The following is a 72,089-nucleotide window of genomic DNA, read 5'->3' as shown; positions in this document are numbered from 1 at the left end:
GATGCACCTGTACATATACAGCTCTAGCAAAAATTAAGAGACCTCTGCAAAATTTTCAGTTTCTCTGATTTTTCTCTTTATAAGTATATTTGAGTAAAATGTACAATGTTGTTTTAGTCTGTAAACTACTGACAACATGTATCCGAAATTCAAAGCTAAAAATGTTGTATTTATTTGCAGCAAATGATAAAGCGTCAAAATACTAAAAAAGAAACAGTGCTCTCAGACCTCAAATTAGTCATGTTTTGAACTGTGAAATCAATATTTGGCAATATTTGGTGGACTAACCATGATTTTTAATCACAGCTTCCACGCATTTTGGCATGCTTTCCACCAGTCTTTCCATGCTTTCCAATAGAAAACTGTTCAGTGGTCTCTTAATTTTTGCCAGAGCTGTATATACATACAGTACAGACCAAAAGTTTGGACACAACTTCTGATTTAAAGATTTTTCTGTATTTTCATGACTTTGAAAATTGTACATTCACACTGAAGGCATCAAAACTATGAATTAATACATGTGGAATTATATACTTAACAAAAAAGTGAGAAACAACTGAAAATATGTCTTATATTCTAGGTTCTTCAAAGTAGCCACCTTTTGCTTTGATGACTGCTTTGCACACTCTTGGCATTCTCTTGATGAGCTTCAAGAGGTAGTCACCGGAAATGGTTTTCACTTTACAGGTGTGCCCAGTCAGGTTTAATAAGTGGGATTTCTTGCCTTATAAATGGGGTTGGGACCATCAGTTGTGTTATGCAGAAGTCTGGTGGATACTGAATAGACTGTTAGAATTTGTATTATGGCAAGAAAAAAGCAGCGAAGTAAAGAAAAACGAGTGACCATCATTACTTTAAGAAATGAAGGTCAGTCAGTCCGAAAAATTGGGCAAACTTTGAAAGTGCCCCCAAGTGCAGTTGCAAAAACCATCAAGCGCTACAAAGAAACTGGCTCACATGAGGACCGCCCCAGGAAAGGAATACCAAGAATCACCTCTTCTTCTGAGGATAAGTTTATCCGAGTCACCAGCCTCAGAAATCGCAGGTTAACAGCAGCTCAGATTAGAGACCAGGTCAATGCCACACAGAGTTCAAGCAGCAGACACATCTCTACAACAACTGTTAAGAGGAGACTTTGTGCTACAGGCCTTCATGGTAAAATAGCTGCTAAGAAACCACTGCTAAGGACAGGCAACAAACAGAAGAGACTTGTTTGGGCTAAAGAACACAAGGAATGGACATTAGACCAGTGGAAATCTGTGCTTTGGTCTGATGAGTCCAAATTTGAGATCTTTGGTTCCAACCACCGTGTCTTTGTGCGATGCAGAAAATGTGAACGGATGGACTCTACATGCCTGGTTCCCACCGTGAAGCATGGAGGAGGAGGTATGATGGTGTGGGGGTGCTTTGCTGGTGACACTGTCGGGGATTTATTCAAAATTGAAGGCATACTGAACCAGCATGGCTACCACAGCATCTTGCAGCCGCACGCTATTCCATCCGGTTTGCGTTTAGTTGGACCATCATTTATTTTTCAACAGGACAATGACCCCAAACACACCTCCAGGCTGTGTAAGGGCTATTTGACCAAGAAGGAGAGCGATGGGGTACTACGCCAGATGACCTGGCCTCCACAGTCACCAGACCTGAACCCAATCGAGATGGTTTGGGGTGAGCTGGACCGCAGAGTGAAGGCAAAAGGGCCAACAAGTGCTAAACATCTCTGGGAACTCCTTCAAGATTGTTGGAAGACCATTTCCGGTGACTACCTCTTGAAGCTAAATCAAGAGAATGCCAAGAGTGTGCAAAGCAGTCATCAAAGCAAAAGGTGGCTACTTTGAAGAACCTAGAATATAAGACATATTTTCAGTTGTTTCACACTTTTTTGTTAAGTATATAATTCCACCTTTGTTAATTCATAGTTTTGATTCCTTCAGTGTGAATGTATAATTTTCAAAGTCATGAAAATACAGAAAAATCTTTAAATGAGAAGGTGTGTCCAAACTTTTTGTCTGTACTGTATATAATTCCACATGTGTTAATTCATAGTTATGATGCCTTCAGTGTGAATGTACAATTTTCAAAGTCATAAAAATATAGAAAAATCTTTAAATGAGAAGGTGTGTCCAAACTTTTGGCCTGTACTGTATATGTATATGTGTATATATATATATATATATATATATATATTGTGACAGAGTCACCGGTGTTATGTGCGAGGGGAGGTATGTGTCAGTACGGCTGCTAGCCTGTGTGAACTGAACCTACAACTTTTCCCCAGCATGTTATATGTTGGGGGTGTAATCACCATTTTGAAGGGAGTGGTTTTGTGTGAATGGCATAGATATCGGGCGGGAAGTCATTCACCCTACCTCCTCTCAGGGTATGGCTGAGAAAGGTTAAATGCTCAGTCACTATTTTTTTTCCTCTGGTGTGATCTGGAGAGTGAAGTCTCCAGGCTATGCGTGGAAGCTAGAGACCTCCACAGAAGGACTTTGCCTGAACAGCTTGTGATACCGAGAGCAGGCGGAACCCTCTCACTTATGGACTGTGCTATACTTTGTTTTTTTTTGGTTTGCTGTTACGCCAGAAAGGCCGTGTTTATTTTTCTGAATCTGCAGTGCTTATGCCGCTACAATAAACCTGCAGAAGAAACCATGTCGTGAGTCTACTTCTGGTAGCAGCCGAGTGAGTCGTCTTACCACAATATATATATATTCCCGAGCGAAGAGAAGTTTATCCGGCACCACCTCTGCTCAATTGAAAAGTCAATTCACTTCAGAATGAATGCTCCCAGATCTATTGTGGTGCACAGCCAAGTAAATGTAAATCATCAAATTGAAGAAAAAATAAAGGTAGCAATCAACAATACTTCTTAACATATCATTTATTTCTGCCAACAATACATGCTGGTGAGCGGCATGGTGCCGAGACCCCGAAAGGTGTGCGGGGGAGAAAGTCTCAGGACTACGGCCATTTCGCTGCCTTCCAGCGCTTCAACGGGTCCCAGCTGTCCCAGTGGTGTGAAAAAATGTTTGCCCCTTTCCTGATTTCTTATTCGTTTGCATGTTTGTCACACTTAAAGATTTTAGATCACAAAACAAATTTAAATATTAGACAAAAATAACACAAGTACACAAAAAATGCAGGTTTTAAATAAAGTTATATTATTAAGGAAAAAAGAAATCCAAACTTACAGGGCCCTGTGTGAAAAAGTGATTGCCCCCTAAATCCAATAACTGGTTGGGCCACCCTTAGCAGCCACAACTGCAATCAAGCATTTGCGATAACTGGCAAACTGCATAAATGAGTCTTTTACAACGATCTGGAGGAATTTTGGCCCACTCATCTTTGCAAAAGTTTTGTAATTCAGCCAAATTGGAGGCTTCCGAGCATGGACCGCCTTTTTATGGTCATGCCAAAGCATCTCAATCGGATTAACGTCAGGACTTTGACTAGGCCACTCCAAAGTTTTCATTTTATTTTTCTTAAACCATTTAGAGGTGGACTTGCTGGTGTGTTTTGAATCATTGTCCTGCTGCATAACCCAAGTGCGCTTCAGCTTGAGGTCTCAAACAGATGGCCGAACATTCTCCTTCAGGATATTTTGGTAGACAGCAGAATTGATGGTTGCATTTATGACAGCAAGTCTTCCAGGTCCTGAAGCAGCAAAGCAGCCCCAGACCATCACATTACCACCACCATAATTTACTGATGGTATGATGTTCTTTTTCTTAAATGCTGTGCTACCAGATGCAATGGGACATACAACTTCCAAAAAGTTCAACTTTTGTCTTGTCAGTCCACGGAGTATTCTCTCAAAAGTCTTGGCAATCATCAAGATGTTTTCTGGCAAAACTGGGGCAAGTTTTTATGTTCTTTATGCACAGCAGTGGTTTTTGTTTTGGAACTGCCATGCGTGCCATTTTTGTCCAATCTCTTTGTTATGGTAGAGTCATGAACACTGACCTTAACGGAGGCAAGTGAGGCCTGCAGCTCTTTGGATGTTGTGGGATCTTTTATGATATCTTGGATGAGTCATCGCTGTGCTCTTGGGGCAATTTTGGTCGGCCGGCCACTCCTGGGAAGGTTCACCACTGTTCCATGTTTTCTCCATTTGTGGATAATGGCTCTCACTGTAGTTCGCTGGAATCCCAAATCTTCAGAAATGGCTTTATAACTAGAGATGAGCGTTGTTCTACTCGAACTGTTCGCCAATCTCAAATTCGAGCTGTTTTGGGCGGTGTTCGAGCCGGTCGGCGAACACGAACAATTTGAGAAAAATTCGGCTGTTCGAGGTTATGTTCGATAACTGTTCGTGCACCAAAATCATAACTGGATTTTTTCTCAGTAATGATGAAAATTAATGTTAATACGCAGTTTGAGTGTACAGCGGGGTGGGGGGAGGGGCAGGGGATGGATCTCTGCAGGAACAATGAAGATCTCCATTTTTTTTTCTCTTTCCCGCATTTGCAGTGGGGAGGTGCAATCTGTCAGCCTATCAGCAGCGCACACACGGAGCGAAGTGCTTTTTTTCACACAAGCAAGGGCATGTGTGATTGGCAGTGTATGTCACATGTCCTTGCCCTATAAGACCAAGCCATTTTCCCCGTCGCCACCATTTTCTCACTGCTGCAGCTGCGTGTTAGACGGCACCGCTGTTGCTGTGTGCGCTATACCTTGTTAATTTCAAGCCAATTTTCGCACAAATATACAGATAGCTTGGGAGTAGGGAATAGTTGTGATTGCAGTCCTTTTAAGGACTAGGTTACAGCATTTCCTACGACTTTTATCAAGCAGGTCTGTGCTCTTAAATAGATAGATTGTGGGAGTAAAGACTAATTGTAATTGGAGTCCTTTTCAGGACTAGGTTACATCAGTTCCTATCAGTTTTTGCCAGGCAGGTCTGTGCCAGTGCTGTGCAAGTTTTTTTCACAGCATTTGGCTGAATCTAGCAAAGCTAATCCTTTTTGGCCTATTGCAGAGTGTGTTAGTCAGTGGAGTAGCCTATCTGTGTTGCAAGATATACCACCTGTGTATAGAATACCAATTTTTTTACTGCACCTAGTGAAGTAAAATCTTTTGGGCATAGCATCATTCTATTAGTCCATCTATACTGACCTCCATCAGGTTGCAAACTGAATATAATTTTTTTCTGCATCTAGCTCTGAAAAAATATTTGGGCTTCTAGCAGTGTGTGGGACTTGGCCTATTAGTCCATCTATACTGACCTCCATCAGGTTGCAAATTAAAAATAATTTTTTTCTTCATTTATCTCTGAAAAAATATTTGGGCATCTAGCAGCGTGTGGGACTTGTTCTATTAGTCCATCTATACTGACCTCCATCAGGTTGCAAATTAAAAATATTTTTTTTCTGCATCTAGCTCTGAAAAAATATTTGGGCTTCTAGCAGTGTGTGGGACTTGGTCTATTAGTCCATCTATACTGACCTCCATCAGGTTGCAAATTGAATAAAAAAATTTTCTGCATCTAGCTCTGAAAAAATATTTGGGCTTCTAGCGGTGTGTGGGACTTGGTCTATTAGTCCATCTATACTGACCTCCATCAGGTTGCAAATTAAAAATAATTTTTTTCTGCATCTAGCTCTGAAAAAATATTTGGGCTTCTAGCAGTGTGTGGGACTTGGTCTATTAGTCCATCTATACTGACCTCCATCAGGTTGCAAATTAAAAATAATTTTTTTCTTCATTTAGCTCTGAAAAAATATTTGGGCTTCTAGCAGTGTGTGGGACTTGTTCTATTAGTCCTTCTATACTGACCTCCAGCAGGTTGCAAATTGAATATAATTTTTTTCTGCATCTAGCTCTGAAAAAATATTTGGGCTTCTAGCGGTGTGTGGGACTTGGTCTATTAGTCCATCTATACTGACCTCCATCAGGTTGCAAATTAAAAATAATTTTTTTCTGCATCTAGCTCTGAAAAAATATTTGGGCTTCTAGCAGTGTGTGGGACTTGGTCTATTAGTCCATCCATACTGACCTCCATCAGGTTGCAAATTAAAAATAATTTTTTTCTGCATCTAGCTCTGAAAAAATATTTGGGCTTCTAGCAGTGTGTGGGACTTGGTCTATTAGTCCATCTATACTGACCTCCATCAGGTTGCAAATTAAAAATAATTTTTTTCTGCATCTAGCTCTGAAAAAATATTTGGGCTTCTAGCAGTGTGTGGGACTTGGTCTATTAGTCCATCTATACTGACCTCCATCAGGTTGCAAATTGAATAAAAAAATTTTCTGCATCTAGCTCTGAAAAAATATTTGGGCTTCTAGCGGTGTGTGGGACTTGGTCTATTAGTCCATCTATACTGACCTCCATCAGGTTGCAAATTAAAAATAATTTTTTTCTGCATCTAGCTCTGAAAAAATATTTGGGCTTCTAGCAGTGTGTGGGACTTGGTCTATTAGTCCATCTATACTGACCTCCATCAGGTTGCAAATTAAAAATAATTTTTTTCTTCATTTAGCTCTGAAAAAATATTTGGGCTTCTAGCAGTGTGTGGGACTTGTTCTATTAGTCCTTCAATACTGACCTCCATCAGGTTGCAAATTGAATATAATTTTTTTCTGCATCTAGCTCTGAAAAAATATTTGGGCTTCTAGCGGTGTGTGGGACTTGGTCTATTAGTCCATCTATACTGACCTCCATCAGGTTGCAAATTAAAAATATTTTTTTTCTGCATCTAGCTCTGAAAAAATATTTGGGCTTCTAGCAGTGTGTGGGACTTGGTCTATTAGTCCATCTATACTGACCTCCATCAGGTTGCAAATTGAATAAAAAAAATTTCTGCATCTAGCTCTGAAAAAATATTTGGGCTTCTAGCGGTGTGTGGGACTTGGTCTATTAGTCCATCTATACTGACCTCCATCAGGTTGCAAATTAAAAATAATTTTTTTCTGCATCTAACCCAGCCAATAGTTTTGGCCTAATACCACAGTTTGGCCACTCAGCTCTGCTCGGTTACCATCCATTGTTTTTTTGTGCAAACAACTCCAGAGTTGTGAATTAGTTAACCACCAAAATGAGTGGAAAAAGGCCTGCTGCTGGTGGAAAGGGGAATAGGCGTGTTGGGAAGGGGAAAAAAGGTTGTGTCCGTGGGGTAGGTGCAGAAGAAAGACCATCTTCCAGCCAAACTAAAATGTCTACTTCTTTTAGCGGACAATGTGATAAGATCCCTTTCTTACGGCCACGCCAATCGCTACAAATTCCAGATGAGGCACAAAAACAGCAGGTGCTTCAACAGATATCAAGTGCTCCTTTAAGTGGGCTCTCCTCCACATCAACTTCAACATCACAAATACTCCAGTCCTCAAAGGTGTCACCCAAATCGCACTTGCTTCCTCACAGCTCCCAAATCTCCAGCTGCCCGTCTGAGTATGAGGTAGAACAGATGGTTGAATCTGCAGAGCTGTTTACTCATACTATAGCCTGGGAATCAGAGGTCGACTCCAGCGCTTCTGTGAATCCAGACGAGGAAATGATCTGCACTGATGCCCAGAATCTTTATGAGTCGGATCCAGGACCAGACGCAGAAGGTTCTGACCATAATGTAGACCCTCATTCCCAAACTGTAACTCCTGTTGGTGGAGACAATGAGGAAGACGATGATAAGACTCAAATACCTGATTGGAGCGACAACTTTAGTTTTTTGTCAGGGCAGGAACAGGTTGGCTCTGAGGACGACGGGTGTGATAACGCACAGGGTGATGATGATGAGGTCGGAGATCCCACTTACTGTCAACCCACAGTCAGCCAAGAGATGAGGTCAGCAGAGGAGGTGGAGGAAGATGCTAGTGACGACGAGGTCAGGTTGCGCCTTCCTGGACAGAGACGTAGTACTGGAAGCACGTCAACAACTGCATCCTCAAACACAACTCTGCCTCTCACCACAAGTCGTGGTGGCTCTTCAGGTCGCATGGGTGCTAAGCCTTGCATAGCCTGGGCATTTTTTCAGATCGATAAAGATGACCCAACTCGTGTTATCTGTAACATTTGTCAGCAAAAGCTAAGTAGAGGCCAAAAAATACATAGTTTGAGTACTTCATGCATGAACCGGCACATGGACATGAAGCATAAGTTGCAGTGGGAAGCTCAGTGTGCTACAATGCGGCCTAGCCGGCCGGGCCAATCACCGTCTGCCATATCTTGTGCATCCGCGGCCTCTTCATCCTCTGTGACTGGGGGGACAGCAGTCACACCTGTTTTGGGGCGCAGACCTGCCACCTCTTTACCCGCAACAGCCAGCGTGATTGGCAGGTCATCATTTTCTTTGGAGGTGGTAACACCAGCTGGTGTTGAGCGCTGTCCGACATCGATAGCACCACCTTTGGATCAAGGCAACCTAACATGTCCGCCTGCATCTTCCTCACAGACCGGCAGTTTGCCGGGGACACCCTTATCAACCCCGTCTAAGCACAATAGCCAGCCCTCGGTCCCTCAGATGTGGACAAGTAAAAGACCATTTCCTCCTAGCCATGAGAAAGCTAAGAGGTTGAATTTCACCATCTGCAAGCTCTTGGCTACAGAAATGCTGCCTTTCCGCCTGGTGGACACAGAGGATTTTCGAGACCTTATGTCCGTCGCAGTGCCCCAGTACCAGATGCCCAGTCGGCACTACTTCTCAAAGAAAGGTGTGCCTGCGCTCCACCAGCATGTCGCACACAACATCACCGCTTCTTTGAGAAACTCTGTGTGTGACAGGGTGCATTTCACCACAGACACTTGGACGAGTAGGCATGGACAGGGGCGTTACATGTCGCTGACTGGGCACTGGGTAACTATGGTGACAGCAGGACAAGGGGCTGCTGTCCAAGTCTTGCCGTCCCCACGAGTTGTGCGTCAATCCTCTTTATGTCAAAGTTCCTCCACTGCTTCTGCCTCCTCAACCTCCTCTCGGTCTTCCACCTGCACCCAAAGCCTGTCTGGTCATGCCACAAGCTTTCTAACTGCGCAGAAGGGATCCTGCACACCTCCTTACTATGCTGGCAGTAGGGCTCAACGTCATCAGGCGGTTTTTACATTGAAATGTCTGGGAAATGTGAGTCACACAGCTGAGGAGTTGTGGTCAGCTCTGGAGAACCAATTTCATGAATGGTTGTCTCCACTGGACCTGAAACCAGGGAAGGCCGTGTGCGACAATGCTGCAAACCTGGGTGCGGCCCTTCGCCGGGGCAATGTCACACACGTGCCTTGTATGGCTCACGTGTTGAACCTGGTTGTCCAGCAATTTTTAGCCCACTATCCCAGACTAGATGGCCTTCTGCAGAGGGCACGGTCGCTGTGTGCTCACTTCCGCCGTTCGCATCCCGCAGCTCAGCGACTTACATCTCTACAGAAGTCGTTGGGCCTGCCACTTCACCGGCTAAAATGCGATGTGCCTACCCGGTGGAATTCAACTCTGCACATGTTGCAGCGACTGTGGCAGCACCGACAAGCCCTGGTGCAATACGTTCTGACGTATAGCCTGGGCCAACGAGATTCAGAGGTGGGGCAAATCACGCTGGAGGAGTGGTCTCAGATCAGGGACCTATGCACCCTTCTGCACAGTTTTGAAATGGCGACGAAGATGTTTAGTGCTGACGATGCCATTATCAGCATGACTATTCCGGTGATTTACATGCTGGAGCACATGTTAAACAGAATTCGGAGTCAGGTGGTGGCACAAGAGGAGGTGGAGGAAGTAGAGGAGGAGGAGTTGTATGCGGAAGGGCTAACATCTGCAAGGTCCAGACGGTCGGCAGCACCAAGGCGGCAGGCATGTGAGGGTGGGGGAGATGATTTTACCAGGGCGCATGGTAGCAGCCAAACTAGTGAGGAAGGTGCAGGAGCCCAGGAAGAAGTGGAGGACGAACTGATGGAAGACTCATCAGATGAGGGAGACCTTGATCACATTTCTGTTGTGCGAGGTTGGGGGGAGAGGACAGAGGAAGGAAGCATGATTGTTACCTCGCCACCAACACAACAGGGACTTGGTGCTCCTGGATGCGCAACACACATGAGTGCCTTCTTGCTGCACTACCTGCAACATGACCCTCGAATTGTGAGAATTAGAAATAATCCTGACTACTGGGTTGCCACACTGTTAGATCCCCGGTACAAAAGTAAATTTGCAGAAATTATTCCTGCCATAGAAAGGGATGCACGCATGCAGGAGTATCAGCAGAGACTGTTGCAGAATCTTACATGTGCTTTTCCACAAAATACCAGTGGTGCACGTAGTGAATCTCACAGTTGCAACTTGCCAACCGTGGGACCGTCAAGTGTTCAGCACTCAAACCGTAACAGAACCACAGTATCTGCTGGTAACATCAATTTTGCGGAATCATTTCACCACTTTTTTAGCCCATCCTTTGCAAGGCCACAGGAGACAAGAAGTCTGACACATAGTCAACGCCTAGAGACGATGGTACAGGAGTATCTCCAAGTAAACATTGAAGCCACGACTGTGTCACTGGACCCTTGCTCTTTTTGGGCTTCCAATCTGGATAAATGGCCGGAGCTAGCCACTTACGCCTTGGAGATCTTGTCATGCCCCGCAGCCAGCGTTCTGTCTGAACGTGTGTTCAGCGCTGCTGGTGGTGTGCTGACAGATAAGCGCACGCGGCTCTCCACTGATAATGTAGACAGACTCGCGTTCATAAAGATGAACAAATCATGGATCCGAAACGACTTTTCTACCCCTGTGTCATCCTGGGGAGAGTAAAAGCTTGATGATTGGTTAAAATCACCCTACCAACCGTTTTAAGCTTTCAAATTACTAATCATGTTTACCTGTATCTTGACTGGAAAATAATTTGGGCTTTGTAGCAGTGTGCAGCACTGATCCTATTAGGCCATCTATAATAAGCTTCACCAGATTTAAAATTAAAAATAATTTTTAGCTGCATCTAGCCCGGAAAATAATTTTGGGGCTCCGAGATGCGCAAGACACATAAGTGCCTTCTTGCTGCACTACCTGCAGCATGACCCTCATATTGTCAGAATTCGAAGTAATCATGACTACTGGGTTGCCACACTCTTAGATCCCCCAAACTTTTCGATCAACCTTTTCATTTTAATAAAGACCAAAAAAATGGTCATTTTTGAAATTATAAGCATTAGCAGGTTGTTAGAAACTGAAATCAAACAGTTTTCAACTCAAAACTTTATTCTAGGTGATGTTACATTTTCACATAGGACCCCTTGTTCGAAAGGAGCTTCTGAACTCTCTCGTCCATTGAATTTGTCAGGTTTTGGATGGTTTCTGCTTCAATTGTTTTGCATGAGGACAGAATACCCTCCCAGAGCTGTTGCTTAGATGTGAACTGCCTCCCGCCATCATAGACACTCCTTTTAATGATGCTCCAAAGGTTCTGAATGGGGTAGAGGTCAGGGGAGCATGGGGGTCACACCATAAGTTTGTCCCCTTTTATGCCCATATCAGCCAGAGATGCAGATGTTTTATGTGCAGCATGAGATGGTGCATTATCATGCAGAAAAATGATCTTGCTGTGAAATACACGGTTCTTCTTCTTGAATCATGGCAGGAAGTGCTGTTTGAGAAAATCCACATACATTATGGAGTTCATCTTTAGCGCCTTCAGGGATCCTAAAGGGGCCGACAATCTCTCTCCCCATGATTCCAGCCCAAAACATTACTCCACCTCCTCCTTGTTGGCGCTGTAGCCGTGTTTGCGTGGGGTGTCCATCAACCAGCCATCCTCCACTCCATTCATCTGGACCATCGAGCGCTGCATGGCACTCATCCGTGAACAAAACAGTTTTGAAATCAGTCTTCATGTAATGTTTGGCCCACTGGAGCCGTTTCTGCTTGTGTGAAGTGGATAGAGGAGGTCGACAGGATGGCGTATGCACAGCTGCAAACCTCTGAAGGACCCTGCATCTTGTTGTTCGGGGGACGTTGGAGGCACAAGCAGCTTCAAAAACTTGTCTGCTGCTATGACAAGGCTTTTTTGCCGCTGCTCTTTCAACCTGACGTAATTGCCTGTAGGAAAGAGTCCTCAATTTGCCCTTATCAGCACGCACACGTGTGTACTGTGAATCAGCTACATACTTCTTGATTGCCAAGACACTTCATCCTGATCATCGCACAATGTTGATTGTAGTCATGCCTTGACCTAAACACTCCACAATTTGTTGCTTCTCAGCAGCCGACACATCCTTTTTCTTTCCCATTTTGGCAGAAAATGTAGGCTGCTTAATAATGTGAGAGAGCCTTCTTAAGTAGTCTTGCCTTTCATTGGACACACCTGCCAAACTAATTAGCACAGGTGTCTGCAATTGCTTACAGTGATATAAAGAGCCCTGACACACATCACCATCAATGAGTTTAACTGACAAACAAACAAATTCTTCCCTTATCACTCCTAAACACTTTTTGCATAATAATTTGGAACGCGGTGTACATGTGTTTTTCCACAAAACACCAGTGGTTCACGTAGTGAATCTTACAGTTCTAACTTGCCAACCGTGGTCTGTATGGAATTGTTCAATAAAGGGCCCAAAATTAAGATAACATAGATGGGAGAGGTCTCTATGAATAGGAATTCCTAAGTATTTGATACCCTGTGAGGGCCAGGCAAAGGGAAAGTTGGACTGGATGGAATCCTATATGGATTTAGGGAGGGAGACATCGAGGGCCTCAGACTTCGCTGCATTGATTTTAAAATTTTACCATGTAACAAAGTGATCTATTTCAGCCATAACAGCAGGGATGGATATATGTGATTGAGTGAGATATACTAGGACATCATCAGCAAATAGAGAGCACTTGTACTCGGTGCCTCCCACCTCAATCCACCTAATATTGGGGTTATGGCGAATTGATGAGAGCAGGTGCTCCGTCACTAGGATGTATAAGAGAGGGGACAGAGGACATCCCTGCCTTGTCCCATTGGTGATTGTGAAAGGTGATGAAAATGTTCTGACCTACCCCCTGGGCCTTGGGACACCCGGAGCCGGACCCTTTTTGGTGGATGCTGGTGGTTGTAGTCTTCGTGGCGGCGATCCGGTTCCGTGGCTCAGGGCGGTCAAACCAGTGGCGGAACTATTTATGTGGTTTTGATGTTTAAATGTCCGACTACGCCACCCGTGGATTGCGGTCAGAGTGAACCGCCGCTACAGGGCAGACCGCTAAGGCTGGTGTTGTGGGTGCAGCAGAGCGTAGCATAACTCCCCATGGGAGGAGTATAGCCTCAGGGCAGTGTATGCGGAGGATGGGGGTGATGGTGCAGGGCAGCAGCAGTAACGACACGGAGTCAGTGATGCAGTTCAGGGCCTTTACTCACAGTTCTTATTATCCAGACCACGTCTGCAGGTAACGGCTGCCCACGTCGTACTGTGCTCACCAGGTGAGGGGCTCAGACAACTCCCAGATAACTTTGGAGCGCTTCACAGGACCCCCTTTGTGTGTCCTTTGTCTGGCCTTTCTTACCAACACTTCTGTCCGGCTGCCTCGGGCCTCCTCTTGGTAAACTTGGCGCCAGTTTCCCTGACCCTATGTGGTGCCTTCCTAGCGGGTGGAGCAAGGGGCTGCACCACATAAAATGTCAGAGCCTCCGGTTTCTAGCTGAGGGTCGTTTCCTGCCTCCACTAGTTCGGGGACCGGTCTCCCCCTTTGGCCTGACCCCTCCACGCAGGTGGATTCGGGCGTGCAGTGGCGACTCGCCCGTCCGCACCCCTGGGATCCCTTCATTCCTCGTTCCTGGAGCCTTCTCCGCTCCCCTTCCTTCCTTCTCCCTCTTGCAGGCCTGGGCCTCTGTTACTAGGCCCGCCTCCGGAGCAGAGCTCATGCAGAGCCCCTGCTCCCTGCCACTTCTGCTCAGACTTCTCTGCACTGAACTAAGATGCTGCCCATCTTTTATACTCCCTTCTCAATGCACCCAGGAACTGCTTCCTCCCTGCTCCTGCACTGCAGGGTTCCCCTTCCTCAGTGTTCCCTCCCCCCACTCCAGCCAGGGACAGGGACTGTCGTGCCCATCTCAGGGGCATATTGGTCGCCCTGCCCCACGGCAATGTGGTGTAATGCATGCAGGTGTCGGGTCCTGATCCACACTCCATCCTTATCTGAGAGTGAGATATCACACCTCTGGGTGAGGTGCAATACGTCTGTAGCAACCGAGCCCTCGGTGCTACAGTTCCATTTATCTTCAGCCTAGGTGACGTATTGTGATACAGGGCCGTGATTTTGGCTATAAAAGTGTCCCCTAGACCCCTACCCCAAGCTTTTTAAGAGAATCATATATGGCGTGCCAGGAGACTCTATGGAATGCTTTCTCAGCATCCAACGAGAGTATCTACTTACAAATTTTTAACTGCATCTAGCCCAGGAAATACTTTGTGCCTAGTATCAGTGTCTGCTAGTCAGCGGATTATCCTGGCTGTTAAGCAAGCTACACCACCTGTAGTTTGGACACTTAATTTTTTCAAAGGAAATGCTTCGGGACCACAGGATACTCAGTGAAGAGCATCAGGAGGCACCCCAAGGCATAGGGGCTGGGACTGGCACTAGGATGCCTTGCGGTGGACAGCCGAGCTTGATCCTTATAAAAGCTTTTTAACTGCAGCAGCTTTAGTGGACGCTACTGGAGCTGGAATTACGCGGCTGCTGGCATGAGACTTGCCCTCCAATAGATCCTTGTAAATGGATTTAAAGTGTATTCATTCAAATTAGAGGGACAATTTAAATTAAAAAGCTTAGAGCTGCCTCCACCACAGGGGGGCTCTCTCGACCCACCAGCGGACAGGCACCAGTATTGGGAGAGGGGGGCTGGCCGTCAGGGTTCACCGCGGCTCTGGCACAAACCCGGCGACACGGAGGTGGCACGGGCAGGAGCGGACTGGCCGTCTCGGCTTCTCACTTTTTGGATTTTAGAAGGGCATGACATGCCTATATCTGTGTCTCCCCCTCCTTTTACTCCTCCACCTCTTTTCTTTTCGCATGACTATATGTACTTGTCACTTTTCCATGTGTTAGTTGTGTCTTCTGAGCAGTTTGTCAGCTTTTAGACACCTTTGAAGGTGTTTTCTATGTGTTTCTATGTGTTTTTGTTTGCCTGCCATTGGTTTTAACGGTGTTCGAAGGTGTTCGACGAACAGTTCGGCGAACACACGGGTGTTCGACGAACCGAACCGAACTCGAACACTACGGGGGTGGCTCAACACTATTTATAACCTTTTCCAGACTGATAGATCTCATTTACTTTGTTTCTAATTTGTTCATGAATTAATTTGGATCGCAGCATGATATTGAGCTTTTGAGGATCTTTTGGTCTACTTCACTTTGTCAGGCAGGTCCTATTTAAGTGGTCCACTGTGTCAAAGTCAGATGACAGGTCCAGGAGGAGGAGGACAGAGTAGTGTCACTTGGATTTGGCAGTTAGTAGTTCAGTGATGACTTTAGTCATGGCAGTTTCAGTGGAATAGTGCGGTCAGAAACCAGATTGTAAGCGGTCAAAGAGGTAGCATGAGTAGAGGTGGGAGGATTGTTAAAGATGGACGTATTGTTCCAGTAGTGTTGAGGCATAGGGGAGAAGTTATATGGAGCAATAGCTAGACTGAGAGGATGGGTCAAGGGAGGGCTTTTTGAGGATGGGTGTGATCAAGGCATGTTTGAAGCATGAGGGGAAGACACCAGTTCTTAATGACAGATTGAAGAGGTGGGTTAGGGTTGGGATTAGGTAGGACAGAATTGGGTCAAGTCGACAGATGGTGAGATGTGATTTGGAGAGTAAAAAGGAAAGTTGATCTTCCAAGATGTGGAGAAGCTGGTTTTGGAGGAGGAGGATTGAGTAGTTATGAGGACTGTGGGGACTTTAGGAAAAGCTTTGCCTGATGTTGTCAGTCTGCTGCTTGAAGAATGAGGCGAAGTCTTCAACTGAGATGAGAGGAGAGGGAGGAGGCGTTGACGATGGAGTAGAGAATTGAAAGTACTGAACAGCTGTTTAGGGTTGTGAGACATGGAGGATATGAGAGATAAGAAGTAGGTTTGTTTTGCTTCATCGAGTGTGGACTTCAAAGAAGTGAGAGACTGTTTGAATGCGATGAGGTGCTCATTGGAGTGGGACCTTTTTCATCTCTTCTCAGCAACCCTGGCAACCTTGCGCTCTTCTGTTTTTCGGCTTTGCCTGCAGTTGGGCAAAGCATACTGCGCAGCCGCAAGACGCGGTTTGTCTGCGCAGGTGTAAGATTTCTCACGGCGATGAGGATGAGGAGGTGTCATCCACATCAATAACGGTGAGCAGGAGCCTGGGGAGAGGGATGGAGAGGCCCAAAGCCACACCCATCGCACTAGATGAAACCCATTAGAAAACAGCGCAGGAGAAATTTAAAAAGTTTTTCGGGGCCATACAGGGGTAGTCAGGTTGTTATACAAGGATTTAGGGAATACAGAGCAGACACTGAATAATGTGATATTTTTAGCAGCTATGTGACAAAATTGGTGACCGGTTCATTTTAAATAACAATGAAGCCAACAGTTACTTTAACACTATCTGAATACCATTTTAGATTTAACTAGGAATGAGTTTTCTCTTTAGGTTAAGTTCACAAGATGAGTTTTTGATGCATTTTCGTGGCGGTTTTCCCGCTGCGGAAATGCTGCGAACATGTTTGTTAATAGGTTTGCCAAGTATAGCAATGCGAATCCGGATGTGGTAAAAACCACAGCATGACCATTGTTTGTGTGCTTCTGCCGCAAATTCGCACCCATTGATTTGCATTGAATTGCAGCAAACCCACAGGAATAATATCAATACCTGCGGATATGCTGCGTTCCAATTAAAGTCAATGGGCACGAATTCATGCCGGAAACGTGCTGTGGGTGGTACCTTGGTCGGGAGACTACATCTCCTCTCATTCGGCCGCCGCTCTCACTGATAACAGCAAGAGCGGCATGGATGGGAGGAGTAGTAGTCTGCTCTGCCCAGCCTGTGTGACCGCTGTGAAAAAAAGAAAGAAAAAGTAAAAAGAAAAAAATAAACCTCTATACTCACCTGTCCGGCAGACCCTTGGTGGCGATCCTCTCCTCCCGGCGGCCGGCAGTATACTGCGGGAAGTGGGCTCGCTCTCCACAGTATAGTATACTTCCAGGACCTGTGCTGACATCACCGATCAGCTGACCGGTCTCGTGAGCTCACCGAGGCTGATCAGCTGATCTTCAGCTGATCAACCCCAGTTACTTCCTGCAGCATGTATACTGATAGGAGTGATTTTACACCCCTGTCAGTATACAATGCTGTCTTCTACAGCAGTGACATCAGTGATGGCTGATGTCACTGCTGTAGAAGTGACCTAGATCTTCGTGGGACAATCGTTGGTGGTATGTGGACTACGTCATTGATGGCGGACAGGTTAGGAATATTGCGGTTTGTTATTTTACATTTTTTTCAGAAGATCAATGGCTTCGCGGACAGAGTGTAATAAAAAAAATTGTAGAACCGTGTGTTTTTTATTTCATTAAAATACTTTTTTCTGGCCGTCTCTTTTATTGAAAAAGCGGCGACCATTTTACTATTCAGTTAGCAATGGGGGAGTCTTATAGACGTCCTCCATTACTAACCTGGGCTTCACGTCAGCCACCAATACAAGGCTGACGTGAACCCCAACCCCATTACCCCACTCGCCACTGCTACAGGGCAGTGGGAAGAGTGGAGGCTAAGCGCCAGATTTGGCACATCTTATGGATGCGCCATTTTTGGGACTGCTGAGGGGTGGTGTTAATAGACGCGGAGGGGGCTAGTATCCATGTCCCCTTCCCTGGCTATTATTATCAGCACACAGCTGTCTAGTCTAACCTTTGCTGGTTAGATTTTATTGGTGGACCCCACGTCAATTTTTTTTTCTGAAGTCCCCCTGTAATCTAGCCAATAAAGGCTAAACAAACAGCTGTGGGCTGATATTAATAGCCAGGGAAAATTGTTGGCTAAAGGGCATGTCCACTTCCCCTGCTACTAATATCAGCACTCAGTGGTCTGCTTTCCCTCTGCTGGTTATAAAAATGATGCAGGGGCCCACGCCTTTTTTTTAATTTTAGGCTCTGTGCCCACGATCCGGACATAGCAGCGCTTTGGATGCATATTTTTTGCTGCGTCCAAAACATTGCATTCTATTGAAAGCAGGTAAATCCACATGTGTTCACTGAACCATGCGTATTTACTGCATTCTATACATTCTAGTGGTCAAATTTCTGAGAATTTGACATGCTGCGGTGCTGGAAGACACGCCACATGTTAGTGTCCATGGGGGATTCGCAGTCTCTGATGCACGCAGAGTGAACATGGGAATTCTAGAGATCCCATCCACTATGCTGTAACATCTGGACTGTGGCCACGTACCCAAACTCACCCGAAGCGTGTCTATTTCTGTAGCGGACATGCTAGTCTCCTCTGCAGATTTTGACAGATTGAAGTGTCATTATATGCGGTAGATTCATATGTACTGACAACAAAAGTGCGGCATTAGAATACCGTGTTTTAGGCGCAACAAAAATATGCTGCGTCCAAAACGCTGCTTGTTGCTGTTCGTGGGGATGTATCGGCTAACAAACCAGCTCTGAGATGTTAACTATGGCCAGGGAAAATGTTTGCAAATGGCACCTTCCCAGGCTAAAAATACCAGCTCACAGCAGCCGCATAAATTACATAAATGGAAATGCTAATGAAGATTGGGTGAATGGAATTAGCTGACACCCAGCTCTTTTGTTTGGTGATGACAAGGTGTCAATCAGACTTTTTCATGACCAAACTTAAATAAAGTAAAGAGTTAAATAAACACACAGACACAGAGTAAACACTTTATTTGAAATACAACAGAAATATTCTTTAATCATTTAAATTAACCAATCTACTAACCCCAGTTCTGATGGTAATCCAAGGTTTAAGCAATGTCCCACCAAATAACTTTATTTAGCTCCAAAAAGCATTCATTGATGTACAAAAACGCTTAAAAAAGCATCAAAAATGCATCAAATCCGCATGTAAAATCTGCATGCATTTTTCCTGCCAAGGAGATGCAGAAACGCTCAGGAAATTTCTGCTTCAAATACGCATCGTGCGCACATAGCCTTAAATTGTTTTGTAAAGCTCTTGTCCAAGATTGGTCAAAGTTTTCCATCATTGCAAATCTCTCTGTTGGTGGTGGCAAATTCCTTCCACACTGGACTTGAAGGATTATTGTTATCTAGCAACAGCTATTAGTAGAATAGTGCGCCAGACATATCTTCTTAGGTCACGTTCACATGTTCAGTATTTGGTTAGTATTTTACCTCAGTATCTGTAAGCCAAAACCAGGAGTGGAACAATCAGATGAAAAGTAAAAGATAATGTATGTAAAGTGCTGTGGAATTAATGGCACTATATAAGTGAGTAAAATAAATATATAAATAATAGAAACATGTCACCACTTCTACATTTTTCACCCACTTCTAGTCTTGGCTTACTAATACTGATGTGAAATACTGACCAAATACTGAACGTGGTCTAATTATGAGAGTAAATATCGCTACAGGCGCATTTACATTTACCTAATGATACATTCTGGTGTGACTCAATCAATCAGAATCAATGTGTGCAGTATTTTTTGTGATTGGACTATTTCTTAAACATGAGCTGTCAGCCTGCTCTGATTTTTAGTGCTGTTCCTTGTTAGACTTTTTGGCTCCAACATTGTGATTACCATCTTAAAGATTACACAGCACTGTAACTAATAGTCATAGAATAGAATGGTGCATGTCTATTTGCTATAAATTTGATAAAGGAATGTTGAGCGGAGGTCCTGGAGACTTCTGTCCTGTAAGACATGGCTTTATCCACCTCTGAGCACCTGAGTGGCATGACTTAAACTCTCCTTTCAGAAGCCGCAACACATTTGTGACCTCTACTCTGACCTCTGGGGATGTTATACATAATTGCGGATTTTTTGTTTATTTAAAAGGAATGTTTGCTTATTTAGTATCTACTTGAGTGGAACCTCTGTTTGTACATGGCATGGATTCCTTACTTTTTCTTGCACCCATTCCATAATTAGAGATGAGCGGTGTTCGACTAGAACTGTTCGCCAATCTCAAATTCGAGCTGTTTTGGGCGGTGTTCGAGTTGTTCGACGAACCCGAACGATTTGCAAAAAATTCGGCTGTTCGAGGTTATGTTCGATAACTGTTCGTGCACCAAAAGCTTGTCCTGCATGTCTGGCGCTATTTAGAGCACCAATCATGCAGGGATTGTCTGTCACTCACTGTAATGCCACAGCCATGGTGGTTGTGGCATTACAGTGATTGCCCAAATCGATGGGAACAGTGCCAACAGTGAAACATGAAAAGCCGGCAATTCAGCAGCGGCATACACCTGTACCCGACAATTTAGAACCGAAAGAATAGAGCTTCACACATAGATTAGATAGATATAAACATGTCAGCCACATATATACGAAGTACAGTGACAGTGTTTCTTACTGTACTTGTCATTTAGCGTAAAGGATTTATCAAAAAAAATAATAGTGTTTTCATGCACCGTCTCTTTAAAAAAGCCGGCCGGCAATTCAGCATCTGTACCCGACAATTTATAACAGACAGAATAGAGCTTCACACATAGATTAGATAGATAGAAACATGTCAGTCACATATATATGAAGTACTGTGACAGTGTTTCTTACTGTACTTGTCATTTAGCGTAAAGGATTTATCAAAAAAAATAATAGTGTTTTCATGCACCGTCTCTTTAAAAAAGCCGGCCGGCAATTCAGCATCTGTACCCGACAATTTATAACAGACAGAATAGAGCTTCACACATAGATTAGATAGATAGAAACATGTCAGTCACATATATATGAAGTACAGTGATAGTGTTGGTTACTGTACTTGTCATTTAGTATTAAAATAAAGGATTTATTATTAAAAAAAATGGCGTGGGGTTCCCCTTAATTTTAGGCTCTAGCGGAGGTTAAGCAGACGGCTGGGGCAGATGTTTGAAGCCTGGGAAGGGGGTAATACCCACGGAGCTTCCCAGGCTACTAATATCAGCCCCCAGCTGAATACATAGCCTTTACTAGCTATTAAAATGGGGGACCCCCCCAAAAAAATGACGTGGGGTCCCCCCTAATTTAATAGCTAGCAAAGGCTAGGCAGACAGCTGGGGGCTGATATTAATAGCCCAGGAAGGGAGCCATGAATATTGGCCCCCTCCCAGGCTAGAAACACCAGCCGTCAGCCGCCCCAGAAATGGCGCATTCATAGGATGCGCCAATTCTGGCACTTAGCCTCGCTCTTCCACGCTGCCCTGGTGCGGTGGCAGGGGGTAATAGGGTTGGGGTTGATGTCAGCTTATAATGCCAGCTGACATCAAGCCCAGGTTAGTAATGGAGAGGCGTCTATAAGACACCCCCATTACTAACCCCATAGTCAAAGTTAAAAAAAACACAAACACCCAGAATAAAGTCCTTTAATTGAAATAAAGACACAATCCTTTATTGTTCTAAATTAAACCATACTTACCGTCACGCCCATTCCAGCTGAAGCCAACGATCTCCTGCAATAAAAGAAAAATAATAAAGCAACCTCATCCTTACCTTTCCATGGTTCCCACGACAGCTTCAGCTCTGCTACATCGAGATGACAGGCTGGACCGCAGCAGAACGCTGCCATCCAGCCTCTCATCCCGCAGACACTGAGAAGCGCAGGCTTACTTGCGCTGCTCAGCGTCTCTCTGTGACGACATCCAGATGAGCCGAGTTCATGTCCAATGAACTCAGCTCACCTCCTGCACGTCACTGACAGCGTGGGAGAATTCTCCTGCACTCAGTGCTTCAGCGTGAGAATTCTCCCGCTGAAGCGCTGAGTGCAGGAGAATTTTCCCACGCTGTCAGTGACGTGCATAAGGTGAGCTCATGTCCAATGAACTCAGCTCACCTCCTGCACGTCACTGACAGCGTGGGAGAATTCTCCTGCACTCAGCGCTTCAGTGTGAGAATTCTCCCACGCTGAAGCGGTGAGTGCAGGAGAATTTTCCCACGCTGTCAGTGACGTGCATGAGGTGAGCCGAGTTCATTGGACATTAACTCGGCTCATCTGGATGCCCTCACAGAGAGACACTGTGGAGCGCAAGCAAGCCTGCGCTTCTCAGTGTCTGCGGGATGACAGGCAGGATGGCAGCGTTCTGCTGCGGTCCAGCCTGTCATCTCGATGTAGCAGAGCTGAAGCTGTCATGGGAACCATGGAAAGGTAAGGATGATGTTGCTTTATTATTTTTCTTTTATTTCAGGAGATCGTTGGCTTCAGCTGGAATGGGCGTGATGGTAAGTATGGTTTAATTTAGAACAATAAAGAATTGTGTGTTTATTTCAATTAAAGGACTTTTTTCTGGGTGTTGTGTTTTTTTTAAATACTTTACTAGAAATTCATGGTGGTCATGTCTAATATTGGCGTGACCCCATGAATTTCGGGCTTAGGGCCAGCTGATAATGCCAAGCTGGCCCTAACCCCTTTATTACCCAGTGAGCCACCGCATCAGGGCCCTGGATGAGTTGGGTACAGCGCCAGAAGATGGCGCTTCTATGAACGCGCCATTTTCCGGGGTGGCTGCGGACTGCAATTTGCAGCGGGGGTGGCCCAGAAAGCTTGGGCCTCCCTGCGCTGCGGATTCCAGCCCCCAGCTGCCTAGTTGTACCTGGCTGGACACAAAAACAGGGCGAAGCCCCACGTCAATTTTCTTTAAATTATTTCATGAAATAATTAAGAAAAAAAGGGCTTCCCTATATTGTTGTGTCCGGCCAGGTACAAATAGGCAGCTGGTGGTTGGGGGCAGCCCGTTCCTGCCTGCTGTACCTGACTGGACACAAATATAGTGCGAAGCCCCACGTCAATTTTTTTTAAATTATTTCATGAAATAATTAAGAAAAAAGGGCTTCCCTATATTGTTGTGTCCGGCCAGGTACAAATAGGCAGCTGGTGGATGGGGGCAGCCCGTTCCTGCCTGCTGTACCTGGCTGGACACAAATATAGTGCGAAGCCCCACGTCAATTTTTTTTAAATTATTTCATGAATTTCCTGAAATAATTTAAAAAAATTGAAGTGGGGCTTCGCACTATATTTGTGTCCAGCCAGGTACAGCAGGCAGGAACGGGCTGCCCCCATCCACCAGCTGCCTATTTGTACCTGGCCGGACACAACAATATAGGGAAGCCCTTTTTTTCTTAATTATTTCATGAATTTCATGAAATAATTAAAAAAAATTGAAGTGGGGCTTCGCACTATATTTGTGTCCAGCCAGGTACAGCAGGCAGGAACGGGCTGCCCCCATCCACCAGCTGCCTATTTGCACCTGGCCGGACACAACAATATAGGGAAGCCCTTTTTTTCTTAATTATTTCATGAATTTCATGAAATAATTAAAAAAAATTGAAGTGGGGCTTCGCACTATATTTGTGTCCAGCCAGGTACAGCAGGCAGGAACGGGCTGCCCCCAACCACCAGCTGCCTATTTGTACCTGGCCGGACACAACAATATAGGGAAGGCCTTTTTTTCTTAATTATTTCATGAATTTCATGAAATAATTAAAAAAAAAGTACGTGGGGCTTCGCCCTATTTTTGTGTCCAGCCAGGTACAACTAGGCAGCTGGGGGCTGGAATCTGCAGCGCAGGGAGGCCCAAGCTTTCTGGCCCCCCCCCCGCTACAAATTGCAGTCCGCAGCCACCCCGGAAAATGGCGCGTTCATAGAAGCGCCATCTTCTGGCGCTGTACCCAACTCATCCAGGGCCCTGGTGCGGTGGCTCACTGGGTAATAAAGGGGTTAGGGCCAGCTTGGTATTATCAGCTGGCCCCAAGCCCAAAATTCATGGGGTCACGCCAGTATTAGACATGACCGCCATGAATTTCTAGTAAAGTATTTAAAAAAAACACAACACCCAGAATAAAGTCCTTTAATTGAAATAAAGACACAATTCTTTATTGTTCTAAATTAAACCATACTTACCATCACACCCATTCCAGCTGAAGCCAACGATCTCCTGCAATAAAAGAAAAATAATAAACCAACCTCATCCTTACCTTTCCATGGTTCCCACGACAGCTTCAGCTCTGCTACATCGAGATGACTGGCTGGACCGCAGCAGAACGCTGCCATCCAGTCTGTCATCCCGCAGACACTGAGAAGCGCAGGCTTGCTTGCGCTGCTCAGCGTCTCTCTGTGACGACATCCAGATGAGCCGAGTCTGCGGGATGACAGGCTGGATGGCAGCGTTCTGCTGCGGTCCAGCCTGTCATCTCGATGTAGCAGAGCTGAAGCTGTCGTGGGAACCATGGAAAGGTAAGGATGAGGTTGCTTTATTATTTTTCTTTTATTGCAGGAGATCGTTGGCTTCAGCTGGAATGGGCGTGATGGTAAGTATGGTTTAATTTAGAACAATAAAGGATTGTGTCTTTATTTCAATTAAAGGACTTTATTCTGGGTGTTTGTGTTTTTTTTAACTTTGACTATGGGGTTAGTAATGGGGGTGTCTTATAGACGCCTCTCCATTACTAACCTGGGCTTGATGTCAGCTGGCATTATAAGCTGACATCAACCCCAACCCTATTACCCCCTGCCACCGCACCAGGGCAGCGTGGAAGAGCGAGGCTAAGTGCCAGAATTGGCGCATCCTATGAATGCGCCATTTCTGGGGCGGCTGACGGCTGGTGTTTCTAGCCTGGGAGGGGGCCAATATTCATGGCTCCCTTCCTGGGCTATTAATATCAGCCCCCAGCTGTCTGCCTAGCCTTTGCTAGCTATTAAATTAGGGGGGACCCCACGTCATTTTTTTGGGGGGGTCCCCCATTTTAATAGCTAGTAAAGGCTATGTATTCAGCTGGAGGCTGATATTAGTAGCCTGGGAAGCTCCGTGGGTATTACCCCCTTCCCAGGCTTCAAACATCTGCCCCAGCCGTCTGCTTAACCTCCGCTAGAGCCTAAAATTAAGGGGAACCCCACGCCAATTTTTTTAATAATAAATCCTTTATTTTAATACTAAATGACAAGTACAGTAACCAACACTATCACTGTACTTCATATATATGTGACTGACATGTTTCTATCTATCTAATCTATGTGTGATGCTCTATCTTTCTGTTCTAAATTGTCGGGTACCGCTGCTGAATTGCCGGCCGGCTTTTTTAAAGAGACAGTGCATGAAAACACTATTATTTTTTTAAATAAATCCTTTACACTAAATGACAAGTACAGTAAGCAACACTATCACTGTACTTATTATATATGTGACTGACATGTTTCTATCTATCTAATCTATGTGTGAAGCTCTATTCTTTCTGTTCTAAATTGTCGGGTACAGATGCTGAATTGCCGGCCGGCTTTTTTAAAGAGACGGTGCATGAAAACACTAATATTTTTTTTAATAAATCCTTTACACTAAATGACAAGTGCAGTAACCAACACTGTCACTGTGCTTCTTATATGTGTGACTGACATGTTTCTATCTATCTAATCTATGTGTGATGCTCTATTCCTTCTTGTCTAAATTGTCGGGTACCGGTGTATGCCGCTGCTGAATTTGCCGGCCGGCTTTTTTAAAGAGAGTGTCTTCTGAGCAGTTTGTCAGCTTTTGGACACCTTTGCAGGTGTTTTCTATGTGTTTCTATGTGTTTTTGTTTGCCTGCCATTGGTTTTAACGGTGTTCGACGGTGTTCTAAGGTGTTCGACGAACAGTTCGACGAACAGTTCCTCGAACATCCCGGTGTTCGACGAACCGAACCGAACCCGAACACTACGGGGGTGGCTCAACACTATCCATAATGTCAACCTCAAAGTAATTGAGTGGAAGTTCTATATTTGACTGATTCCTTTTATACTTCAGTTTCATTTTTATTGCACATGTAAATTAGATAAATTCTGCACCTGCATTATCAAGGCAATACAGAACTGTAAATCATACCAAGAGACCACCAATAGAACCCACCTTCATTCAATGGTGGAGTACAGTTAGAGATTATAGTGGATATTAGAAGGGAAAATCAAGAGATGGCAGTGGTAAATCAAATGTAGACCACCAAGAGACCTAAAGGAGACGACAAAATTGCTGAACTTATTTTCTACAGAACCCAAGATTCCTGGTCGCAAAGATATTAAATTCGCTTTTACCATAAGTTCTCTAATCGCAGGTTTTTACAATTCTAGGAAGGTTTATTAGCCCAGAATATTTGATGACACCTTTGGCACTGAGCCACATTTTTTTTCTTCCAGAAATAGCACCATTCTTCTTTGGACATTGGACTTACAACTTGTTTTGGGTCTGAGAAGCATTGCCAGGCACAATGTGTAGACAAAAGTAACTCTGTTTTAAGATTTTAATTTTTCAAACATTTTACAAATTTTTAAAAGAGATGTTACTGTAAACATCTATTACCATTTCCAGTTGTATTTATTTTGGAGTGCTACTTATTCCCAAATATGTTTTATTGTGTCTGTTTTGCTTAGCCTGGCCAGAATATGTTTTGGTTGTATGTTTTGGCTATTTGATGTTAATCTCTATATTTTTTATCATTTACACAAATTTACATTTTGTAAAACAAATACACTATATCCACTTTCACAAGTCAGTATTTGATGTCAAAATGGAGGAGTGTCCAAAACACAGGAGAGTTTAAATTCTTTTCATTATTCTTTATCATTGTGTAGGTTCCACTCCTGATTTTGGTTCATAACCAATGATGCAAAGTACTGACCAATATATGGTCTAGCTCTGAACCCCGATTTGGGTCTCATTCAGATGTCCTGTTGCACGTATGTGTTCTGTGTTTTTCATGGATACAAGGCGAACGCATTATAGTCTGTGGGGTTGGTCACATGTATGTTTTTTTTAACGGACTATGTGTCCGTGCAAATCTCATGGAGACATGTCCATTTTTTTCTGCTATCACAGATGAAAAGTGGCAATACAAGACTATGTACAGTGTCCATTTTAGGACATGGTCAGATATTAAAATCAAACATCAGAATGATGTCAGTTTGAGGCTAAATACCCTGTCTGAGAAGTGATTCTGACGAGTGATTCTGACGAGTGATTCTGACGAGTGATTCTGACGAGTGATTCTGACGAGTGATTCTGACGAGTGATTCTGACGAGAGATTCTGACGAGAGATTCTGACGAGAGATTCTGACGAGTGATTCTGACGAGTGATTTTGATGAGAGATTTTGATGAGTGATTCTGACAAGTGACTTTGACGAGTGATTTTGACGAGTGCTTCTGACGAGTGCTTCTGACGAGTGCTTCTGACGAGTGCTTCTGACGAGTGATTCTGACGAGTGACTTTGACGAGTGCTTCTGACAAGTGCTTCTGACAAGTGACTCTGACGAGTGACTTTTACAGCTGTAATAATAATAATAAAAAAAAATAAATAAATAACTGTTCGCTGATGGGACTTGAACCCAAAATTCTGCATGCCAAAGCCAGTACACTAACCACTGAGCTATAAACACAGTTGTTAAAACCTAGGAGTTCTATTTGGTTATATGATTTTCAGTGCAAACTTGTCAAAAACTCATTGTGATTTATGTACAGACTGCAAGCAAGCCAAATTCAAATGATGTTTGATTTTGATGTGTGAGTCTGATGTGTGACTTTCTTTAAACATCAGAATCAGAATCACAATGACTTAGTCACCCTGAGTATTTTCATGGTTGATCTCATAAGACAAGAAAAGCTATCAGCTAGTATCACTTGACTGGATAGCGCAATGGTAAGCCATCAGTCTCTGAAACTACAGTGTCAACAGTTCAAATTCTGATAGGAATATATATATATTTTTTTTTTAATTATGACCATTTAGCACACAAACTACAGGGGTGTTTTAATTTTAATATCTGACACTGTCATCCTGATGTGTTAAGAGTTTCAGACACCCTGTCTATTTGCATAGTAAATTACATAGCCAAAGTAAATTGGGAGTCAATAATTTACTACATATCTATTTCCAAGTGACTTTATATTTGCATAATTTCTTAAAGGGGTCTAATGATAAAATGTCGTTATTGTAAATTTTTATTTCCATCCACCCAAGTACTGGCTGTAAACTCCCAATTTACTTTTGCTATGTAATTTACCATGCAAATAGACAGCATGTCTGAAACTCTTAACATATTAGGATGACAGAGTGTCAGATGTTAAAAGTAAAACACCCCTGTAATTTGCGTGCTAAACAGTCATAATTCAAAAAAAAAAAAAGTACTCCTATCAGGATATGAACTCTTAACACTGCAGTTTCAGAGGCTGAAGCCTTACCATTAAGCTATCCAATCAAGTGATACTAACTGATACCTTTTCTTATCTTATGAGATCAACCATGAAACTACTCAGGGTGATTAAAAGTCATTGTGATTCTGATTCTGATGTTTGAAGAAAGTCACACATCCGTTTATAGCTCAGTGGTTAGTGCACTGGCTTTGGGATGCAGAATTTAGGTTTCAAGTCCCATCAGCAAACAGTTTTTTTTTTTTTATTATTACAGTTGTAAAAGTCACTTGTCAAAGTAACTCGTCAGAATCACTCGTCAGAATCACTCGTCAGAATCACTCGTCAGAATCACTTATCAAAATCAGTTCTCAGACAGGGTATTTAGCCTCAAACTGACATCATATGTTTTGATATGTGATCATGTCCTAAAATGGACACTGTAACTATGGGTCAGTGAAAAACATGTACAGCACAAGGATGGCATCAGTGTACAGTCCATCTGATGTCCGTATTTAACATTGTAACGTATAGGAAAAGCTTTGTCATTTATTTATCCATGCATGAACACACTGACCAAATATTGATGACACATGGATCCAAAACACTGATAACACCGATACCATTTTTTGGTGTACATGAAAAATATTGACGACGGAATGAGGCCTAAATTATGGTGTAACATTATTTGGTTATTTCACCATTTTCTACTCTGCTGCATGCTTTGTCATGAATCTAGAAATAGTCTTTGCTTAAATGAAGTTCTATGTTTCAGCAACCAAAATAGCACCGGACTCACTTTCTGCACTACCACATCCTTGTTACATAAAAAGAATGAAACGGGGCGAGTAATTAGACTATAAATAAACTGTATCATTGTTTTACCTCATTTCAATCCCATCTGCACTATTTGATAAATAGCTTTATTACACACTAATTAGTGCAATCTAATCAAGCATAATAACTGAGCAGGGTGATGAGACTAACAGCATATCTCAAGTCTGTTTCTTGGGCAGCTTCCAGTTGTATTGCCATACAATTAACCCTCCTAGTTTTAGTATTACCAATTGCTGCTTTGTAAAGTTGCATCTATGAATGTTGATATGAACTGCAATACTCATGAGGCTGAAATTCAAGACACATTTGCTGTGTTCCAATCTTTTCCCTGGTAAGGAGGCTTATGTACCACTTTAATGTAGAGGAAGACATAACAATTCTTTGAACATATTTGTGGATTAGAACAGTATACAAGGGCTAACATTTCTCCTTGCGGAGAGTGACATGTTAAGCATGTCAAGGTGAGGAGACTTTTAAGCTGCAATGCTCCTCTGGGAAATATGTAAATTGTCTCTTCAGAGAGGAAGAGGACTAGAACTCTAGTGCCACCTATAGGAAGTAGCAATCCTAAAAGTCAATATCGACCCTTTAACAAGCCTTTTAGGATTGCTGCTTCCTATAGGTGGCACTAGAGTTCTAGACATCTTCCTCTCTGAAGAGACAATTTGCAAATTTTCCAGAGGAGCATTGCAGCTTAAAAATCTCCTCACCTTGACAAGCTTAACATGTCACTCTCCGCAAAGAGAAATGTTACCCCTTGGATACCGGTCTGACGCCTCTCATCCAGCCAAACTAGATCTCACACTTTGCACTAACAAGGGGCAGTACCCCGAAACACAATGTCTGCAAACTGAGGGTATGGTTCTGGCTTTTATCCCAAGTCATGTGACAAGATTCATTAAAGGGTCAATATTGACTTTTAGGATTGCTACTTCCTATAGGTGGCACTAGAGTTCTAGTCCTCTTCCTCTCGGATTAGAACAGAAATTAGTTCATTTGAGTTGTGCAAGTCCACAATGTTGGACTTGCAGTCAAATCACAGTCAAATCACAAATAGACTCTGTTTGGTCAGCAAGGGAAGATACAAAAGATGAGTGGATCTTTTGAAATTTAAATTCACAGACTTTACCAAATTTTCCCCATAAATTTGATTTGCTGCAAATAAATTAGAGCAGATTTCAATACTGGAAAGAAATTTTACCTGATGAAGGCTAATGTTATGTATAGCCGAAAAGCGTTGTTTGTATAAAAATAAACTGGATTATTCCTGAAAGATTTGGAGTAAGTAATGAATCACCTGGAAGCGCTCCCTGACAAACTGGAAACTCTTTCTTGCAATACTGGAAAGAGAGAGAGAGAACCTTGCTAATAACCAAGAGCTTTTACTCTTTAGGAGTGTTTGCATATTGGCCACGTAGCATATTTCTGCTCCTATGCATTAATTGAATACTAAAGGAGTTTGGGTCCTATTTTTTCTTGTTTTGTAGCACATATCCGGGGTTGTGGCCCCTTTGAGGGCTCAGCATATTTAAAAGGTCACCTTGAGGTGGTTGGATGGCTTTTGCGTGCTTTGATCAAAAATCACTAGCTAAGTACATTACGTTTTTAATGTTTACAGCAATATTGGAGTTCATATATTCATTAATTGCAGTGTGCTGACACATTGTGTATGCATAACTTTACAGGAGTGAAAGAGGACTCCACTGACAATAAAAGCTGACACTTCAGAAGTGCAAGACTTAGGCCACAGCCCCACTATCAGTATTTGGTCAGTATTCGGTCAGCATTTTTGCTCAGGAGTGGGAGCCAAAACCAGAAGTGGGTGATAAATACAGAATTGGTGACTTGTTTCTATTATACCTTGTCTCTGGTTGTTCCTCACCTGGTTTTGGCTCCCACTCCTGAGAAAAAATACTGACCGAATACTGACCAAATACTGATAGTGGGCCGTGGCCTTACCCAGTAACTCCATATATGGAAAACTCTGCCGTACAAACTGTGCTCCAAGGGGAACCACTGATCTGTGATGGCTCAAGTATTGACCACCACTGTACACGGTATGATAATCTGTAATAGCTGCAGGTCATTATGGGGAGGCCCATGTGGCCATGTAAACTGACATTTGTCTTCTCTCTGATGCTTCAGTAGCGTGGGAAATGGTGCCGGGCAAGTTTTTTTTTTTTCGAACCATGAACCAAATATCAAAATGTTCAAATTCACTCTAAACCGAGAATTTCCTAAAATTCAACTCAAATTAGATCCTCCGTGAATTGATCCTCAGATCCTCTCATTGCTACCTGATAATAAATGATAATATCATGCAACACTTTAAATACTGCAAGTTTGTCTGTATCTTTATGCCTGATGAAGAAATCTGATCGATTTTGAAACGCGTAGCATGCTCAATGCATCCATATATTTTTCCTCTTCTCTTGCAATTATACTGTTGGCAGCACCTGTTTTTATCCTGTTTTTTTTCGAGCCTCTTCTGTGGCTGTTTCATGGATTTTCATTGTCCTGAGAAGCACACTTGGTTCTAGGAGTGCAGGTGAAGGAGCAGTCAGTCCATCCACACACCATTTCCATCTCATCATCCGAGTTGTGCCTGGTTCCTTGCACAATGCTATTTGGTGAGCATACATTCATATTTCATATTTTTTTATTGTGAAAGTTATTCACCATGGAGCGCTTTTTGTTTTAATAATATAGAATAAACAATAAAATATAATGAGAAAGACATTTTTTTTAATAAAAAAAACTCTTTTTCATTTTTTTTTTATACACCCAATTGTATACTTTAACCAAGCTGCTAATAATGCTGTAGGCAATGGGGGATTTGAGAAATGCTTCATTTTAGTGGAATATTTTGATAAGTGACTATCCAGTAAACAGGTATTAGTAACTGACCAAGGCTTAGGTCATTCGGGAAATCCAGCCATAGTCCCCAAGAGAGCTTGTTCCATGCAATGAGTGAAGGTGAAGGATGTGTGGAAAGAAAAAGGCATAACATGACAGATATACAATACCATAGATGGATATACAGTATATAAGTGCTGCCATGTAACGGCAGATTTGCCGAAAGATACCCTATCTCTGCATAGAAAATTTACTGGCAGAAGTCATTTTTAGTGTTTGAGTCTACAATCAGCCTTTAGATTCATTAGATATTTATTAGACTGTGGTTTATACTGAGCCTGATCAATAATATTTTCTATTTTAAAGCCAACATAGTGATAATGCAATTGATCTTTGGTAAATCTACAATAATGCTATATATATAGAAGAGTTGAATAAATAAATATTAATAATGCATTAGAAAAATTGTTAAAGTGGAGTTCTCAAGTTTAAAAGTTATCCCCTATCCAAAGCGATTCGCTCTCCTCTTGGCTTGAAATGACCTGAGATGAGTGTCATGAGATCATCTGCTTAAAAAGGAAACACAATTTTGTAACAGCGTGTCAGGAATTGTTTATGTGGCTACCCCATTGTCATGATTTGGTTTACAGCCTATCAAGGCTTTTGCTAGCATTTTGTGATAGCATGTTGAATTTGCGTGACGACAAATTAAAGTAAACTAAATTTTATAGTTAGTCCAGAAATATTTGGACAGTGATCTTCGTGATTTGAGCTCTGAATGCCACTATTTTGGATTTAAAATGAAACTATTGAGATGCAATTGTAGTGTAGACTTTCAGGTTTAATTACAGGGGTTCAACAGACATATCCTGTGAAACATTTAGGAATTGCATCCATTTTTCTACAAAGGCTCCTCATTTTGGGGGCTTAAATGTAATTGGGCAAGTTAACTTTACCATAAATAAAATTTTCACTTTTAATACTTTGTAGAGAATCTTTTGCAGGCAATGATTGCCTAAAGTTTGGAAGCCATGGACATCACCAAACGCTGGGTTTCCTTCTTTGGAATGCTTTGCCAGGCCTTTACTGCAGCGGACTTCAGTTGTTGCTTGTTTATGGGTCTTTCTGCCTTAAGTTTTGTCTTAAGCAGGTGAACTGCATCATCGATGGGGTTGAGATCTGATGATTAACTCGGCCATTGCAGAATATTCCACTTCTTTGCCTTAAAAAACTCCTGGGTTGCTTTCATAGTATGTTTTTGGTTCTTGTCCATCTGTACTGTGAAGCGCCATCCAATCAGCCTTGCTGCATTTTGTTGTATCTGAGCAGGAAGTATAGCCCTTTAGACTTCAGAATTTATCTGCTTCTGTCTTCACTCACATCATCAATTAACACTTGTAACCCAGTGCCATTGGAAGTCATGCATGCCCATTCCATTACACTGCCTCCGCCATGTCCTACAGGGGATGTGGTTTGCTTTGGATCATGAGTCATTCCAAGCCTTCTCCATGTTCTTCAATCATTCTGGTACAGGTTGATCTTCGTGTCATCTGTCCAAAGAATGCTTTTCCAGCACTGGGCTGGCTTCTTTAGATTTTTTTGGCAAAGTATAATCTGGCCTTTCTATTTTTAAGACTGATTAATGGTTTGCACCTTGTGATGAACCTTCTGCATTTTCTCTCATGAAGTCTTCTTTTTATGGTAAACTTAGATACTGAAACACCTAAATCTTGGAGAGAGTTCTTCACTTGGGTGGATGTTGTAAAGTTTTTATTCACTATGGAAAAGGATTCTGCAATCATCCACACCTGTTGTTTCCTGTGGACATTCAGGCCTTTTTGAGTTCCCAAGCTCACCTGTGCGGTCTTTTCTTTTTGCAGAATTTACAAAACTGTTTAATTAGCCACCCCTAATATTTCTGCTATTTCTCTGATGGATTTCTTTTTTTTCAGCCTAATGATGGTCTGTTTCTCTTCCATTAAGAGCTCATTTGACCCAATGTTGTGGGTTCACAGCAACCACTTCCAAATGCAAATGTCATACCTGGAATCAGCTCCAGACCTTTCATCTGCTTAATAGATGATGGATTAAAGAGGAAGTAGCCCATGCAGCCCATTTAAAGTGCTTTTGAGATAATTGTTCAATTACTTTTGGTTCCTTTAAAAAAAGAGACAGCTACATATTAAAGAGCTGTAATTTCTAAACCCTTATTCCAATTAGGATGTGAATACCCTCATATTAAGGTCACTTTCCCACATTCAGTATTTGGTCAGTGTTTTATATCAGTATTTGTAAGCCAAGACCAGGAGTGGGTCAAAAATGCAGAAGTGGTCCACAGGTTTCTAATATACTTTTCCTCTGATTGTTCCACTGCTGATTTTGGCTTACAAATATTGATATAAAATACTGAACGTGTGAACATGGCCTAAAGCCTTTAAGCCCATATTGATTATATAACTGTACCTTGAATATGTTTTAGAAAACAGCTAAAATGCCAAAACTAGTGTCACTGACCAAATATTTCTGGACTTATATAATAGTAATGGATCTATTCGTAGGTACTGTTTGTGCATATGTAATGTTGCAGATATTGCCAAATCATTTCAGGTTGTAACTAAGACATAGCTTGAGATAACATACACATCAAATAGGGCATCAGGTTTGGAGACCAGCTCTATACATTGTCTTCCTTTCATAAAGACATGTGACCACTGCAGCCAATTAATGGCATTTTGCAGCAACCATTGATTTGCTTCAGTGGTCACAAGCTTATTCTTGCCCACACACCTTTAGGGAACACCCTGGCCAAACCCCTAATATCCACATTTTAGCTTATTTTACATAATTCTCCCCCCTCCAACCTCCCGTCTCTTTACGTTCCAGGCCCAGGTGTCCTGGCAAATCCCAGCATAGTTAGCAAAAATGCTGGTGAATGATGGTAGTTGTAGATTCATAACTACATAACTGTGGAGAGCCACAGTTTAGAGATGTATTGGGATTAAAACCTGAATGTATTCATACATGAAAATTAGAAATTAAAAAAACACGGTCCTGTATAAAATCTTGGCAACACAAGGACTGTAGGTGTCGGAATAGTAGCAAATCTCATCATTGTTCCTTGTCAGATCTGCTTTGAAGATATAAATGTTGAAATCTGATAGGCTGCCATCCAGTTTTGTCTAAACTTGTTCCCATACACAAGGCACAATGACCTTGTAATATTGAGGAAAGGCTAGGGGCAGATTGTCCATGCCCTCAGTAGCTAAAACTGTAGCAAAAATACACAGAACGTCTTCCATTTTGTACAACTTGTAGAAATAAGGAGTAATTGGGAGTCATGAACTAAGCATATTAGCTTCTCAGATGAAATCTAATACTATCCACTTTTCTTTATTACAGAAGAGTTGTTCCTGCTACGACATACACTGCATATGAACGTCTTGCTTTACCTTGTTGCTTAAACTCATTTTGCAATAATTGCAAAGCTGAGTTACAAGCAGGTACCTCCGAGTCCCAAATGTTAATTAAAGGTCTAGACTCTGTGTCTCTGAACCTGCCTCTGGATATTTGTCCACACAGTTTCATACCTCAGCCACACAGACAGGAAAATTAGAAAAATGAGTAAATCCGCATGCGCCGCAGCCAAGCCTTTTTCAATTAGCGTGGTTGGAGCTTGCACAGGAGGATCTGCCACAGAGGAAGAGACAGATTATTTGCTGCCGTCTTTCACTGAGGTTTTCGGCCTGGGGCGATGACATGCAGCCATAATCAGAGCTCAGTTTTCCACTGCTTGAAGATTTCAATAAGGCCGTGCACTCCTGCTGTAGTTACTGCTGACAGCATTCCATTATGTTGTTGGCAAAGTGTTGAATAACAAAAACAACTATAAGATGGGAGAATTGTCATAAGCTTTAACCCAAAACTAAACAATCAAGATGTTCATTGGCAAAGTAGAAACATTGTATTTCTAGACAATTGCTTTTTATTACCATTACAATAAGCATTATATAATAGAATATTTAAAAATATTTTATATTATTGTACATATTATATTTTATCATTAATAATCAGTAAATATTTTAAATTATTACATATTATGTTTTCTAATTATTAATAATAATTCTTATTATTTTAATGATTATTATTATTTATTAGTATTTTTTATGATTTTTTATTATCATTAATTCTTATTATTTTAAATTATTATTATTATTATTATTATTATTATTATTATTATTATTATTACCACCAGTAGACAGACAATTTTATTGAGAGTCTATCATAGATATCCACTGCATTTTTTGTAGGGGTTGTCTGTTTTGAACAACCACATTTCATTTCAAGTTTTACCATGGTTACTTTTTTCACCCCAGTAAAGTTGGAAGTAAAGAAGACAAAAACTAAGCAGTCACCATCTTGAATATGACTCGCTCACTAAACCTCTTGTAGCAGCTTGAGAATATTCCTGAAATATAAAGGAACAAGTTCCTTTTCAGTTGCCAGATTATTCTGAGCTTTGCACCTACTTATCGTGGTCCAGGATTGTACAGTCTCATCACAAGTGGAAAGCGACTGCACAAATACATGTCAAGCAGATGGTGATATTGATGTCCTCTAATCTAGCAGCTCTCTCAAGATTTCTTGCAATGTACAGCACAGAACAATGGAATTTGACAGGGGATTATTGTTAATTATGCATTGTAGAATTGTAATAACGTTCAATGAGCTGCTTTATTATGTATAATTACCCAATAATAACTACTATAAGAAGGAGATAAGTACACCTTGTCTGAACCATATTAATATTACTACCATATATCCTGGATTGCCTGTGAGTCACCAGAAAGAGAGGAGATCTCCCACAACCCCAGAGGGTAGGCACGACAGAATTTAACTGCAATTTAAACAGCCCCTAGTTGTATCTGTGAACTGTATGTTTCTCCCCTGCCGATCTCTGCCTGTAGATATCAGTGGCAGGCAGGGGCGTAAACATCGCGGTCGCAGAGGGTGTTATCACGACCGGGTCCGTGCAGGAGGAGGGCCCGCCGATGTCAGTGCATATTTCAGCTCAATGTGAGTCCGAAAACGCACGTTCAGTTGAAATACATTGCGGCACAGAGACCTTCTGGGTCACTGCAATACAATACAGGCTGCCGGCCAATCAGAGGCCAGCAGCTGATGTCAGAGTGCAAGTCATTTGCAGCACATGGCAGTGACCTCATACACTGCCTGTCGCTTGCACGCTGAAGTCATCTGCCTGCTTCTGTGCCAGCTGTTATGTTCTGCAACTTAGAATTAAGGAATAGGAGGAAAAACTGTCCCTGCACTGAGACTCAGCTTAACCCTACACTGGGGTGGGTGCCCTATTCCTTATGAATAGCCCCACCGAAACTCCTGCACTGAACTTAAACGAAGACCTGTAAAATGGGGAAAGGGGTCCCAAAAAGATCTAACGACTGGGAGCAAAAGCTAGTTGCAGAAACGAAAATTAAAGGAAACAAAACTGGCAGAACAAGAGATCACGTGACCAAGAAACCCAGCAGCAGAGGAAAAGACTAGAAGCCAGAAGACCACAACAAGATGGCCGATTGTAAAACAAAATAGATTCTAACAGTACCTCCCCTTTTACGAGGATCCTCCGGATCCTCTAGGCCGAGCCTTACCAGGAAGTCTCCTGTGAAAAGCCTTAATTAGCCTTGAGGCTGAGATGTCCTCGGCCTTCACCCCGGAATTATCCTCGGGGCCGAAACCTCTTCAGGAGACAAGATACTGTAATATTCCTCTATGCCACCTGGAATCCAAAATGCGAGAAATCTCAAATTCACCGTCCTCATCAACAGGAGGAACAGTAGGCTTCGCCTGCATATCAAGCGTGTCCGCCTTCTTAAGTAATGACACATGAAACATAGAATTAATCCTCCAGGACAAGGGAATGCCCAACCTCACCGCTGTCGAGTTGACAATCTGAACCACTTTGAAAGGACCCACAAATTTAGGCCCCAGTATTTTAGAAGGAATCTTCAAACGAAGATTCCTAGAGGACAACCAAACCATATCCCCAACAGGAATCAAGGACTCCTTTCTTTTTTTGTCAAAATACCTTTTTGATCTCCTGTTAGCCTCTTTAAGGTTCAGGCGTACACTGGTCCAAACCCTCTCCAAATCACCAGAAAAATTGTCCTCCTCCGGTAAAGCAGCCCCAACTTTGGAAAATGGACAAAAAGATGGATACCTGCCAGTACAACAAAAGAAGGAGAATAACCAGCCGATGAAGTATGATTATTAAGGGCAAACTCCTCAAGTGGTAGAAATTCTGACCATATTTCCTGATTGTCTGCCACAAAACATCTCAAAAACTGCTCGACATCCTGGTTCTTCCTTTCAGTCTGTCCATTGGGCTCTGGATGATACCCCGACGAGAATGACAAATGAATTTTCAATCTGTCACAAAAAGCACACCAAAAGCGAGCCACAAACTGTGGTCCCCTATCGGAAACAATGTCCGTGGGAACACCATGGAGCCTAACAATCTTCTTCACAAAAGCCTTAGCAAGAGTCTTGGCGCAAGGTAACTTGTTGAACAGAATCAGATGACACATTTTTAGTGTTGAGCGAGTATGCTCTATTAACCCTTTCACCGAGTATGCTCTGGCCGAGCTCCGAGTATTTACAGCTGCTCGGTGATAAGGTTAAATCGCTCCCGTGTGCATGATTTGCAACTGTATGACAGTTTATTACATGGGAGGAATGTCTATTTCTTACACATTCCTTCCATGTAATAAAGCTGTCAAACAGTTGCAAATCATGCACACGGGAGCGATTCAACCATATGACCGAGCAGCTATAAATACTCGGAGCTCGGCCAAACCATAAATCGGACAGAACATACTAGCTCAACCCTACACATTTTACTAAAACTGTCCACAACAACCCAGATGACAGAAAAACCCTCCGATAAAGGCAGCTCGGTGATAAAATCCATGGCAAGGTGCGTCTATGCCGAACTAGGAACTTCCACAGGGCATAGCAACCCCACAGCCGGAGCGTGAGTGGTCTTCGACCTAGCGCACACAGAACACTGACGCACCCACTTGATGACTTCCCTTTGCCTCCCTGGCCACCAGAAACTCCGACCGATAGACTTACTAGTTTCCAAAATCCCTGGGTGACCTGCCAACTGAGACTCATCACATTCAACAAACAACGCTCTCCTCAAGGCTCTGGGCACAATTTACCACACGGAGTGTTAGTTGGTGCCGCACTCTGAGCTCCTAGGATGCTATTCTCCAACTCAGAATCCAATGCGGCCACCACCACCCCTCTCTGCAAAATACACTCATCCCTCTCAGCATTCACCGCTGGAGAGAAACTACGAGACAAAGCGTCAGCCTTAACATTCTTTGTCCCCGGGACAATGGTTACGGAAAAATTGAACCGGGCAAAAAACAGTGCCCACGTAGCCTGACGGGCATTCAAATGTTTAGCTGCGTCCAGATGAATCAAATTCTTATGATCAGTGAAAACCTATAGGATGTCGAGCCCCCTCCAAAAAATGTCGCCCATGCTCGAACGCGAGTTTAATAGCCAACAATTCACGATTCCCAGCATCATAGTTGAGCTCTGTCTCAGAAAATATTTTTGAAAAGAAAGCACAGGGATGCACCCCATCCCCACCCTCCTGGGACAGAACTGCCCCTATGCCTATAGATGAGGCATCCACCTCAACCAAAAATGGCTTGGTCTCATCGGTCTGGATAAGAACAGGAGCAGAGCTGAACCTCTCCTTGAGACACTCAAAAGCTTCAATAGCCTCAGTGGACCATTGGACTGTATTAGCACCCTTCTTGGTGAGATCTGTAATAGGTTTAGCGATGACAGAGAAATTCTTTATGAATTTCCTGTAACAATTGGCAAACCCCAAAAACCTCTGTATGTACTTTAAACCCTCAGGTCTCCGCCACTCCAGCACAACCTGAACTTTCACCGGGTCCATCTCAAAACTATGACAAGAGACAAAGTAACCCAAAAAACTAATTTTCTGGACAGCAAACTGACACTTCTCCAATTTAGCAAAGAGTGTGTTATCTCTCAGAATCTGAAGAACTTCGCAGACTCTCTGCCAATGAGACTCAAGATCCGATGAATAAATCAAAATGTCATCCAGATAAACAATAACACTCCTACCAATCAAGGGTCTCAGAAAGTCATTGATGAAATTTTGAAAAAATGCAGGGGCGTTAAGCCCAAAAGGCATCACCAAACACTCAAAATGTCCTTCCGGGGTGTTAAAAGCTGTCTTCCATTCATCTCCATTCTTCACCCACAGCAAATTATATGCCCCACGAAGGTCAATCTTAGAAAACCATTTAGCTCCAGTCAAATGGTTAAACAAATCCAGAATAAGTGGTAACGTGTAAGGATTGCGCACAGTGATCTTATTAATCTCCCAAAAATCCAGACATGGCCTAAGACCCCCATCCTTCTTTTTGACAAAAAAGAACCCAACCGCCCACGAGACTTAGAGGGTCTTATGTGACCTGCAGCTAAACTAGTCTGAAGGTACTCTTGCAAAGCCTCCCTCTCGAGAATTTTCAGATTAAACAACCGACTCTTAGGAAGCTTAGCATCAGGGACGAACTCAATAGCGCAATCGTAATCTCTATCAGGTGGTAAATAGTGTTGAGCCACCCCCGTAGTGTTCGGGTTCGGTTCGGTTCGTCGAACACCGGGATGTTCGAGGAACTGTTCGTCGAACACCTTAGAACACCGTCGAACACCGTTAAAACCAATGGCAGGCAAACAAAAACACATAGAAACACATAGAAAACACCTTCAAAGGTGTCCAAAAGCTGACAAACTGCTCAGAAGACGCTTTCTTTAAAAAAGCCGGCCGGCAATTCAGCAGCGGCATACACCGGTACCCGACAATTTAGACAAGAAGGAATAGAGCCTCACACATAGATTAGATAGATAGAAACATGTCAGTCACATATATATAAAGTACAGTGACAGTGTTGCTTACTGTACTTGTCATTTAGTGTAAAGGATTTATTAAAAAAATAATAGTGTTTTCATGCACTGTCTCTTTAAAAAAGCCAGCCGGCAATTCAGCATCTGTACCCGACAATTTATAACAGACAGAATAGAGCTTCACACATAGATTAGATAGATAGAAACATGTCAGTCACATATATATGAAGTACAGTGATAGTGTTGGTTACTGTACTTGTCATTTAGTATTAAAATAAAGTATTTATTATTAAAAAAAATTGGCGTGGGCTTCCCCTTAATTTTAGTCTCTAGCGGAGGTTAAGCAGACAGCTGGGGCAGATGTTTGAAGCCTGGGAAGGGGGTAATACCCACGGAGCTTCCCAGGCTACTAATATGAGCCCCCAGCTGAATATGACGCGCCCCTGGGCCTGCTGTGTCGTGCGGCATCGCGCGCACGGGGGCTTACCCGGAGCCGGATCAGATGGGGGTAGTAGTCTCGTGGCGGTGACCCGGTCCGTGCCCAGGGAGTCAAACTGAGCGGCAGAGTTTAGCAGAAGATGGTACGGTGTTCGACTACGCCACCCGTTGAATGCGGCTATGAAGCCGCCGCTGCAGGACAGTCCGCTGAGGCCGGTGGTACGGATGTGCAGCGTGGATGGTATAACCCCCAACGGGAGGGGTATGGCCTCAGGGCAGCAGATGTGGATGATAGTGGTAGTGATGGTGCAGCAAGGAAGCTCAGAGACGTGTGGTGCAGTTTCAAGGCTTTTACTCATAGGTGTTGCTCCGGTCACTTCGGCCAAGAGTGACCACCCGAGCCGTGCTGCGTCCACCAGGTGCGGGACTCGGCCAACTCCCAGGCAGTTCCAGAGCGTGGTCCTGAGCTCCCCTCTCTTCCTTCCTACTGGCCGTCCTCACCAGGGACCCACCTATGTCCGGCTTCCTCGGGCCTTATGGGGCAAAACCTCTCTCCGGTTTTCCTGACCCTATGTGGCGTGCCTTCCTGGTGGATGTGGCGAGGGGTCGTGCCAAAGCTTGACCACGACCTCCGGTTCCTGGCTAAGGATGATTTGCCTCCACCAGCTTGGGATCCGGTACCCTTCTCTGCCAACCCCTCACCCGTTTTAGTTCACTCGTGGGATCTCAGTGTTCCCTCTGCTTGCATCTCTGGGCCTTTCCTTGTGTTCCTTTTTCTTCCTCTCTCTGCTTCAGGCCTGGCTCTGGAGCTGGGCCCAGACGGAGCCACAGCTCCCCCTCAGCCCTCTCTGGCTGAGCTCCTCTCTGAACAGACCCTGTCTTAAGATGGTGCCCACCTTATATACTCCCTCTGACACCCGAGCCCAGGTCACAATGCAACCATGGGCTCCTCCTATGCCCAGAGTCCCTCCCCTGACTGCTCCTACACTACTGGGATGTTCCTCCCCCCCTCTCACTCCAGCCAGGGACAGACGCTGTCGTACCTGCACATCTATCTGGTGGGAGTACCGTTGTTCTGTCCCCCGGAAATGGGATGAGTGTAGTGCATGCAACTAGCTGAGCTCAGTCCCACCCTCCATCCTTACCCGGGAGTGGAATACCACACCTCTGGTTTGAGGTGCAATACTCCTGTAGCAGCCGAGTCCTCGGGGTGCTACAAATACATAGCCTTTACTAGCTATTAAAATGGGGGACCCCCCCAAAAAAATGACGTGGGGTCCCCCCTAATTTAATAGCTAGCAAAGGCTAGGCAGACAGCTGGGGGCTGATATTAATAGCCCAGGAAGGGTGCCATGAATATTGGCCCCCTCCCAGGCTAGAAACACCAGCCGTCAGCCGCCCCAGAAATGGCGCATTCATAGGATGCGCCAATTCTGGCACTTAGCCTCGCTCTTTCACGCTGCCCTGGTGCGGTGGCAGTGGGGTAATAGGGCTGGGGTTGATGTCAGCTTATAATGCCAGCTGACATCAAGCCCAGGTTAGTAATGGAGAGGCGTCTATAAGACACCCCCATTACTAACCCCATAGTCAAAGTTAAAAGAAAACACAAACACCCAGAATAAAGTCCTTTAATTGAAATAAAGACACAATCCTTTATTGTTGTAAATTAAACCATACTTACCATCACGCCCATTCCAGCTGAAGCCAACGATCTCCTGCAATAAAAGAAAAATAATAAAGCAACATCATCCTTACCTTTCCATGGTTCCCACGACAGCTTCAGCTCTGCTACATCGAGATGACAGGCTGGACCGCAGCAGAACGCTGCCATCCAGCCTGTCATCCCGCAGACACTGAGAAGCGCAGACATGCTTGCGCTCTGCAGTGTCTGGCTGTGACGGCATAAAGATGAGCCGACAATGAACTCTGCTCACCTCATGTACGTCACTGACAGCGTGGGAGAATTCTCGCGCTGAGTGCAGGAGAATTTTCCCACGCTGTCAGTGACGTGCATGAGGCTGATATTTAAATTTGGCGCACAAATCGGTGATTGGTCGCGGGCAGCGTCCGCGACCAATCAGCACAGTAGTGTTTAACTTTGGCGGCAAGATCAGTGATTGGTCGCCGTCTTGACCGCGACCAATCACCGATTTGTGCGGCACATTTAAATAGCGGCCGCGACCAATTGGATGTCAGCGCCGCTCCCCGGTCCTCCCTTCACACCCTAGCCGCATGGATGTCAGCGGCGCTGCCTGGTTGGATACTTCCGCTCCGAGAACCCGGGACATGAGCGGGTACTCGCAGCAGAAGTATCCCGACCCGCAGCGCCGCTCCCCGGTCCTCCCTTCACACCCTAGCTGCTGATCTCCCCACAGTATCCGCATGGTGTTACAAAGGTCCGGACATTTGTGTTAAAAATCGCTGATTGGTCGCAGGCGCTGCCCGTCTTGGCTCCACATTTAAACACCGCTGTACTGATTGGTCGCGGACGCTATTTAAATGTGGCGCCAAAATCGGTGATTGGTCGCGCCCAGCGTCGGCGACCAATCAGCTCAGCGGTGTTTAGATGTGGAGCCAAGATCGGTGATTGGTTGCGGCCGATATTTAAATTTGGCGCCCAAATCGGTGATTGGTCGCTGGCAGCGCCAGCGAGCAATCAGCGATTTTTAACACAAATGTCCGGATCTTTGTAACACCATGCGGATACTGTGGGGACATCAGCGGCTAGGGTGTCAAGGGAGGACAGGGGAGCTGCGCTGCGGGTCGGGATACTTCTGCTGCGACCAGTCGCTCATGTCCCGGGTTCTCGCAGCGGAAGTATCCAACCAGGCAGCGGCGCTCCCCGGTCCTCACCAATAAGATTAGCTGATTGGTCGCACTCTCCGCACGCGACCAATCAGTGATCTTGGCGCTAAAGTTAAACACCGCTCTGCTGATTGGTCGCGGACGCTGCCCGCGACCAATCACCGATTTGGGCGCCACATTTAAATAGCGGCCGCGACCAATCAGCGAGCTTGGCGCCAAATTTAAACAACGCTCTGCTGATTGGACGCGTCTGGGGTCCGCGACCAATCAGTGAGATTGGCGCCAAATTTAAACAACGCTCTGCTGATTGGTCGCGGACTCCAGCCGCGACCAATCAGCGAGATTGGCACCAAATTTAAACCCTGCTCGGCTGATTGGTCACGGTTGCCGGCCACGACAAATCAGCAGTATTGGCGCCAAATTTAAACCCCGGTCTGCTGATTGGTCACAGTTGCCGGCCGCGACCAATTAGCGATTTTGGCACCAAATTTAAACCCCGCTCTGCTGATTGGTCGCGACCGCCGGCCGCGACTAATCAACATTGTTGCCGCCAAATTTAAACACCGCTCTGCTGAATGGTCGCGGTCGTGACCAATCACCATTATTGGCGCCAAATTTAAACACCGCTTTGCTGATTGGTTGCGACGGCAACCAATCAGCATTATTGACGCAAAATGTAAACACCGCTTTGCTGATTGGTCGCGACCGTGACCAATCAGCATTATTGGCGCAAAATTAAACCCCGCTCTGCTGATTAGTCGTGACCGCCGGCCGTGACCAATCAGCGATATAGTCGCCAAATTTCAACACCGCTTTGCTGATTGGTCGCGGTTGCTGGCCGCGACCAGTCAGCGATTTTGGCGCCAAATTTAAACACCGCTCTGCTGATTGCGTCGGGTCTTCCGCATACATATTCTAGAATACCCGATGCGTTAGAATGGGGCCACCATCTAGTTTCATGAAATAATTTTAAAAAAAATTAACGTGGGGCTTCGCCCTATATTTGTGTCCAGCCAGGTACAGCAGGCAGGAACGGGCTGCCCCCAACCACCAGCTGCCTATTTGTACCTGGCTGGACACAACAATATAGGGAAGCCCTTTTTTTCTTTATTATTTCATGAATTTCATGAAATAATTTAAAAAAAAAATACGTGGGGCTTCGCCCTATTTTTGTGTCCAGCCAGGTACAACTAGGCAGCTGGGGGCTGGAATCTGCAGCGCAGGGAGGCCCAAGCTTTCTGGGTCCCCCCCGCTGCAAAATGCAGTCCGCAGCCACCCCGGAAAATGGCGCATTCATAGAAGCGCCATCTTCTGGCGCTGTACCCAACTCATCCTGGGCCCTGGTGCGGTGGCTCACTGGGTAATAAAGGGGCTAGGGCCAGCTTGGCATTATCAGCTAGCCCTAAGCCCGAAATTCATGGGGTCACGCCTATATTAGACATGACCGCCATGAATTTCTAGTAAAGTATTTAAAAAAAACGCAAACACCCAGAAAAAAGTCCTTTAATTGAAATAAAGACACAATTCTTTATTGTTCTAAATTAAACCATACTTACCGTCACGCCCATTCCAGCTGAAGCCAATGTCTTCTGCAATAAAAGTAAAATAATTAAGCAACCTCATCCTTACCTTTCCATGGTTCCCACGACAGCTTCAGCTCTACTACATCGAGATGACAGGCTGGACCGCAGCAGAACGCTGCCATCCAGCCTGTCATCCCGCAGACACTGAGAAGCGCAGGCATGCTTGCGCTCTGCAGTGTCTGGCTGTGACGGCATAAAGATGAGACGAGTTCATGTCCAATGAACTCGGCGCACCTCATGCACGTCACTGACAGCGTGGGAGAATTCTCCTGCAGTCAGCACTTCAGCGTGAGAATTCTCCCACGCTGTCAGTGAAGTGCATGAGGTGAGCTCATTCATGTCCAATGAACTCAGCTGACCTCATGTACGTCACTGACAGCGTGGGAGAATTCTCACGCTGAAGTGCTGAGTGCAGGAGAATTCTCCCACGCTGCCAGTGACGTGCATGAGGTGCGCCGAGTTCATTGGACATGAACTCGGCTCATCTGGATGCCGTCACAGCCAGACACTGCAGAGCGCAAGCATGCCTGCGCTTCTCAGTGTCTGCGGGATGACAGGCTGGATGGCAGCGTTCTGCTGCGGTCCAGCCTGTCATCTCGATGTAGCAGAGCTGAAGCTGTCGTGGGAACCATGGAAAGGTAAGGATGAGGTTTCTTTATTATTTTTCTTTTATTGCAGGAGATCGTTGGCTTCAGCTGGAATGGGCGTGACGGTAAGTATGGTTTAATTTAGAACAATAAAGAATTGTGTCTTTATTTCAATTAAAGGACTTTATTCTGGGTGTTTGTGTTTTTTTTAACTTTGACTATGGGGTTAGTAATGGGGGTGTCTTATAGACGCCTCTCCATTACTAACCTGGGCTTGATGTCAGCTGGCATTATAAGCTGACATCAACCCCAACCCTATTACCCCCTGCCACCGCACCAGGGCAGCGTGGAAGAGCAAGGCTAAGTGCCAGAATTGGCGCATCCTATGAATGCGCCATTTCTGGGGCGGCTGACGGCTGGTGTTTCTAGCCTGGGAGTGGGCCAATATTCATGGCTACCTTCTTGGGCTATTAATATCAGCCCCCAGCTGTCTGCCTAGCCTTTGCTAGCTATTAAATTAGGGGGGACCCCACGTCATTTTTTTTGGGGGGTCCCCCATTTTAATAGCTAGTAAAGGCTATGTATTCAGCTGGGGGCTGATATTAGTAGCCTGGGAAGCTCCGTGGGTATTACCCCCTTCCCAGGCTTCAAACATCTGCCCCAGCCGTCTGCTTAACCTCCGCTAGAGCCTAAAATTAAGGGGAACCCCACGCCAATTTTTTTAATAATAAATCCTTTATTTTAATACTAAATGACAAGTACAGTAACCAACACTATCACTGTACTTCATATATATGTGACTGACATGTTTCTATCTATCTAATCTATGTGTGATTCTCTATTCCTTCTATTCTAAATTGTTGGGTACAGATGCTGAATTGCCGGCCGGCTTTCTTAAAGAGACGGTGCATGAAAACACTATTATTTTTTTTGATAAATCCTTTACGCTAAATGACAAGTACAGTAAGCAGCACTTTCACTGTACTTCGTATATATGTGGCTGACATGTTTATATCTATCTAATCTATGTGTGAAGCTCTATTCTTTCGGTTCTAAATTGTTGGGTACCGGTGTATGCCGCTGCTGAATTGCCGGCTTTTCATGTTTCACTGTTGGCACTGTTCCCATCGATTTGGGCAATCACTGTAATGCCACAACCACCATGGCTGTGGCATTACAGTGAGTGGCAGAAAATCCCTGCATGATTGGTGCTCTAAATAGCGCCAGACATGCAGGACACGCTTTTGGTGCACGAACAGTTATCGAACATAACCTCGAACAGCCGAATTTTTTGCAAATCGTTCGGGTTCGTCAAACAACTCTAACACCGCCCAAAACAGCTCGAATTTGAGATTGGCGAACAGTTCTAGTCGAACACCGCTCATCTCTAGTGGTAAAGCTTTCAACTCCACCTCCGAAAAATCCTTCCAAAAATCCTGAATGGGTTCAGGTAACTCCCCCTTCACAAGAGCCGCAATGTGAACATTACAGCACTTACCATAACACCCCTGACCCCAGGATCTTATGGAACCAGACGACCAGTCCAGCAAAGTATTATGCACTTTTAACCAGTTCAACCCCAGGACGACCGGGGAAGGCAACTTAGCAAGTACAAATAAGTCAATCTGCTCAGGATGTTCCATATTCATAGTAAGCGGAAACCCAGTGACCTTTCGAAGAATGCTCCCATGCTCCAGGGGAATATTATCAATCGCCACCACAGGAAAAGGAGACAACAAAGCTTCAGAATCAAACTTATACTTTTCAAGAAATTGTGGATCAATCAAATTAAGTGCAGAACTACAATCCACTATAACCTGAAACTCAATCAAACGACCCTGACAGGTGGTATTGTCAGGGAAAAACACCCCAGCAGAATGTAAAAACACAATGCGAACGGGAGTGTTATTTCTACTAACCATTTTTTTTTCTTTACTTAAGCGAACCTCACATTGCTTTAAAAAATGATCAGCCTTACCGCAATGCAAGCAAAGTCCCTCAGAGAACCTCCTGTCCCTCTCTTTGGACCAGGATGACATTGCCCCAACCTGCATAGGTTCCCCAGTGTCAGCAGGAATATCGTGACAAACAGAATCCAGCAATACAGGAAACTTCTCATTCTGTCTAGCCCTCAACCTTCTATCCACACGGTTAGCTAACTGCATAGCAACTTGCAGAGTATCAGGTGCAGGGAATGCAATGAGCAAATCTTAAACCCTTTCACTCAAGCCTTCAAGAAACTGAAACTTGAGTGCAGGGTCGTTCCACCTGACCTCTGCAGACCATCATCTGAACAGGGTGCAATAACTCTCAGTATCAAGAGAACCTTGTTTGAGACGTCTGAGCTCTGCCTCAGCTGATGTAACCTGATCAGGATCATCATATAGCAAACCCGTGGCATCAAGAAATGCCTCCACAGAACTCAAACAATGATCATCAGGAGACAAGGAAATGCCCAGATTTGAGGTTCCTTAATCAATAGAGACATAATAATTCCTACAAGCTGAAGTTCACTACCAGAAGACCTAGGACTGAGACGAAAATACAACAAACAAGCATTTTTAAATGAAAAAAATCCTGTTTCCCCAAGAAACACTCTGGTAATCCTACCTTAGGTTCTTCATAGCGTTCTGCAGGGTATTTACTCACGTACTGCTGAAGATCGGCAACCTCCAGAGTCAACCCTTGCAAGCGTTGAGCAAGCTCCTGGATGGTAACCATACTGAAGAAAACCCAGGAAGAGGAGAGAATAAAATAGATTTTTTTATTTTTTTTATTTTTCTAAACTCGGCTGGACATACTGTTATGTTCTGCAACTTAGAACTAAGGAATAGGAGGGAAAAGCTGTCCCTGCACTGAGACTCAGCTGAACACTACGCTGGGGTGGGTGCCCTATTCCTTATGAATAGCCCCACCGAAACTCCTGCACTGAACTCAAACGAAGACCTGTAGGACCAGGAAAGGGGTCCCAAAAAGATTAAGGACTGGGAGCAAAAGCAAGAGACCGCCTTACAGAAAAGTTAGTTGCAAAAACGAAAATTAAAGGAAACAAAACTGGTGGAACAAGAAGTCCCAGGATAACAATAGTCCAAAGCAAGAAGATCTAAACAAGGCAACTTAGCCAGAGCACGAGCGTTACAACACTGATGTCAAGCGGGGAATGGAAGCCAGGTGCTGAGTAATAAAGAGTGCAGAGATTACGTGACCAAGAAACCCAGCACCAGAAGAAAAGACTAGAACCCAGCAAACCACAATAAGATGGCCGATAGTAAAACAAAATAGATTCTAACACTAGCTATAGAAGAGGATGCCGCATGACATGGGAGCAGGGAAAGGTGAGTGGAATCGTTTATTTTTTTCCTGTTGTAAAAGAACAGCAGCAGAACAGGGACATATATACCAGGATGGTGGACATAAATACCAGGATGGGCCCAGGATGGGAGAAATTTGTACCAGTATGGGGAATATATATACTAGGAAGGCGACCAGGATGGGTGACATTTATACCTGGATGGGGGACATATACTGTATACCAGGATGCGGGACTTTAGCACAGGAGGCGGGACATTACTACATAATGGGGGGGGGCAATACGTATGTCCTTATAGGATTTAGAATGCTGCATGTGCCCATACATCTGATCATTATGCGAGGGGTCCAGACTTTGCACCGGTGCCCATTCTACTTTAGTAATGCCACTGGTGACAGGGGAAGAATTGTAACAACACAAGGTTTAAATATTTGGGTGATGAAAATATATTCTGTTCAGCCCATGAGGGATTTTTAATCGGCTTGACTGAAGCCGTCATGTGATGCCATCTGCCTGAGGAAAGTGCTTTTCTTTTTCTAGCAGAGGGTAAGTATAGTTTTTTGTTAGAACACCCATTAAAGAAGAATCCCCTTAAAAATCAGAACTTGTTCAACAGGTAATGCAGTATTTTCTTACTATTGTATGGGGATGAGCTAACTGGGCAATGAAAAATAACATACCCCTCTTTCCCCACTCTATGGCCTATCGATCCAAGGCAAATTAAAATCACCTTAAATTTAACAAAAAAATATGATTATTCTGAATACAAATATTTGGCAATTTGCTTTGGCCCACCCCGATTCCTGAAAGCCCGAGGCTGTGGGAGGAAATAAGTTAATTTCTTCCCAGCAGCGGGGTTTTCAGTGAGGGCGCCAGGCAGCTTCAGAACACTATTAACCTTCAGCTTAACCCCATATCAACAGGTTAATAGTGTTCTTTTTACATAACAGGTTCCCTTTAAGTCTTTTTTGGATTTTGATTAAAATAGCAAGTTGTGGATGACATTATCTTTCAGAGGTTTCATGACCATATAAACAGTTTGTTGGGGGAAAGGGTTAATTGTGCTGATAGAATCCCTTTAGTTCATTAAAGAACATTATGCAAAAAATATCTGCTCAGTGGCACTCTGGCAAGACAACTTTAGATTTAGGACATTCCTCTCATATAATATATAGCATATAATGGCATAACTAACAAAGTATAGGATATGGCATCTGAGAACACCAATCGTGTATATAATATGCAACAATATGGCATTTGCATGCTAAATAGGTAACTTTGGTAGCCAGGTGTTTTCTTCATTACAACAGGGTCAACTGTAACCCATTGCAACCATAAAGGGCATGATGATCGTGGTTGCAAAGAGTGTGAACATGTCTGTGCCTTGAAATGTACTGCAGAGTAGATAGTCACTGGCTCCCTGCACGTTAATAGCTATGCAAAGCACTGGCCTATCACAGGCAGGTAGCTGACATCATCATGACTTTCACGGCGGCACATGATGACACTGCAATGCACCACTCCATCCATCTACACAGGTTATGGAGGAGGTAAAGGATGCTGCTTGTTGTGGGAGTGGGGACTGGTAAAAGAATCATTTTTTATGTGTATTTGTAGAGCACCATAATGGGGGACATTACTGAAGGATAGGGGGACATTTATACAGGATGGTGGCCAGGATGAAGACCCTTATTCCAGGATGGTGGAAATTATTACAGGAAAGGGGCCAGGAGGGGGATACTATTACAGACTAGGGGCCAGGATGGGGGACAAACAAAAATGCCAAATTTATGATAAACTCCAAACATTGATTAGGCAAGAATGGGTTACCACCAACCATCAGTCAGGTTTACGACCAGATACTGATATCCAGCAAGCCAGTGAAAATTGCTGAAGTATTGCAAAATAAAGTGACAACAATGAAAATATTATGAAATTCTTATAATTATACTTCTGCAACTATAGAAATATCAGACTAAAAGATCTAAAAACATTGAAGTAGCAAACTTTGTGAAAAACAAAATTTGTGTTAATCTCAAAATTTTTGGCCACGACTGTACAGTTAATGTTTCTGTGTGTGAAAAATAAAGATAAGGGAGGATAACCCTGTGTGCATTCAAAGGTGGATTATAATGAGTGGAATCCGGACTGAGGCTCCAGAGGGGCTCATGGCCATATAGCCATCATTATAATATTTTGTGTGCCGTCATTGGCAGAGCACATCTCCGGGCAGGGAACTTTCCTGGAGCTCCACTGCTGGCAATACAGAATGGCAGCAGGGCTCGAGGAGATCCCTCACCTCTTCTGTGATGTGCTGGTGCGATGATGTCATCACGCCAGCAAGTACGGCCTACCATAAGAAGTGGAGCCCCAGGGACCAGAGCAGAGCACCAGAAAGGGAGAGAGGTATGTGTTGTGTTTTTTTTTTTTTTAAACATATGTATGGGATGTATGCCTGTATATAGGGGCTATGTAAGATGCTCATCCTGCACTCATCCTGCATATAGGGAGCTATGTAGGAGTTCATTTTGCATAAAGGGAGCTACATGGGGGCTCATCCTGCATATACTTTATAAGGCTATGTGGGTGCTCATACTGTATATAAAGGCTATGTGAGATCTCATACTGTATATAGGGAGCTATATAGGGGCTCATACTGTTTGTAAGGGCTATGTGGGGTTCATCCTGCATATTAGGAGCTACATGTGGGCTCATCCTGTATATAGAGAGCTATGTGGGGGCTCATCCTGCATATAGGGAGCTACGTGGAACCCATTCTGTATATAGGGAGATATGTAGGGGTTCATACTGTATATGTGGCTATGTGGGGACTCACCCTGCATATAGCGAACTATGTGAGGACTCCTCCTGTATATAGGAGCTATGTGAAATTTCATACTGGATATAGGGGTCTATGTGAGACCTCATACAGGATATAGGGGTCTATGTGAGGGCTCATTCTGCGTACAGGGAGTGCTATGTTATGTATAGTGCTGCGCATAAGGGAATCAGTGTCATTTTCCACCTACAGATGTGCATCAGAGTACCTGTGTGTTAATCATATGACTTATCACATGATATATTAAAGAGAATTGTGTGATATGTCACATTATATATCAGGTGCTGTGGGGTCCACACCTTCAAAATTGCTCGGGGCCCTGGCTGCTCTTAATACGCCCCTGTGTGCATTGTATAGGAAAGAAGGGGACACAAACAAAAGAGGGTCCCTGTGCAAAAATAGTAAATGGACCCTTTGCAGTCCAAAAGTGTGACTATGATATACATTTTTTTCTGCTTTGGAGGTATAAGTAGGCTCCCTTACCTCTTGGGCCCCTGTGCAGCTACACAGGTTGTGCCAAACATATGACCGCCCCGGTATGGGAAACATTTTAGCACCTTCACCACTTTAAGAACTAAATCTAGAGAAAATTGACATTTAGAAAATAGACCTAAACAGTTGAAAAAATTTTGAAAATGCAGATTGCCAGTCATATGATATAGTGTTATTCCTTATTTACCAGCTTATGTGAAAATTCATCTGGACTTTATTAATGATGCATTGAATTAATAAAGTCTTTACTGAATTTATATTTTTAAAAAAACTTTAAATAACCAATAGATTTTCAATATTTTTTCCTCTACCATATACACACTGTTAATATTGATGATTAATGAAAACACAAAAGTCATTATCTCAGTAAATTAGAATACTTTATAACAACAGCTTGAAAAATGTTTATAAAATCCGAAATGTTGGCCTACTGAAATGTATGTTCAGTAAATGCACTCAATACTTGGTCGGGGCTCCTTTAGCATCAATTGCTGCATCAATGCGGGGTGGCTTGGAGGCGATCAGCTTGTGGCACTGCTGAGGTGTTATGGAAGCCCAGGTTGCTTTGAGAGCAGTCTTCAGCTTGTCTGTATTGTTGGGTCTGGTGTCTCTCATCTTCCTCTTGACAAATCCCCATAGATTCTCTATGGGGTTAAGGTCAGGCGAGTTTGCTGACCAATCAAGCACAGTGATACTTTTATTTTTAAACCAGGTATTGGTACTTTTGGCAGTGTGAACAGGTGCCAAGTCCTGCTGGAGAATGAAATTTCCATCTCCAAAAAGCTTGTCGGCAGAGGGAAGCATGAAGTGCTCTAAAATTTCTTGGTAGATGGCTGCGCTGGCTTTGGTCTTGATAAAACACAGTGGACCTACACCAGCAGATGACATGGCTCCCCAAACCATCACTGATTGTGGAAACTTCACACTAGACCTCAAGCAGCTTGGATGGTGTACCTCTCCACTCTTCCTCCAGACTCTGGGACCTTGATTTCCAAATGCAAATTGGAACTCTGGTACTTTGTGGAGTGTGTCAATGACTGCCTTCTGGACATCTGTCAAATCAGCACTCTTCCCCATGATTGTGGAGCCTACTGAAACAGACTAAGGGTGTAGCATCGGCATAAAGAAGAGGGGGCGTAAAGGTGGGGGTACTGTAGCATCGGTGTCTCTGCCCCCTGACTGGCAGAGACGCCGTCCCCCTTACCGCCGCGCTCCTGGCCCTGCGTCTTCCGGCTCTCCTGCTGCTGCTGGCACGCGCAGCTTCCCGGGCACTGTGCTTAGGGTGCATGCGCGCTCCCTCCCTCTTAGAGGGGCCGCGCGCACCGTCCTAAGGAGTCCCCGGCCAATCGCCGGAGGACTTCTCATATAAAAGGCACCTCCTCCAAAATGGAGGTGCCCGTGCAAGGTTGTTGCTCTGTGTACTAACTCTGCTTAAGCCCTCAGGTCCCACTGCCAGTCTGACTACCAGTCCAGCCCGACAGTCTGCTTACAGCCAAGCCCACCAGTCTGTCTATGGGCTTGGCCAGTCTGCTTATCCGGAGCCTTTACCTGCTACCTGTCTCCGCCAGCCAAGTACACTCTCCTGCCCGACGGTCTGCCTACGGTCCAACCCGCCAGTCTATCTATGGGTCAGGCTAGCCTGCCTACCCGGAGAATGTACCAGTTACCTGCCGTGCCTATAAGCCAGCCTACCTGGAGGCTCCTGTTTGTTACCTGCCATGCCTACCAGCCTGCCTACCTGGAGGCTCCTGCCAGTTACCCATGGTGTCTGCCAGTATGTCTACCCGGATCACCCATCAGCCTGCCTGCCGTGCTCATCTGCTGTACCGGTCAGTCCCTGCCTTCTGACCCGTGGGAGTCACCTGCTCTCACACAAGGACTGGCCCAGAGTAGCACCTGGTCCCTCTGCTCGGTCCTTCCCTGGTTCACGGAGTTGATTGAGCCACCGTGCGACCTTGGTCAGTCCGAGTTGATACCTAGTTACGCCCCACTGGTCCCTCCTTGCACCGCAGCACAGAGGTTCCACCACCTGGATCCGTAACAATTTGCACGGGCCATGGAACCCGGTGGCCCCCAAGCCCCCGCGCTGTCTGACCTGCATCAGGAGGTCTCACGTCAGAAAGCCCAACAGGAGACTATCCTGTCTTTTCTACGGACTGTTAACTCATGCCTGGACACACTGTCCACCCCGTCTGTGTCCGTATCTAGCCGAGCGGCACCTGCTCCGGCGGCACCACAACCCAGTGTCACTATGGCGTCCGGCTATGGATCCCGGCTCTCGGCACCCCCACGTTTTGCTGGTGACCCTGCCCTAGCTCGGGGCTTCATCAATCAGTGCACCCTGCACTTTGAGCTCCTGGCACACCAGTTCATCTCTGACCAGGCCAATGTGGCATTCATCATGTCTCACCTCACCGGAGAAGCACTGGCATGGCTAAACCCCCTGTGGGAGAAAGGGGACCCCCTGGTGTCTAATCTACCGGCTTTCCTCGCTGCCTTCCGGAAGGTCTTTGATGAACCAGGACAAAAATCCTCTACTGCCTCCGCTCTTCTCCATCTCCATCAAGGGAGTCTCACCGTGGGTCAGTATGCCATATGTTTCCGGACCCTGGCATCGGAACTTGCTTGGAACAACGAGCCCCTGGTGTCCGTCTTCAGGGAAGGTCTTTCCGGATGGATTAAGGATGAATGGTTGGGACATTCCTTCCACCCTGGATGACCCAGTGTCGTTGGCTACCCGGATTGACATCCGTTTCCAGGAATGTGCTAAGGAGACAACCTGGGAGAGTAGATTTCCGCGTCTTGCACCAACCTTCCAAGAGCCAGTACCGCAACCAACAATTCCCAGGGCACGCTCGCCCGAACCCATGCAAGTTAACCAAATCAAGATGGCCAAATCTCACCTGGAGACACGCCGAGTGGAGGGGAGTTGCTACTATTGAGGCAATAAAGAGCATCAGATCAGTTCATGCACGGTGAAGTTGGAAAACTCCTGTGTCTAGGACCACTTGGAGAGGTCATCCTAGACAAGAGTAAAACCACTCCGTCATTAACTCTATCTGTTTGTATTTCCAGTGGCAAGACACGCTTCTTTGAGATAGCCTACCTGGATTTCGGATCCGCCGGGAATTCCTACTATACGGCTGGCTGAACCATTGGCGGTCGCCTCTGTGGAAGGGAGGCCTCTTCCAGTGAACATCCTGCTCATCACAGGGCCTGTAACCCTTCAAGTGAGAATGCTGCACTCAGCGAAGATCTCCTTTCACGTGCTGTCCAGTCTCTCTCACGCTCTCCTGCTTGGTCTGCCCTGGCTTCAGAAACATGAGCCCATCCTGAATTGGAGATCCGGTGAAGTGCTTCGTTGGGGTCAGGAATGCCATGAGTCCTGCCTGGTTCTGGTCTGTCCAGTTCGACCTCCGTCTACTCCGGCTAATTTACCTGGTCTACCGGCACCTTACTGGTCCTATGCAGAGGTCTTCGACAAGAAGGAAGCAGAGACACTGCCACCTCATAGGCCATATGATTGCCCCATCGACCTGGTACCCGGTGCCTCTTCACCCCGTTGGCGTATCTACCCCTTGTCGCTGGATGAAATCCAGGCCATGTCTGAGTATATCGAAGAAAATCTGGCTAGGGGTTTCATCCAGAAATCTACCTCCCCGGCTGGAGCAGGATTCTTCTTCGTAAAAAAGAAAGACGGTTCACTACGCCCCTGTATCGATTATAGGGGACTTAACCAGATTACCATCAAAAACAAATACCCCCTGCAGCTCATCTCTGAGCTGTTCGACTGCCTTAAAGGCGCAAAGATCTTCACCGAGTTCGATCTTCAAGGGGCGTATAACTTGGTCCGGATCCGCCAAGGAGACGAGTGGAAGACGGCATTCAATACCCAGGACGGACACTATGAATACCGTGTGATGCCCTTCGGCCTCTGTAATGCTCCAGCCATCTTCCAAGAACTAGTTAAGGACATCTTCCGTGACCTCTTATATTCATGCGTGGTGGTGTACCTGGACATCTTGGTCTTCACTCTGGATCTACCCACACACCGGAGGGATGTTAGTCAGGTCCTGCTTAGGCTCAGGCAGAATCACCTTTACGCAAAGTTTGAGAAATGCATCTTCGAGCAGACCTCTCTTTCGTTCCTGGGCTATATTATCTCTAAGACTGGTCTACGGATGGACCCCGAGAAGGTCTCTGCCATCTTAAAGTGGCCCCGACTGGAGGGGTTGAAGGCGATTCAGCGATTCCTGGGCTTCGCTAACTATTACCGCCTCTTCATCCCACATTTCTCTTCCCGGACTGCACCCATCTCTGCGCTCACCCGTAAGGGAGCAAATCCTAAGGAATGGACATCTGAAGCGGAGGAGGCCTTCCTCTCCTTAAAACAAGCCTTCTCTTCTGCCCCGGTGCTGCACCGTCCGGATTGCAACAAACAGTTCTTTCTGGAGGTTGATGCTTCCTCTTCCGGAGCCGGAGCAGTGCTCACCCAGAAATCTCCGTCCTGGAGAATGGTAACCTGCGGCTTCTTCTCCAAGCTCTTCTACTCGTCAGAGCACAACTACTCCATAGGAGACAGAGAACTGCTAGCCATCAAATTGGCACTGGAGGAGTGGCGTTACCTGCTAGAGGGGGCTCGGGCACCTGGTGGTCATCTACACTGACCACAAAAACTTGGCATATCTACAAAATGCCCAAAGACTCAATCTGCGTCAGGCCCGGTGGTCTTTGTTCTTCGCCCGTTTCAACTTTACCCTATATTACCGCCCTGCGGACAAGAACGTTAAAGCCGATGCTTTGTCCCAATCCTTCCTGTCCTCTGATCAAGAGGAGGAGCCTATACATATCATCGATCCCTCCAAAGTGATGAATGTGTCTCCGTTGAACCGGTCTCATCTCCCACCCGGTAAGACGTTTGTAGCGATTCCGGATTGTAAGATGGTTCTTCACTGGGGTCATTCATCTAAACTAGCCGGCCATGCTGGCCAGAGGAAGACCTTCCTGCTCATTACCCGGCATTACTGGTGGCCTTCACTGCCCAAGGATGTTGTAGACTTCGTCACGGCCTGTTCATCCTGTGCCCACAACAAAGTTCCCAGACATCTTCCAGCCAGCCTTTTCCCATACCTGCTGTCCCATGGCAACACATTGCTATGGACTTTATTACTGATCTCCCTATTTCTGCCGGTTGTACTGTCATTTGGGTGGTCGCTGACCGCTTTTCTAAAATGGACCACTTTATCCCTCTGCCTGGTCTCCCGTCTGCATCTGTGCTAGCTAAGGACTTCATCCATCACATCTTTCATCTCCACGGCCTACCCCTCCACATTGTGTCTGATCTAGGGGTCCAGTTCACTTTGCGCTTCTGGAGAGCTACGTGTAAGCTGCTGGATGTCTCCCTGGATTTCTCCTCTGCTTATTATCCTCAGTCCAATGGCCAAGTGAAACGTATCAACCTGCTTCCTCTGGCACTTCGTCAACGCTCACCATACCAATTGGGTAGAGCACCAACCATGGGCCGAGTACTCCTATAACAACCATGAGAGTGAATCTTCTTCCAAGTCCCCGTTCTTTGTGGTCTATGGTCAACACCCCCAGATTCCGTTTCCCGTTCCGCTTCAGTGGACAATCCTGCCGCAAAGTCTCTGGTCAGCAAATTTTCCACCATTTGGGAGGACACTAGATCCGCACTTCTTCAATCCTCCGAGCGGATGAAGAGACATGCTGACAAGAGACGTCTAGACCCACCTCAATTCCGTCCGGGTGACAAGGTTTGGCTCTCCTGCAAACATGTTCATCTCAAAATACCCTCCTATAAGTTGGGTCCACGGTTCATTGGTCCATTTGAAGTCCTCAAGCAAATCAATCCAGTGGCCTACAAGTTAAAACTCCCGGCCACCTTACGGATTCCCAACTCCTTCCATGTGTCTCTCTTCAAACCAGTTGTTCTTAATTCTTTTTGCGAAGATCCAGGTACCTCCCCAGCTCCGGTCTCCGCTGAGGACGTCTATGAGATAGAGAACGTTCTGGCCACCAAGAGGGTAAGAGGAAAAAACTTTTTTCTGGTGGATTGGAAGGGGTTTGGCCCAGAGGAGAGAACTTGGTAACACAGGGAGAACATCCACGCCCCGCTTCTTAAAATTTTTTTTTTCAGGCCTAAAGAATAGGGGACATAAAGGGGGGGTACTGTAGCATCGGCATCTCTGCTCCCTGACAGGCAGAGATGCCGTATCCCCTTACCACCGCGCTCCTGGCCTGGCGTCTTCCGGCTCTCCTGCTGCTGCTGCCGACGCGCGCAGCTTCCCAGGCACTGTGCTTAGGGCGCGCGTGTGCTCCCTCCCTCTTAAAGGGGCTGCGCGCACCATCCTAAGGAGTTCTCGGCCAATGACCAGAGGATTTCTCATATAAAAGGCACCTCCTCCAAAATGGAGGTGCCCGTGCAAGGTTGTTGCTCTGTGTACTAACTCTGCTTCAGCCCTCAGGTCCCGCTGCCAGTCTGACTACTAGTCCAGTCCCCCAGCCTGACTACTAGTCCAGCCCAACAGTCTGCTTACAGCCCAGTCCGCCAGTCTGTCTATGGGCTTGGCCAGTCCGCTTATCCGGAGCCTTTACCTGCTACCTGTCTCCGCCAGCCAAGTACACTCTCCAGCCCGACGGTCTGCCTACGGTCCAACCCGCCAGTTTGTCTATGGGCCAGGCTAGCCTGCCTACCCGGAGAACGTACCAGTTACCTGCCATGCCTACCAGCCTGCCTACCTGGAGGCTCCTGCCAGTTACCCGTGGTGTCTGCCAGTCCGTCTACCCGGATCACCCGTCAGCCTGCCTGCCGTGCTCATCTGCTGTACCGGTCAGTCCCTGCCTTCTGACCCGTGGGAGTCACCTGCTCTCATACAAGGACTGGCCCAGAGTAGCACCTGGTCCCTCTGCTCGGTCCTTCCCTGGTTCACAGAGTTGATTGAGCCGCCGTGCGACCTTGGTCTGTCTGAGTTGATACCTAGTTACGCCCTTCTGGTCCCTCCTTGCAACGCAGCACAGAGGTTCCACCACCCGGATCCGTAACAAGGGACCTTTTTAAATGCTTAGCACTTTGTGTTTCATTGTCTGTAAGCCATAATCATCAACATTAACAGAAATAAACACTTGAAATAGATCACTCTGTTTGAAATGACTATCACTTTTTGTATTGAAGAACTGAAATAAATTAACTTTTTGATGATATTCTAACTTAGTGAGATGCACTTGTATGAGTCATTTTGCACAATTTTTCTTATTTTTTTAGATTATTTAATAGATGGTACAAAAAAGTTATTCATTTTATCACAGATATTTCTCCTTTAACACTGTATACTGCATTAGGGTCTTAAGAATATGTTTGTTCAGAAGCCAAACTTTTGATCTTAGTGGACTGTCATATTATATAAATTGACAGTCTCTGTTTCTTTTTAACGAAAAAAAAACATATTTAGTTGCATTTTGCTTCAGAACCATAACTAAAGTTCTCCTACATAAATAATCTCAAAGCATGGATAACTAGCAAATTGCTTAAATTTGCTGATAGAAATTTGGCCAGAAATGTAAAAGAAGAGGAAAACTAGCACAGAAAAGCGTATTCCAAATATCAGGTTGTACTTGGAGAACCATTATATTATGAATCACAGTATATAATTCTAATATTTGTTTAGGAGTAAAATCAGAAAAAATATATTATTTAAAAGGAATGTGTCAGCTGGTTTTTGATATGTAACGAAGTAGGGGCTGACACCCTGATTCCAGGGATATGCTACTTACTAGCATGTGTGTTGCTTTTTCAGTAAAATCAGTGTTTTATCAGCAGAATATCTTAATTAGAGGACTAGGTGTCTCATGCCATGTCATCCTCCTGCTCTGTGTAACCCAGCCCCACCATTGATTAGCAGATTTCTGTCAAGTGCACACAGAAAGCAACCAATTAGTGGTGTGCAGGGGCATAATGATGGTGGTCACAGAGGGTGTGACCACAACCGGGCCCATGTGGGAGGGAAGTCTGCCAACTCCAGTGCTCACGTCAGTGTATTGCAACGCATGGACTCTCCGGCTCACTGTGTTGCAATACAAGCCACCGGCAAATCAGAAACTGGCATCTGATGTCGGTGTGCCAGGCATTAGCGTCTCATGGCAGTGATGTCATGTGTTGCCATAGCAGGCACGCCAATGTCAGCTGAAGGCCTCTATTTGAGCAGAGACTTGTATTGCAGTGCAGGGAGCTAGAGAGTCCCTGCTCTCCAATACACTTCAGCTGACTGTGTATCCTCGGACGCACATCCAGCTGAATTAGGCGCTGGGGAGGGTGAGCCTCCCTCCTGCACAGGCCCAGAATAGGACGACGAAGAAGACATCGCTGTAGTGTTGAGGGAGCAGAGAAAGGTGAGAAAAATGTTTTTTTTGTTTTTTTTAAATGCAGAACGGATAAACATATATATACCAGGATGGGAGACACACAGTATATATCAGGATGGGGACATATATACCAGGATTGGGGACATGTATACAAGGATGGGTGACATATATACCAGGATGGACCCAGGATTGTAGACATATATGTAAGCAGGTGAACTATATGTAATAGTGGGGAAGGACGTAGCCTTCCTTTGGCACAGATGTAGTTAAAAGAGAATGCACACGGAGTTAGACCTCTCTGAACTGTTGTTAGGCCAAGCTAAGGGGATAGCTGCATTGGTCCAGTCAGTAGAGTAGAGGGGGAACTTAGTGCCATGATCAAGCATCGAGTGTTTATAAGGCTTGTTTCTGATATAATTCCTTGTGGGCTGCAGTACTTGTTACCAGCCACAGGATGCTATTGTCCCGGGTGCAGATGCCAGGTTGAGTCTGCCAGCAGTATTGCAGACAGTGAAGGGGTTAATGGTGTGTGACGACAACCCACAGAGGGTGGGCACATTAGGAAAATCTCTGCTTAGTTTCCAGAAGCAGGAAGTGATGAGTCAGTGAGAGTTGGGACAGTGAACCATTCGGGCAGCCTGATTATATGGTGGCTACTAGGGTAGACGGGAGCTCCATACCCTCAGACAGTAGGATCAACAGTGTGAAGATCTCCCTACGCAAGAGTCCTGATAGCCAGCCGGAGAAACTCAACAGAGGTATTGAGGACCCGGGGCACTTTCAGTCTGCAGGCAGCAGAGGAAGATAGGACTCCAGGCTACGACGTGGGGGAGATATAGGATCCAGATACACTGTTGATATTGAGGAAGATTCTCTTGGGCTAGAGATTAGAGTCACAGAGATGCTTCACTTAAAGAGGGAACTAGGGCTGAAGATGATGCCAGCGCCTGTGAGGGAGATGATAACCTGTCGGGTCTTATCCATTATATCTGCCTGTAAATACTGTATATATTCCTCTTCCCCAAGTAAAGTCCAAGTTATGGTTAAGAACCTCGTGTCCTCTGAATTTATTGCTGCCCTGGACCCAGAAGAGAAATGCCTGGAGACAGCCGCGATCGGATGGTCTGAAGTAAGTGGAGAGCACCACATACACAGTCACACATCAGAGGGAGGACACGTATTGTCTGTAGGGTGCCAGAGTGAGCAGGGGCTACAGCTCGCCCACGACTACCTCGCTGAGGCACCTTATATATATGCAACAGCGGAGACATCAGGTGGAACAACAATCTACTTTTATTTGCTTAACAGATTAATATGAATAGAAGATTGTTATTAGAGGCAGATTATACAGACACAGTATTCACAGAATCAATGGCAAACTAATTATATAAACAGGAATATATTGGTTAATGTACAATGGGGAATATCAGGATAAACTTAGGGTTTATAGTCCAACTTAGTTCTAATTGGGAGGGGGGAAAACGCTGACTTGGCGGGAACAGTCTCTAAGAACTTCTACGGCTTTCTCTACCCAGCAAGGGCTGTTGCTCCGTCTCACTAGCCACACATTTTCCTAACAAAGTCTATCAGTTCTCTCTGGGCCGCTCTAGCATCAGCCGGACCCCATCTGGCTCATAGCACTTCCTCTACCCACACCCGATGCCGTAACTCTCTGCTGAAAGTGATGGCCCGTCCCCCACTACTTTTTTGATCACTGACCCAGGCAAGGGTCTCTGGCCGGGTATCCTCAGGACTTCTTTGGTATTTGACCGCCAATGAGTGCCTCCTTGGTCCGAATTGATAGGGGCTGGTCCCCGGCTATCGACCGGCGTTGTCTGGGTCCAGAGCCTTGACCGGTGTCGTTCGAGTCCTCAGTGCTTGACCATCGACGGGTGAAGTCTGGACTTTGACTGGCGTAGCTCTGGTCTTCGGTGCTTGCACGTCGTCTTGGCTGCTGGAGCTTTTGCAGGACCAACTGTCACTTCCCTTGGTGCCCAAATCTCTACTGTTTTGGCACGCAGGCCTTTTGTATCCAACGCTGACTTCATCGCCGTCACCTGACCAGGAGCACTGGCTAATTTTGTTCCTCCTGCAACTTCTCTCCTCTGGATCAATTCCGCAGGGTTTTGTTCAGGCCTGGAAGCCACGCAGCATTGCAGCATTTTATCCCCTATACTCCGTTCTCCTACATATATACCAGGATGTGGGACATAAATACAAGGATGGAGGACATACTGTATATACCATGATGGGAACATTAATACCAGGATGGGAGATATATATACCAGGATGGGCCCATGATGGGAGATATATATATCTGGATGCGGGACATATATACCAGGATGGAAGATATATATACTAGAATGGGGGACATATATACCAAGAAGGGGGACATATGGTGGTGTGAAAAAGTGTTTGCACCCTTCCTGATTTTTCATTTGTTTGCATGTTTGTCAAACTTAAATGTTTGAGATCACAAAACAAATTAAAATATTTGACAAAGATAACACAAGTAAGCACAAAATGCATTTTTTAATTGAAGATCTTTAATATTAAGGGAAGAAGAAATCCAAACCTACAGGGCCCTGTGTGAAACAGTGATTTCCCCACCCTTAAAACATAAATTAACTGTGGTTTATCACATCTTTGGGAAGTTGAGTTCAATTTCCCTAGCCACACACAGGCCTGATTACTGCCACACCTTTTTTCAATCAAGAAATCACTTAAATAGGACCTGCCTGACAAAGTGAAGTAGACCAAAAGATCTTCAAAAGCTAGATATCATGCTGCGATCCAAAGAAATTCAGGAACAAATGAGAAGCAATGTAATTGAGATCTATCAGTCTGGAAAAGGCTATAAAGCCATTTCTAAAGCTTTGGGACTTCAATGAAGCACAGTGAGAGCCATTATCCACAAATGACGAAAACTTGGAACAGTGGTGAACCTTCCCAGGAGTGGCCGGCTGACCAAAATTACCCCAATACATCACAAAAGACCCCACAACAACATCCAAAGAACTGCAGGCCTCACTTGCCTCAGTTAAGGTCAGTGTTCATGACTCCACCATAAGAAAGAAATTGGGCAAAAATGGCATGCATGGCAGAGTTCCAAGATGAAAACCACTGCTGAGTAAAAATGAACATAAAGGCTTGTCTTAGTTTTGCACGAAAACATCCTTATGATCACCAAGACTTTTGGGAGAATACTCGGTGGACTGACGAGACAAAAGTTTAACTTTTTGGAAGGTGTATGTTCCATTACATCTGGCACAGAAGTAACACAGCAATTCAGAAAAGGAGCATAATACCAACAGTTAATATATGGTGGTGGTAATGTGAGGGTCTAGGGCTGCTTTGCTGCTTCAGGACCTGGAAGACTTGCTGTGGTAAATGGAACCATGAATTCTGCTGGCTACCAAAAAATTCTGAAGGAGAACGTCCAGCCATCTGTTTGTGACCTCAAGCTGAAGCGCACTTGGGTTATGCAGCAGGACAATGATCCAAAACACACCAGAAAGTCCACCTCTGGATGGCAAAAAAAAAACAAAATGAAGACTTTGGAGTGGCCTAGTCCTGACCTTAATCCGATTCAGATGCTGTGGCATGACCTTAAAAAGGCGGTTCATGCTCAGAAACCCTTCAATGTGGCGGAATTACAACAATTTTGCAAAGATGAGTGGGCCAAAATTCCCCCAGAGCGTTGTAAAAGACTCATTGACAGTTATTACAAACGTTTGATTGCAGTTGTGCTGTTAAGGGTGGCCCAACCATTTATTAGGTTTAGGGGGCAGTCACTTTTTCACACAGGGCCCTGTAGGTTTGGATTTCTTATTCCCTTAATATTAAAAACCTTCATTTAAAAATTGCATTATGTGTTTACTTGTGTTATATTTGTCTAATATGTAAATTTGTTTTGTGATTTGAAACATTTAAGTGTGACAAACATGCAATAGGATAAGAAATCAGGAAGGGGGCAAACACTTTTTCACACCACTGTATATACGAAGAAAGGAGGCATATTGTTACACTCACGCCGCTAGGTTCAGATAGGGCGAGACGGGTTTCATGAATTATTTGGAATCCTGGGCGAACCATTACTCAGGGCGACCATAGGCTACAGCTTCTCTCAGGCACACGATAGATTCAATTGCTGACCAGATACATCTGACAAGAGTCTTTTTCAACAGTTTAACAGTGGAATTAAATCTGAAGAAGGCCAGTGCAATTCAGGGATATTACAGCAACAATCTTCATTACAGTACAGTTTGAATTTCTTGAGCAACCGGCTCCAGTAGCAATACAGTAGTTTCTTCACAAGATGCAGTATTACAGTCTCTCCAGTAGCATAATTCAGCATAGATTAGATCTCTTAGCAGCATACTTCCATGCATACACAACCACAGGCTTTTCCTTCACAAGGACACAATAGTACACAGCATTCTTTATCCTGCATGGAGATGGAGGTCGGGAGGGTTTGATGAGGGAGATGATCCCTGTGAAACAATTCCTTTCAGTCCTTATCTTCCTGCCCTATAATACTCTACACTGTTAGTTCAGGGAGTTTATCTGACCTGTGTTTAGTTTCTCTCCTGATTTGAATCCTGATCAGTTGCCTTCTCTCAGGTCCAGATAACACATCACCTTTCTCTTTGGCTTCAGCCCGATTGCAATAACAAGTTCCACACATTCCCCCTGGGGCTCTGCTCAAACACTCCCTGTCTCCTGTGACTGTTATTTGTAACAGTTACTGGATGCTTTGGAAACAACAGCACTACTTCTGCATGTAACAATAATGTATATATCAGGATTGGGGATATTTATACCAGGATTGGAGACATATATACCAGGAACGGTCCCAGGATGGGTGACATATATTCCAGGAAGGGGCCCAAGATGGGGAACATATATACCAGGATGGAAGACATTAGTATAAGATGGGGGGACACTACTGCATAATGAAAGTGGGAGGTGAACAGCTTTGTCTTTTTAGGATTTAGAATGCTAAAATGGTTCCCATACATCTGACAAACATGCAGGGGGCCAAGGTTAAAATATTACATAGGGGTTGATCGGACTCTTGTTACGCTACTGGTGGTGAGGTTATACAGAGCTCAGCATTCTGAGCATTGCTAGATCTGCAGCAGTGAAAACAGTGATTGCAAGCAGCCCAGCAAGTGACACATCTCTGGAATCAGGGTATTAGCCCCTACTTTATTCTGTTCCTTGATTACATGATAAAAACCTGCTGACAGATTTTACTTTAAAGCACACCTGTCAGCAGGATTGTACTTAGTAAACTACATACACTGTCAGATGGGCACCATTACACCGAGTAAAATGATACCTTTGATGATGATGAAATCCTTCCAGCGATTCTTTTATAATCTTTGTTTTCAGTTCTGCCATAATAATATGCATGTGCCCTAGTGCTCTCATGACGTATTCTAGCAAAATGGCGCAGTAGCATCGGTAAGCGATAGTTGCTACTGTGCACGTGCGGGCGCCATTTTGCTAGAGGAAGAAGAAATTTTTCTGCAGCAATATGCCCCCTCCGCCTGCGCTAGCACAGTAGCATTTCTCGATTGCCGAGAGATGCTACTGCGCATGCGTGGCGTCATATTGCTGCACCCAAATTCTTTTTCCTGAAGCAAAATGGCACCCCCGCGTGCTCAATAGTATCGGCAACCAAAAGATGCTACTGCACATGCGTGGGCCGCGTGGGCCATATTGGGGGGATGTAAATTTTCACTTTTGAACAGAAATGACACAGGCAATATTTAAAACAGTAGGCAGGTCACTGAAAGCACAGTGACCTGTTACAAGGCACAGATAAGAATACATGAATATATAATGAGAGCACAAGAGTACATGCATATCATTATGTCAGAACTGAAAATAAAGATTATAAAAGAATCACTGGACGGATTTCAACAACAAAGGTATCATTTTACTCAGTGTAATGGCACCCACCTGACAGTGTATGCAGTTTACTAAGCACAATCCTGGTGACAGGTGCGCTTTAAAGAAAAAAAAAGTGCCACACATACTACTCCTCAGTTCCTGCTCATGCTGTTTGTCAAGTAGTGGAAAATATAAAATTTTTTATTTTGCAGAAGTTAATTTGCTCCCTCAAATTACTCCATCTAATTCATCAAAAAGTTTAGTAGGGAAATAGAGTGCAGTAGATATGGATTGCTGTACTTCATCATATTGTCTTTAGAGGATCATTGTAGCTTCATTAAACTTCTGATATGTCTTTGAGCCATTTTATAAATTTACACTGGTTTAGGTCCAGTGCTCAGAACTTGGTAAATAAAAACAAGGGGCAAAACCATGGTGCTCTTTATCAACAGTTGTCATTTTTATCTTTTATTGGAAATTCAGATCTTACTGAAGATGACCTAGACTATTTAATGACCACCCATATTAAAGAGAGATAGAAATGGGAAAGTTCTCAGCTGAGCACTTTTGCCCATTTGTTCTAGTTACTTTAGAAAGTATCAGGATCTTGACTAAAACCTTTATATACAGTGCATTGTGAAAGAATTTGGCCCCCTTGAACATTTCTACCTTTTGCCACATTTCTGGCTTCAAACAAAGATATAAAATTATTTTTTGGGGAAGAATCAACAACAAGTGGGACACAATCATGAAGTGGAACGAAATTTATTGGATATTTTAAACTTTTTAAAAAAAATAAAAAATGAAAAGTGGGGCGTGCAATATTATTCGGAACCTTTACTTTCAGTACAGCAAACTCACTCCAGAAGTTCAGTGAGGAACTCTGAATGATCCAATGTTGTCCTAAATGACTGGTAATGATTAGTGTTGAGCGAGCATGCTCGACACTCGACAATGCTCGGTACTCGCCAGAGCATCTCACTACTCGGGATGTTCGGCAAGCACCGAGCATTTTCGGGTTACTCGGGCGGGAGCTCGGGTCTCAGCCCTGCATGTTTGGCGCTCTTTACAGAGCCAATGAACATGCAGGGATTGCCAGCCAGTCACTGTAATGCCGCAGCCATGTTGGTTGTGGGCATGACAGTGATTGGCTGGCCGCACAGCGTCACCTCGAGTATTTAAAACTGGGCACCGCCATCTTGGACACAGTCGCTCCGAATCAGACAGTGTAGGGAGAGTGCTGCTGAGCTAGGGAGAGATTTATACTGCGAAATAAGTAGTGTAGGATCTCTAAAGCCTGCAAATGAAACAAACAGTCTTTCTGAGGACTAATATCCATCCCAGATATCAGGCAGGCAGGCTGTATAGGAGACGCAGTGGTTATACCAACAAATACTGCATTACAGTTCTGTGTGCTGCTGCTGCTCAAATTGCTAGACTTAGCCCCAGGTCTCAGGGGCCAGGAAAAATCCTTTTTTTTTTTTCCATCTAAATCCTCTTTTTTTTTTTTTTCCTCAGTCAGACTGTACAAATACCTGTCTTATTAACCTTTTGGTATCCCCCCCCCCAAAAAAAAAAATTGAGTGTGTCTGTGAGTGTTCAGACACAAATATATCTGTTTAAAAGAGTCTGGTGTAGGCCAGAGAACTAGAACTGAGGTTTTCCTCTTCCACAGTTCTAATCTCCTTTTTATTACCCTTTTGCCATTGATAGTGCGAGTGTAAGCTATTTTACTTCATTTACAATGGGCAAGGCGCGTGGCAAGGGACGTGGAACTGGATGTTCTGGTGATGGTGCGTGCAGAGGACGGGGCCGTGGCTAAGGTGAAAATGTGCCACAACCAACAGCCACATCTTCTCGCTCCCACTTCTTGACCGAATTACTAGGGAAGCATACAACAACACCACTATTGCGAACTGATCAGTGTGAACAGGTTATTAATTGCATAGCAGATAATACTTCCAGTCACCAGAGCACCACCACCTCCGGTCTGTCTTCCACACGGTCAAGTGTTAGTAGCCGTGAGTCTCGACCGCATACTCCTCCTCACCCTGATGCTCCTTCTTCCCACCATGCCGAGTGTCGTCAGACAGCAACAGATCCCACAGTTGGACACTCTGAAGAGCGCTTCACTGGTCCATTTCCATATTTGGGCCCCTTGCCTGCTGCGCTTGAAGTGGTGGAAGAGGAGATCCCATGTAGTGATGGCCAAATATTTGAACAGCCACGGCCACAGGAAGGCGACGCTGGCAATTTGTCACAAGAGGTGGACGATGACGAGACACAATTGGCACGAAGTGAGGAGGAGGATTGTGGTGCGCAAGTGGAAGAGGAGGAGGTGGTGGATGATCTAGTAACTGGCCCAACGTGGCAGGAGGACACGCAGAGCGAGGCCAGCAGCACACAGGGGGAGGGAGGCAGAGTACCCCAACAGGCAGGAAGAAGCAGTGTGGTGGCCACAGATAGAAGGCGGGCAACCGTTCCCCGTAACACCAACACGAGGGACGTTGCCAGTGCAGCCGGTAGGTCTTCCAGAGTCTGGAATTTTTTTAAAGACTCTGCTGATAACCCCAAAAAGGCCATTTGTACCACCTGCCATGCCAGCATCAGCAGGGGTGACAAAACTACCAGCCTAACCACCACCAGCATGATCAGGCACATGTCAGCAAAGCACCCGACTTTGTGGGGCGAACCCCAGGGTCCACGACCAGTGTCAGCAGGTGTCACCACTGCTTCTTCCACTGTTGTGCGTGTAAGAGAACCCCCTGTTGTGTGTGCAAGGCAATCCCCTGTCCATACTGTATGCAAAGATGCCCCCTCCTCTCAGTCTTCACTTGTTATGGCAGTTGCCAGATCTGCTCGTCAAAGTACTCCGCCTGTCAGCTCATTTTCGGAAGTCGGCTACAGCTTCCGCTGCCCTTGCTGTGTTTCAGCAGCGTTTGCAGCTTCCGGCACACCGACTGGTGTGTGATGTCCCCACACGTTGGAACTCTACCCTCCACATGTTGCAAAGGATTTGTGAGCAGAAGAGAGCTGTTGTGGAGTACCAGCTGCAACAAGGCCGTCGATATTCAGGTCAGACTCCACACATAAGACCTCAGGAGTGGACCTGGATGTCTGACATATGTACCATCCTGACAAACTTTGAGGAGTCCACCAAGATGGTGAGTGGCGATGATGCCATCATTAGCGTCAGCATCCCACTTGTCTGTCTTTTGCAACGCTCTCTGCAGAGAATTAAAGAGGAGGCATTGCAGCCAGAGTATGATGAGATGGATCAAGGAGCCATAGCGGGTGATTACACACAGCCCAGCCTCATCTCATCCCAACGTGCATTGGAGGACAATGAGGGAGAGGAGGAGGAGGAAGAACAGGAGCTGGTATCATGCACTGTAGATGGTAGTACCTGTACAACTGTCATACCGTCGGTTCAGCGTGGGTGGCCTGAGGACAGGAGGGAGAAGTAGGAGGAGAGCATGGTCAGTCGTCATCTTGGTGACGACACGGAAGTCTTGCCTGTCACCAGTCTGGCACGCATGCCTGACTTTATGTTACGCTGCCTTAACCGTGACCCTCGCGTTGTCAAAATGTTGGGTGACAGTCATTACTGGTTGGTGACACTTTTAGACCCCCACTACAAGGAGAACTTTCACTCTCTTATTCCTGAAGTGGAGAGGTCTACAAAAATGGGGCAATTCCCATCTGAACACGCTAGCGGCAGAGGTCACAGTTCGATGCCCAACCAAGGCTTACAGGCTCCAATGAAGCAGAGGCAGGGGAACACTGTCAACGTTCTAGGACAGTTTTCTGAGACCCGCCCAGCTTACAGGCCCTAAGGCGCGGGGTACTCTCACAAGGAGTGGAAAGTTTCAAAAGATGGTGAGGGAGTACCTTGCCGACCGTACCAGCGTTTTCCGTAATTCCTCTATGCCTTTTAATTATTGGGTATCCAAGCTGAACAATTGGAATGAACTCGCTCTGTACGCCTTGGAGGTCCTGGCCTGCCCTGCCGCTAGTGTGTTATCGGAGCGTGTTTTTAGTGCCGCTGGGGGAATTAAAACTGATAAGCGCACACGCCTTTCAACTGACAATGCTGACAAGCTGATCCTTATCAAAATGAACAAGGGCTGGATTGGACCAGACTTCTCATCACCACAAAATGACAGCAGAGTAACATAAAGTCAAATCCACTGTGTTATTTCGGGAGGTGTATTCCCATGCAACGTTTCACACCCACAAATAAGTATAGGCTTCCTCATTTCGGCAGTTTTTTGCTCTTCTCCTTATCCTCAGCTTCCACCACCACTATACAACCAGAGTGACCGTGGTCCTTGTTCCCAGCATTGCAATTTCCTCCGTCCTAATTTTTGGCAGATTTTGCTTGCAAGGCATATGCAAAGACTATGGGAGACCCACTCCCCAATAATGGGAATAATGTTTTTAATATGCTATACTGCATGGCTCTTGTAAGGGGCATTGCAAGTTCCTCCATCCTAATTTTTGGCAGCTTTTGCTTGGAAGGCATAGGCAAAGACTATGGGAGACCCACTCCCCAATAATGGGAAAAATGTTTTTAATATGCTGTACTGCATGGCTCTTGTAAGGGGCATTGCAAGTTCCTCCGTCCTAATTTTTGGCAGCTTTTGCTTGGAAGGCATAGGCAAATAGTATGGGAGACCCACTCCCCAATAATAGGAAAAATGTTTTTAATATGCTGTACTGCATGGCTCTTGTAAGGGGCATTGCAAGTTCCTCCGTCCTAAGTTTTGGCAGCTTTTGCTTGGAAGGCATAGGCAAAGACTATGGGAGACCCACTCCCCAATAATGGGAATAATGTTTTTAATATGCTGTACTGCATGGCT

The sequence above is a fragment of the Phyllobates terribilis genome, unplaced genomic scaffold, assembly GCF_046119375.1.
Source record: "Phyllobates terribilis strain yellow unplaced genomic scaffold, ASM4611937v1 Scaffold_11__3_contigs__length_659146591, whole genome shotgun sequence".
Taxonomy (NCBI): domain Eukaryota; kingdom Metazoa; phylum Chordata; class Amphibia; order Anura; family Dendrobatidae; genus Phyllobates; species Phyllobates terribilis.
The sequence above is the reverse complement of the archived record's forward strand: the minus strand, read 5'-3'. Positions refer to the sequence as shown.